The sequence below is a fragment of the Anguilla rostrata genome, chromosome 8, assembly GCF_018555375.3.
Source record: "Anguilla rostrata isolate EN2019 chromosome 8, ASM1855537v3, whole genome shotgun sequence".
NCBI classification, from domain to species: Eukaryota; Metazoa; Chordata; class Actinopteri; order Anguilliformes; family Anguillidae; genus Anguilla; species Anguilla rostrata.
Window position 1 is genome coordinate 34,098,698 of NC_057940.1, and position 72,089 is coordinate 34,170,786.

Below are 72,089 nucleotides of genomic sequence, written 5' to 3' on the forward strand. Positions count from 1 at the left end.
AACATTATCTTGAATGTCTACAAAATAGATTTATCCAACATTCGCTCCTTACTCTATTACACTTTAATCAAAGTACCTTGTTCTGCTTCATCCTGTCTACGGCTGTGAAATGAAGAGCAAAAGCTTGAATACTTGAAAATAAATAAAAAATAAACATTTAAAAGCAGTCTTATGAAGGTAAGTGTGAACCTTTATACACTTAAAAATGTCATTTTTAAGTGTATAAAACATCCAGTGTGAATGTATATAGTTCACTCTCATGCTTCAAAGGTTATGGAACACCAGTGTGTTCACAGCTGCAGGTCTGAGTACGATCCAATGGCATGTCACCACGTTGCCACTATCTCTGAAAGCCCTCTCTGATGGAGAACTTGTGGTGGGGATGCACAAGTATTTCTTGGCCAGACAGCTTACATGTGGCAGTGGTAGCAGTCCTGTTTACCTGACATTTTACACAAAGCAACAACATAAAGTTATATTGTTATAGCACACAGGCCTACGACATGGCCAAACGGTATAATTTAAATTTTATTTAGAGGGGAAATCCACGATAGAATAAACTTTTACTTGTAGAAGAGTAGTTGTCCTCCTGATTGACATGAGCTCTCAGCCAGCTCTCTATCCGTAGTGAGTGCAGAGATATACTGTAGCCCCAAACTACTGTGCATGCTCCCGGTAACTGCTTTACTAAAGGCTACAATGGGCGGGACCTTACAGTCCGTGGGGAAGTGTCAGACAGTGCCAGTCACCGGTTGCCACTCCTACTAAAAAAAAGGGGGGGGGGGGGGGGTCTGGGCCTGCAAATGGTAATATTAGCCTACTCACTAGGTTAGCCACTAAATAAAGAACATCTAAGTTTATGTTCAGAGTTCAGTTTACCTCACTGCTCAAGTTCTACTAGAAAGAAGATAAGGCTTCAGTGGGACAAATTGCATGGTTTTAATGAAACTATGATTTGAATAACTGTGATTTATGCTGTTGACTCATAGCACATATTTCAGATACAGTAGTATCAGTAGTGTCATTATGACATAAACCTCTGCCAAAATTTGCTGCCAATATTTCTGTACAGAGATTGCTTTGGCCAGCCACACAGAGACAATCAGTTACAGTTCGTCTTGATCTGTTAAATGAGCTAAATGTTGTGTTGCCGTGGAATTCCCCTTTAATCGATAAAAGGTAGCTGTGTTAGCTTGCAATTCTTGGTCTTGTGCTATATATTGCTATGGACACTCTGTCTGCATGCTGTCTGGATGATGTGCTTCAGATAGATTGTTATTTGATCAAATTAACACATATAGTATTTTGAAGTGCTGCATGTTATTAACATAATGCAGCATTTCAAAACAGTATATGCTTGCTTGGTGTATGTATAAGATCACTATCAGCTATCATTACCTGTTCTAGGTTAACATTATAGATTACTTTTTATCGTTAGTCCCAGTTAGCTAGTTAAAATGTTATCTAGCTATTGCTCGTTGAAATAGGAACACATCTTGCTTGCCTGTCACGATAATACAGTTCCTAACAACACACAAATTCCCAGAGTTTTAAGTATGTACTACCACAAAAGTACCACAACCTAATTTTTGAACAGATTACTTTGCCACAATGTCCATGGCAAAATCTCTACCGGGTCTCTGTGTCATACTGGTGTTTATGTTCATACCACCATACTACCCACCCCTAGTATGCAGTTGTCTTTGGAATTTGTATCTACAGTAGCTGTGGTGTTGCTGCTGCTAAGGCTTTTTTTAAGTGAGGTCTCTTCTTGCTCTCAGAAATCATTTTGCATTAACATCAAAGCAGCATAAGGTGTCCATGCCAGAAAGAAGTGCTGTGTGTTGGCCACAGAAGGGGTGTCCAGCCTTATCCAAGAACGGCCGGTGTGGGTGCAGATTTCTGTTTCATCCCAGCACTGCGAAACCTGATTCTACTTATCAAGGTCTTGATTGAAGACTGTGATTACTTAAACAGTTGAATCAGGTGTCCTTGTGCTAAGTTAAAACAAAAACCTGCACCCCCACCATTTTTCGAATTGGACACCCTGGGTATGCAAATTGTAAATGTTGTTAAAAATAAACGGTCCAAAAAAAGTGCTGAAAACTGTTCCATGCCTTGACTTTTAAATAAAACAATTTTGGTCTCGGGAGAAGGGATGAAAGGGGTAGAGGCGAGCAGACCGGGAGGGGCCACCTCATACCTCTATGGGTCAAGCTGCCCTCCCGGAGGCTGCCGTCATGGCTTATCTCTGCTGATTGAACAGCCTTTTGATTGCGCACCTCCTGCATCTGCAGCACACTCCTCCGCGGAGATGTGGCCAGTCATGTTTGTCTCCTGCATTTTTTCCAGGATCCCACAGCTCGCCCCAGTGAACTAAATCTCAAAAAGCCCCACACATACTTCACTGCTCATTGTTTAATATCAAAATGCAATGCCTTCTTCTTTCAGAGACCTGCACGATAATTTAGTCGAGATGGGCTTTGTGCGTGCTTTTTTCCCGATAAGCCATCGTGCATCGTTGTGCCATTCACGAAAGCTTTCAGACTCCCTTGATTACAGGGCAAGGAGACTGAGGCGCGGTAGCCCAAATCCCATTTAATTACAGCTCTTTATGAGCTGCAAAGCTTGCAATTAAGTACACTTCAAGAAAACATCCTAATAGACTAATCTATACAAACCACATTGAAAAATGAAAACACGACGCAGAAGAGAAGATATACACTTGTGGCAAAGCGTTTGAATGGAAGACTTTGTTTTCTTACCCCCCCAACCCCTTTTATCATTTGAAGGTCGCAGGACATTGCCATTGTTTCATAGGGGCTTTTCAAAAATAATGACAAACGCGAAAGGTTCTTCGCTTCCCGTTCCCAACTCGTGAAGCATTGCATTTGCTCAGAAATGACCCCCTCTCATCTTAACCTCACAAATACTACAATCATAGTAAAAAAAAAAGCATTATTCTGACTGAAATACAGTTCCAAGGACAGCTTGTCTGCAACTCGGCACATCCTATTCAGTGTTAGCACATTAAATGAGTTCAGCTCGAGTGAGATTTTTTTTCTCTCCCTTTTTCCTTTTTCCAGTTTGACTTTGAGGAGCCCCGGTTGTCACACGAGCGTTTCCCCTGTGGTAGCAGGCTTTGTGGAGGACAGCACACCTCCGTCCTCAGTCTCAGGGCTGGATGCGCAGTCTCTGTGACATTGCGGGAGGAGGTGTCAATGTGTGGGCCGAGTTACTCGTGCATGGGGGGAGACTGCTGAATGCACGGATGAAAGCAGAAGGCCTAAGTGTGCAAAGGTTTATATACATATTTGTTTTTTTATTTCAAGTCGCACTCCAGAAAATCTTTATTTAAAATGGATTGATGATGATGGCACAGAAAGAAAGCTGATTGTACTGTAGGTAAAATAAAATAAAATCAACATTTCTATTGCAAAATATAGTCTGGGGTAAATACAAAAAGTAGAACTTTAAGAAATAATAAGTAGAGAAAAGTAGAAGGTCGAAAAAATAGTGGTCTGTATTATCCTACACACCTTAGTACCTTTCTCATGTCAAGTAAATGAAGCTGCAGCCTGAGAGTGACAGATTCTGCATGAATCTCAGCACCCCCACCTCATGTGAACCGCTTCCTGAACACAGGTCACCTACCACCTAAAATCTTCTCCTGACCAGTCCCTACAGGCCTCTGTACTGACAGCAGAGAGAGACACTCTGACACACTGTCACATCCTGGGTGAAGTGCAGAGGAGATTACCTGCAGCTCACATGCACAAGCACACACACGCTCACATGTGGGTGCACATACTGCACACATGCAGGCGCACACATACATACACAAACATGCAGGCGCGCACGCATATTGGAGTGCATACACATCTGCACACACACACACACACACACAAGTTTCTGTGCCTCATACACCGGGCTAAGTACACACGCTCACACATTCTGTCCACCCCAACTATACACCACACAAGATTTCTGTTCTACATACACCAGGCTAAGTACACAAACACACACACACACATTTCTGTGACTCACACTCCAGGCTAAGTACACTTATGCACACACACACACACACACACACACACACACAGGCCTCCTAAACATGTGCAGAGAATAAAAAAGGCATCTAAGGTGGGCAGCAGGGATCCAGTACATGTTTGCAGCACTTGGAAGCCAAAGAATCTTGTGATGCAGATGAAGTCATCGGTGACTGCACTCCCTCTTAAATCCCTCCTTTGAAGTAGATTGGTGCAGAGGGATTAAAACCTGAGTCAGATTTAAACTGAAGATGGGGTGACTTGAGGGGAAGTTACTGAATCCATAATTGTCACGTTTTATGACTTAGAATTTTTACGCCACAAATCGATCATATAATCTTAATAACTCAGGGGAGTTGTCTTGGTGAAAGAGAACAGATAACATATGTGACACATTCATTTTGCATGTGACAGGATTGTCACATCTTTATAAACAATAATTCAGCATTCCTAATTGTATGCATTGAGGTACACTGTAAAACTATGCTTGAAGGATGACTTCATTGTAATTTTGCATTGACTGCAATACATCATGCTTTTCAAACCACAAAATTTCTGGTCTGAGAACAATTCCTTCAAGCTTCCATGCTATGAAAAGTCCCTCTTCTTTGCAACAACACTAAAGCATAGTCTAGAGGCAGTGTGAATACACATGAGCTTTGCCATTCTGAATCACAATTTGAATAAGTCTACCACAGCAAAGGAGAAGAAAAAATTCTAATTTCCTGTTTCAGTGCTAATATTTATGAATTTCTTTTATCTGATTTTGAAAGAAAAGCCTTGTTGAGATCCCAATCTAAAATTGTGGAGTACAGAGTCAAATAAAGAAAAACATGTCTTTGTCCCAAACATTATGGAGCTCACTGTATATACACACAGTTTACAGCTTGTTTCGCTTATGATACAATTACTTACATATGCCTTTACCCCCACACCCCCACACCCCCACCCCTTAAAAAATTACATGCAGGCTCTCCTGACACCTCAACCTACCTCATCAGCTTGTCACAGTGAGCTAAAAGGAATCAAACTGTGTATTACTGTGCAAGACACTCTGAATAGATTAGCACTGCGGAAAGTGAAATTAAATATAGGGGCTTGCAAGTTCCGGTAATCACATGCCCACCATAGCCTCGTCTTCCAGTTCTTAGCAGACAGGAGTGGTCCGCTGCTGTAGCCCATCCTCTTTAAGGTTTGACCTGTGGTGCTTTCCAAGGTGCCCTTCTGTACACCACTGTAAACACCTGTTATTTCATAATTTGTGGCCTTTGTGCTAACTTGAAGGAGCCTGAACATTGTTCTCTGAACTCACAGAACTGCCACTCACTGGATGTTTTTTTGTTTATTGCACCATTTTCTGTGTATTCTATGCAGTGTGTGAAAATCCCAGGATGGTAGCCATTTCTGAGATGCCGGAATCACAACGTCTGGCACCAACAATCATACCGTGGTCAAAGCCGCTTAGATCACCCATTCTAAAGTTTGGTCGGACAACAACTAAACCTTTTCACCAAATCTACATATTGAGTTGCATATTGAGTCACAAGATTTGCAGTTTGGAGGAGCAAGCAGACTATTTTCCGGTGTGTGTATTAGGGATGCATCCAAATCCGAATACTGTATTTGGGAAAGCACGAATAATGCAATGGAAACAGATATTCCTACTACCCGAAGTTGCTCGTTATTATTCGGATTCGGGGGAAAAAAAGTCCGCTCCATGTTGAGTTCTCACAGCCTCTATCTAACGTTACGCGGGCAGAGAGAGAAAGTATCTGGAACTCCGGCACATAGCAGCTGACTCGTGACGGTGAATCTATCATAAAGCTAGCTGGCATTCAAAACCCGTTTCAGAGGGTCTTAGAAAGACGTTATGTCTACACTGCGTGGCTACACCATTTAAAAAGCAAGACAGTGCTAGGGAGATGAATTTGATTGACTTATGATTTCATGCCGTTTTATTAAATAATGTAACAACAAAAAATGTATGGTATACACAGTATAAACTAATTGTATGGTATAGAATGAGAAGGAACTTTTTTCTTGATAGAATCATTGTTTTCATAGAATTAACGACCAGGGTTTTAACGACGGTGCAAATAGAACTACTAACCAGAGTTTTTGTATAGCGACGGTCCAAATAGAACTATCAACCAAAATTTCCCGTGCAGCTCCCAGAATGCACAGCACGCAGATTTTTGTAAATAGTTTGTGTGGGACTATAAATTGTAAATATGTGTAAAAAGTGAATGTATTGTGTGTAAATATGTGTTCTTGTGCTAGCTGAATTGTGTTTGTTGCTTTTAGTTTAGTTTTATATGTGTTACCCTAAGCGAACCAGTGCTGACAGCTATCTGGTTGCTTGCAAAGTCAATCTGAAGATGAATAATTTTGTCCCATAGTCATGAGTTGTATGTCTACAACAGCTTCCTGATGGCATGTGTCGCTAATAGTTCGGCTCACTGGTACTAGCTATATTAAAAGATTTTAGCTAAGTCTCAGGCATGCTTGCTGTCTCGGCTGGCTAGCTAGCTCGCTGACTGACTATTGAGTTGTCTTCAAAACATACGGATGAAAATGTGTCCCATAGCCATGAGTTAAATGCGCAACGCCTATTCTATTGTCCAAATAAGAGACGATTCTGATTTGCGGGATACGTAAATAAAGCTAGCAACAGTAACTAGAAATGTGACTTAACATTGCCATCAGTAGTGAAATTGGACATTGAAAAGGGGAGGGGATGTAACAACAATAATTTATAACATACTTGTTATAAATAGTTCATTAGATGATAATATAACACTATCGTCAAGTAGCCTACACAAAGCATAAAATGAGCTTATGATAGCATCTTTTATGATTAAATGCCTCTGCGGTTTTAAAACTGACCTGGTTGAATCATATATTGTTAAAAAGCTTGTTTCCTGGAGCGTACTGCTAGAATTCCATATGTGGCTATTTCCTTTGCTGTCACTGTGAGAATGGACGAAAGACAAGCAAACCTCTTCGAGTTCATTGGCTACTAGCGTTTAAAAGTCCCTTTAACAGCCATTTTCTCAAAACAGTATATTGCCCATAGGGTATTCAATTTATCTCAACTTCAGACAGTTCATAAAACTTAGTTTAGTTAAAAATAAAAATAAAGAGAGAGAGAGAGAGAGATGAAAAGTACAGTATGAGGATGTGGAAATATATTTAATAATTAATTATATGCCAATATTAAATCAATTTGATGATTTGAAGGCACAACAATTGCATTGCCAATGAATATTAGGTTACAAAATACAACATTTGCCCAATTTAACGTGACTTCCGGTAAAAACCACGCCCACTTCCGGGCTTCTATCCGAATACAGATACACAGACAGATTATTTTTTTGATTGAACAGATACAGATACAGATAATGATGTCTCTGCACACCCCTAGTGTATATATATGTGTGTGCGTGCGTGTGTGTGTGTGTGTGTGCATATGTGTGTGTATTAAGTCAACATTGCCGTTCAGACCTTCAATATTCTCTGGGGAGGGGGTCTCAGCTGCGCTTTTGCAGAAGTCAGCCAATGTAACATCAGCTCTCCCATCCACCTCCACAAAAAAGTAGCAACCAATTTACATTCTGCCGGGAGAAGAGATCATTATAAACACATTTTCACAACTGCTGGTTGGTGGTTTTAGGCTGAAACAGAACTGGTTTGGTAATTATACCCACGGTCTAAAGATGTGCAGTCACCGTTATTTTGCCTCTGTATTCTGTTTATTTTGTGGAAGCATCTGCAGAATCCCCAAATAAGAAAGCCAATGATACCTATATCTAGCCATTGTGTCCATGGAAACCTCCATGTAGAAAAAACTTAAACCCACAAGGTATATTTTACATGTACACACTGTACTGTACTGTTGCTGTTCTACCCACTCTTTGCTCTCTTAGACATGTGCTGGAATACACACCAGTGCCCACATATTTAGTAGACTTTCTGAGGACAGCACCTATGATCGCTATAAAGCACAAATGGACAAAAAAGGACAAAGATAGGTCAAACGGCATAATCTGGCATGGTCACCTAACCATTGACCTCACAAGGGTTATTATTTTATCTAAATTCTCTCTCATCTCTGTTACCATAACACGGTTACACCCATTCCAGTAGCAGTAACTAGCAGTGCAACAGTGAGAGGCAGTGATCCATGACCTGACCTCTCTTGGTCTCATATCTCATATTCATGACAAAGGGTCAACAGAGGCAATTCAGTGCAGATAGTAGGTCCTTCCCTGTCTCTTTAAAGAAGAAGGGCCTAGCTGTAGATGATGCATCCTAGAACTTAAAGCCAAACACTTCCAATATTCCAATATTTTAGTTGTATCTAATCCGGGGATCGTTTAGTGTTCTGCTCACATACCATGATAGAATTTAAGGATTCCATTCCTAATGACTGATACAGGAGAGTTATGTAATAGCAGTCTTGCACTGACATACCAGAGTAACTAGACTAAACTTAATGTGGGTACCGTCAGGAAGTCCAGTGGGTGAGGTCAGGCTCCTTTGCATTAAATATGAATGAGGTCATTCTTTTGATCTTCTGAGAAAAATTAATTCCAGTTCTCAACACTCGATACTTCATATTTAAACGTGTTTACAATGGGCGTAATTGATTTTATATCTATAAATCTAATGTTAAAGGGAAGGCCACATATAATTGATGGAAAATAACCACCGATAAATTCAGATAAAAGTAAGTTTATGGATTTTCTCAGATGGTGCAAAGTTTGACCATGTTTTACACATTTTTAAGTATTACTGTTGGTACATTCAATCATTTCAGTTTATCAGAGATAGGCGAGAGAAAGAGAAAGAAAGAGGGAAAGAGAAAGAGGGAGGTTAGGTTCCAGAGGTGGTGGAAAAGTAAGATGATAGATAGCATCACACTGTGTCACGTCCATGTGGTTGGAGCCTCTGTCAAGTGGGGGCTTTGAACAGGCAGGCTAAACCCTCATACTTCCACTGCCAATAACCCCAGTGCACCCTGGGACTTCAAAGGCAGCTTACCAGACTTACATTGTATGAGTTTCCCCACTGCCACACCCCCTGTCACGGCAACGCTGGCCTGGGTAGTCACCGATTCGCTATGCCTCCTGAAAGATAAAGGGAACATTTTTGGAGACGTGTCCATGGGAACTGTACATACTGTACATAATTTTTGGAGGGGGCTAAGCCTGCGAACACAAATTCAGTACAGACAGCAATGTGTTAAATCTAACATTATCAACTGTTTTTTTTTTTTTCTTCTGAAAAAGTAGAAACAGATTTCACAGTGTACTGAATTTGGCAGGCACTGCATCTGAGCCCTGCTAATCACAGTTGGCCCAGAAATATGTGCGGGAATAAATGGATGCAGCCACAGTGCACCTCCCTCCGTCAGGCAACCTGCGTCAGGCCAGATCATGTCTACTGTAGGCCACTGCATTCCAGGAATGGACTGGGACTCCATTCTGCTGGCCTGCATACTTGTCTGCTCCGTGCTGTGCTACTGTTGTGAGACCGTGCACATATGTGCAACTTAAGTACACCTGTTTGTCACTATAGATGAAAGTGAGCTTTTTACCTAGGTCTGGCACTCTTGGTGGATACATAGTTTTAGATTACGAACTATGAAAGAGAAGAACATTATAATTGTATATAGGTTATTCTTTTATGGTCTATACAATGTCCTGCTGTGGTGGACCTGGTCATAAGACCCTGGCCCATCCCCAAATATAAGAGGGAAGTCCTTGAGCAGCTAAAAGACATGTATACAAGTGTGGGGTGTTCTGATTCTGAGCCCAGCATGGCTATGCCACACCCTAAGGTCACTATTCCTTTTTTGGATTTTGAATGTAAACTTTCTATAGTTTACATCAGATAAAAGTGGAGGTTGATCATTTACAACATGCACAGTAGCAATATTCTTTCTGATACTGGAGCTATCAATACTGGGTGGGCTTAATCATAATTACTTGCAAACATCACTTCTTTTGTCAAGAGTAGTAGTAAATTTGCCATTTGTGTTAGTTGGTTAGATTGGAATGATTGTTTTCTAATAATAATTTATTATAAAAATTCCCAAATTGTAATACAACAACAGCATTTAGGGGTCTTCTATCTAGGGTATCCTGTGAAAGGGGAATAATTCATAGTTTACAGGGCTGACTTCAGAGCTGTGGCTCCCTAAATTACAACTAAATCTTCCTTTCCTGTTACTCAAATGCATGTATTTGTGGAAATGTTGATTATTTTGCATTGACCTTTCGAATAAAATTTTTAAGGAAAATACAGTAAAAAAAAAAAAAAAAAAAGTTGCATTGCATGTTATGTACTATAATACAACTGTTCTCTACATGACTAATCTATTACATGCTTACTGCTGCCGATATCACTGCATTTCTAACACAGCCTTGGATGTCTCTGGAGGTCCAAAGAAGAAGGCTTTGGTCCCATCAGAATACGGTCTTAGTTTGATGTGTTTGACGGAGAGAGGCCTACCTCTGCTGTACCCAGCTTGCTCTCCTACACATGTGCACACAATTACTTCGCACTACCCACCTTCCCATTGGGGATCTCCAGGGCGGCAAGTGCACCAGATGGAGGCAGATGGAGCAGGTGGCAACTGCCCGCTCCCCTCAAAAAGACAGGCACACCCCTGGTCTTTGAGCGCAGAGTGCCATTTCATCTGAAGATATGGAGTTTGCCCACAGAAAGAGATTATTTACACCTCAAATATGGTCATTTACATCCAAAACAGGAAACCCCCCCCCCCCCAAACAGTCTAATTTATGCTGCAAAGATAATGTATGCCTCAACTGTAGTTTTTGTGGCTATACTCCGCATACCTTCTTTGGTTTATTGCATAGAGGAAAGGTATGCAAATCAGGTATTCAAAATTCTCAAGGAAATGACCCTGCTGAAAATTCCAGCTAAGACCAGCTGGGATTCAACGCTGCCTTAAAATGGTATAAGCTGTGTTTTCGACACTTCTAATCAGTCATAGCTGATCTGTGGCCGCTCAAAGCTGGTCTCTAGCTAAACAAAGCTGGTCAAAATTGGTTAAGTTGGTGGAGTAATTTGGTGATAAATTGGTGAATTATCTGTTTATATTGGCTGCTCAGTTGGTAAACAGCTGGTTGACCAGATAAAAGTGACAAAAACACAGGGTAAACCAGCTGGACCAGCTTAAGCTGATTAAAGCTGGAATAAAACATCTTTTTGGTGGGTGAAACACAGGGGAAACACACCTAAAAGATGAAAGTGACAGCAATAAACTGATGCAATGCAGATCCAGGCTCCATTGTTCAACTCTGTCATCGGAAGAGTTGCTGTCACCGATAGACGCAAAAGACGTATGCATGTGCTTCCAACATTTCACTTCACACTGGAGAAAGATTTGCCTTCTTGTTCCATTTGCCTTCTTCAAAGAAAAGCCTGCACAGGCCTCTCAGTTTTTGCTGAATAGCAACATTTTTTTGGAACAAATTGCATTGTTAAACTCAAGCCTCCTTGCGTAAGAGGTCGTTTGGTCTCTGGTAATAGTTCATGGAATTGTTAATTAATAACTAAACGTCAAAAAGCAAAAATCAGAATGAAGTGTTTCCAAATTCTGTCTGCAGACTGGATACATGTGCAGTCGCCATCATGCTACCTGCAAAGAAAGCTTTAAATTTCAGTAGTGCATTTTGTCTGGGATCCTGCAGTTTGCCAAGGGAATATTCTGGACACAGCTGCTAACAGGATTAAGTGTGAGAGAAGGAAATCCACATGAACTACTGAGGCAGATATAAATCATTATAGAGAGCCTTGAGAGAACTGTTTAAATTAGATTTTTATACTCACTGAGAGCTCATGCATTGGAGTCCTAACCGATGAATGATAAATGAATTAAAAAATTAAACCATTTTATAACAACAGTACCTCAGCCAAGACTTTCCCTGGCAGAAATCTTCATTTTCGTCCATATAATTCCTCAAACCCCTTTTCTTCATTTTGTTCATTAGAATACATTATCGTTGAGTTGCCAAGATTATGGGAAGAAGTCTTCTTTAATGAACAGCTGTGGATGCGGCCGTGTCAGATCTCTCTCCCTTTGTCGAGTCATTGAATTCCAGAGGATTCATAATAAATGAGCAACTTCAAATGACTAGCAGGGCTTGTTACCCGTCTGTTCTGAACCCAAGCGTGGAGAGAGAGGCTGGCAGCAGCCATCCAGAAATGTTTTGTCACAAGGTCTCTGAAAGGTTGCCACGGAGGCTTCAGTTGAGTGTGATTCTGGGCACTCTCTGCCGTGCGTTTCCAACAGCTGAAGACAGTTGTTGCTAAGCAGAAAAAAAGAAGAAAAAAGAAACAGTCAGCAGCACAACAATGAAATCATGAAAAAGTCTAGTTCTTTCCAAGCTTGATTTTTAGAAGTAACTGAAGAATAAACAGAAAAAATACAAGTTCTCTGTAATAACAAGTGAAAAAACAGTGAAACACTATGCAGCACAGCCTTAGCTTTAAGGGATAGAAGATAGAAGCTTTCACTGCATACAAATAAGAAATAATTGCATATTATCTTTTCAATAGCAACATTACTTTATATTAATACTCATGCAAAAAAAAAAAAAAAACAAACTGTAAAATTAACTGATAAAATTTCCTAATGGTTTACTGTAAAGTTTTCTCTATTTCTTTCGTGTCGCAGTAACATTGCATAGTTCAGACTGTGCAGCAATAAAGTCAGAATGTACACGTAACAGTGTAAAAATCAGTGGATTTAGTTTTTTCACGTAACAACCCTTTGTGAATTCACAAATGACCATAAGAGGAGGAGTTACAATAAAGATAATGGGCTGTGGGCATAAACCCAATTCTATTCTTCCAAATCCTTGAGCGATCGCAACATGCATTCTTTATAGGCTGTGAACCCAAGAGGTTCACACAATGCCTGTTCATGCTTTCTTCATGCAGGAGGCTGTAACGATGTGAAATCTGGACCAGCTTATGCACTGCAGCCTCCAACCTGGGAAACAGCAAATAACACACTTGGCACAGCCTGAATTTCAATAAAAACACAACCGTGTATTTCATCCACCAGCAACATAAAGGCAAACATGCGAGTATCGTCCAAGCAACACATGCAGTGCCACCTGGAACATCCAGGGCAGCCATTGGCTTGCCTGTTGGGGGGCTCCTGGTGTACGGTGCACCTGGGCTCGCTGGCTGTACCCCCCCCCGGTTCCACACGGACCGTCGCGAGGACTGCTCATTGGTCTTTTCATTTTGATGGATGGGTCTTGTTCTACACCATCTGGTCAAGGATAAATCACATTAATCAGAGTCCTGGGGACTCTCTGCTTAATATGCATCTGTATACAACATTACATCACCCCATCGCCTTCCGCACAGGAAGTGACAGCGGAGAGGGGCACGGGCACGCTCAGACCCTGCTAATGCAAATGGTCCTCTGCATCAGAGGTAGTTATATTGTGCAGAGAGGCTCAATTTGAGGTAATTACTTTTTTTTTCTCCCCTTTGCTTTTACTGTGATGGTGCTATAAGATTTCAAACTGCCAGACTGGCATGGCAAACAATGAACAAGGGCTCCTCTTGCCTGCCAGTGTCCTTTTTGATTAGACAGTGCATGCACAAACTACTGATTGCTGAAATTAAGAGCCAAAAAAAAGAAACATTAACATTTCAAAATCCATAATGGAAAAAGGCCTCCTCTTTCCAGAATAATTGTAATTATTCCACTCTGTGTATTGTGGGGAAGTGCAATTACTTCATTCAGCACACAGGACATTAGCATTGCTGAGAGAGCAATTTATTTGTAACTGCAGTCGACGTGTCTTTATGTTATTGTGAAGATGAGTTATTTCTGCTGCATCTGGCATGAAGACCTTGTTAGAAAAGCTAAAACACCTCAGCCTTTTTCATAAATCTATTTTTTTCACCTCTGTCTGTTCTTTTAATTTGCAATTCAGACATTCTCTTTGCATGAGGCATTGTACAGAACCTGCATGGCTTTTGGCTCAAGCGTTGAAAAACGTTCAAAAATATGCTTTTAGAAAGATGTCTGGGTTATGCCTTCCAGGAATTCTGTTTTTTTTTCAGATTTAATTTTATTTGTAAAAAAAAAAAGGAAAAAAAATACTTGTTCTGTTGTATGTTCATCATTAGCATATTTGAAAGCTGGAGCTGTTTACAGTCCTCTTTTCTTTACATAAATGTCCTAACGCCACAGCTTGAACAAACATCAAGGTTTATCGTTCTGTGTCAGATAGCGGTGTCAAAGAAGCCAGGCTGCTGGGAAGGGATTTGAGATTTGAGACATAGCTACATGTTGAACCAAACACTAAATCAATAACAGCCTCTGAAGAATTTTAAAAAAGAATAGAAGAAGCGGAAGCTTTGAAAAGGGCATTCATTCATGTTGTCAAGAGGATTAAAAATGTTCGTACACCGGATCAAATAACTAATAGAGCCATGTAGTATTTTTGTATAGGGATATGTGAATTAATAATATCTCTATCTGCACAACATTCAGCATGTGTATCAGACAGACTGAGGGGAGAAACACTGAGAGAGAGAGAGAGAAAGAGAGAAAAAAAGAGAGTGAGATGGAGAGAGAGAGAGAGTTCAAATATAAAGTAGCAGCATGAGGGGATGACAACAGTGCCAGGAATGCTAATTTGAGCTCCAGAATACCTGCAACAAAGGAGAAGGAGAAAACAAAATGCTTGTGTAATTCATTCTACGAACAGGGTTTGTGTTACTGCAATAAACTTAACTGATCCCCAAAGTGTAAGCAATTGGGAAAAATAATAATAGTTTAAAAGGATATTGCTCTTCTAGCTACAGTAAGACCAGCGGCGGTGAACAGGTGCAGTGTGTGCGTGTGTATGTGTGTGTGAGGGCGTACGTGCGGGTGTGTGTGCGTGCATGCGTGCGTGAACATGCGTGTGGTTGACGATGAGGGGTAAGGTGTGCGGTCAGATTCAGAAATGGATTTGCTATTGTTTTCTTGTATTTCTTGTGTTCGGAGAGAAGTGTAAATATTTATGCGCGTCCGGTTGGTCACACAGTTTGCAGGGTCTTGTGCTTTCAGAGCAGGCAAGCTTTCATTGTGCGCCTCCATGCATCTGCAGATAATCTGCTGGGTAAAAACGATGTCGCTTACTATGAATTACAAATTTCCCGGTGAGACCTCCCCGTTGCCGTGGTTTCCGTGCATTTGTCCCAAAGAAATAACACGCAGTTTGAAGCTGGCAGCTCTTCAGACGGTGACCCCCTCGGTGTGTGCCAGCCCTTCTTTGTGTGTTTTGGTGTGGCTCCACGTCGGCCATCTGCGACGGACCGCTCAGCGCGGGCGCTTGAAACAGGGCTGCCGCGGTTGGGGCGGGTGGAGGGACAGCTGGTTGCCAGGGGTGCAGCAGCAAGCCCAAAAAATCCCCCCCTCTCTTTTTCCATGCACTGAGCAGCAGCTGAGAAGGCAGGGCAGAAAGCATTGGCAAGATGGTTGAGTGCCGTACAGAACAAGCAGCACCTCTTTCTTCTTCAATTTGTAAACCAGGGAATGGGAAAAAGTGTGTATTAATTTATTTACTTTCTATTTATTTATGAAGCAATATGGATATTTTGCTGAGTAACTGTGAACACATAATTATTAAACCATCATGAATCCATCAACTGGGCACCTGTTAAATGACCACCAGCTGAGGTTAAATCAAAACCACAGATCAAAAAGGGTGTAAGAGAGAAAAGAGCTTAAATTGTAGACTGTTTAAACTATTTAGTGCTTTAAATGGTTACTTATTGTTCCTTCATTCTCGCAGGGACAATGTCATGTGTCATGTATTCTTTGGAGACACGCATGCACATGCACACACACACACACACACACACACATGTTTGTATTGCTATACTTGTGAGGACTTCCCATTGACTTACATTCATTCCGTAACCTCTCACCCTAACCCTAACCTTAACCCCAACCACTAAATGCCTAACCTTTACCTAATTGTAGCCCTAACCCTAACCCTAAGTCCTAACCCTAAAACACCCTCTTGAACTTGTGGGGACCAGCAAAAGGTTCCCACTTTGCATAATTGTCCTCATCTTTCTATCCTTGTGGGGACATTTGGTTCTCACAAAGATAATGATACATGGCCACACACACACACACATACATATATACATAAACCCTGAAGTTTAAATCAGCAAGTCAAAGCACAACAAATGTACTTTCTGAGTTGTCTCCACACAGACAAAGATGGGATGGGTGTTCCACATGAAAACCGAGGCACCTGGATGGATAAAACGCGTGAGTCGTGGATGCAGAACGACTCTGTGCCTGCAAAACGTGTCGGCAACACGCAATCGCATTATCCCAAGAACTCCTTTGCTACCCGGTAACAGAACATAGTGACAAAAACAATGCGACCAATGAAGCGCAGGCTTCTAAATCACTGTCTTTTACTGGACACGCAAGTACATGAAACCTCACGCGGAAAACATTTCCCCCGTCTGAAAGCTGTGGCTAATTCAAATGGGCTGGAAAAAAAAGAGCCGAGGCGAGCAGAAGGAATATGAATTGCACAATCTGGTGAGGACATGCGCCACTGAGCCGGCTAACGTTCGAGCCTGTGTGAGAATCTATGCTGTCTACCGGGTAATCAATAGAGGGCCTCCAGACTTACTGTCTCTTCTGGGGTTTAGCACCACTCAGCTGCTTCCTGTTCGCAGCCTGATTAGCTACGCGGCCAGGCTATCAGATCACTGGCGCGGCTACATATCAAAAGACCACCGCCGATAAACTGGAGCTTCTGGGGACAAAATAACTGACTACAGTATCTTTTTTTTATTTTATCACAGACATAATACCGGAGCAGTGGTGTGAAGTATTGGTTTGTGAACCGCTGCTTCGAATTTCGATAGTACACCAACGTACCCTTGAGCAAAGTGCTTAACCTGAATTGCTTCAGTAAATATAAAGTCGCTCCGCATCTTGGTGCCTTCCGCGAAAATAATACTACATAATGACATTTACTTTTCGCATTGAAAACAACTGTATGAGCTTGGGCATTCCTTGTTCCTTTACTGTGAGAACTGAACTCACAAGACTCACAAAAGTCCCATCGCCACACAACTTCACAGGTTTGCAGTTATTATCGTAATCTTACACACTCTGTAACCCTGCTCAATTTTTGCACATTTGTAAAAGTGTAAAAAAAAAAATGCACTACGATTTTCAAATGTCACTTTTTTAAACATTTTGAGAGAAATTAATCTCAAACTGTGTAATCGCTTTTCCAAGAGTAATGTCATGCATTAAAGCAAGATTGAAAAATTATATATTATATGTAAATATTAAATGTAAATACTAAATATAAATCTGAATGTTTAATGTAAATGATAAATATAAATGTACATGCTAAATGTACTTCTGCCACAACAAAGATAAATCTGAAATGGAGCACACTATCAACTAGGTGCAGCTAGCTAGTATCAAAGTTTACTTAGAATCCATGCTAAATATATGCATACACATGTTTCTGCTTTTCTCTGTGTGGAAGTTTTTTTCTCAGACACCACAAAGATCTGTTCCTCGTGAGAAAATCCAAGTGTCCTGATGAAATCTGTGCAAATGTTTGCTCACATGATGTGCTTAATGTCCACTCCAACATTCACCATGAATGGTCAGAAAACACTTGAAAATCAACCTGTTTAGCATTTAGCCACATGTCTCCATTCATATCCAACAGGCCAAATGTCAGAAACAATTTCTCTAATTGTGAAACTGGAACTTTAAATGAAGAACCACATAAGAGAAACAAACAAAAAGAAATATGTGGAATGGCAAAAAGTCACTGTGGCAGTGAATACTGTTAGTCGTACCTTGATACATACACTTGCCAATTTAGTATTTGATCACACATGAAGGTAATCAGGGGAGCTGGCATAATTACCTGTCCATCACGTTAGCTGTCATAATTATCAGTATATTGCAGAGAAACTGATCTGCCGTGATTTCATAACTGCACCATTCAGTGAGGAAAAACTGAATTAAATGTTGACAAAACAGAAGAACTGTCATATCGCTGTGCTTTATTGAAGTCAAACATTAGGCCATCACACAGAGTAACAGAAAAATAATCGCACTTCTAATTCTTTTGTCCTATGACTTTTATTTTCGCTAGTACAAGTCGCCCTGAAATTGTGTACGCCAACTGCAAAGTATGCGATGAGTCTGCTACTCATCATCATTCAAAACTGGCCTCTCATGCACTGTTCCTGATTTCTTGGTAGGAACCACTTCATATTCTAAAGGGAAGGCCTCATACAGGCCTATTTACTTGGCAGTGCTGTTGTTCAATCAATGGAATGGCTGTTTTTATTAGAAAACTATGAATGGGTTGCAGCACTGCCTCCCGTCATGTGACTGTTCACAATTAAAATGACTACTGAAGTAAAAAAACAGGAGCCTCTTAGCTTTGATACATACGTAGCTACAATGGGTGACTAGCTCCTCGTAGGCACGTTTGAGATTGCCTCCACGGGGCAAGTTTACGCTATTTTCATTTTTTGGCCGATTGATGTCACTGTTTATTCCGCAATTTTTAAAATAAGATGCAAAATAACATTTTTTGCTATTTGTATTTTTTTTAAGTAGGCCTAATTTGATTGATTACACTTCTTGATGGAGTTTTTAATTTAATTTTATTTATTTTTTTTGTTTGAAGAGGCAGTGCCTCCTTTGCCTACCTGGAGAGCTTCCTCTGAAGAATAGAACTTCAAGACAGTGATTAAAGATCACAGTGATCACAGACAGCCTCATCTCATCAAACATAGGCCTTCTCTAATAGTATTAAATGACACTAGGTGCTTTGTTTTTAAATTCTCATACGATAATACTGTTATCTGTAATACTGTTATACTGTTATCTCTTATACTGTACTATAATATATGATTATAATGTTTTTGTGTGTTCATGTGCTCGGGTAAGAGCTGCGACCAGGTTGAAAACAAACCAAACTTTAAAATCATGTTTGTCCATGTCTCTCTTATTATGTTTCATGATAGTTTGGTAGAACAGTTTAGTGCACATAACTTCACACAGCTTAATGACTGTGCCTAGTCTAATGAAAGTAGAGTGATAGCCAACTGGGACTGGAGGTATAAATTTTATTCTTGGAGAATATAGTCAGCAAAAAATTCTTGTGGTTTGTAGTATTCAAGTCACCGCTCACTGATAACATACATCCTTTGCTTAAATCAGTCTCACACTGTACCCTCATACTGTACTAAATTTGCTTTCACAAACAGTAATTTAAAAAAAAAAACAGTGAAATGTGGCCTGACTTGAAGCTGGGCGGGGTGTTCCAGCAGGACTGCGATGCTAAGTATATCAACGCTCTGGGGAAAATCGCCCAGAAATTCCCTCTAATTCTTTTTACTTCTGATAATGATGGTAATTTATATGGTCTACAAAGCCACACATTCACAATTGTTCTTTAATCATTTCCACATTGATTCGAGATGTTTTAAGGATGCCTAATTGGCAATATTAGATTGACAATAAATGCTAAGAGAGTAATATAATGTTGGTAATTTTATGTTTTTCTTTCCTTTATTTTTTTTCTTTGAATGCGCCTAAGAGGTATAAGCAATCACACTGCCCCAGTGAGCAGCCGACTCAGTTCTTATTTATAGTCAGAGTTCCTGTAGGCTCGCATTAGGAGGTATGTGGGCTCTAATGGCCATGAACAGCCCATGCTAGTTTATGTAATTACCACGGTAACAGGGGGCCACTGGGAGAGTAAAGAGAAAGAGGACATTATCAAAATTATTCAGATCTGTGGGCAATCAAAAGGTTTATTAGATGTAAATTTCAATAAAAAATAGGTTGGTTTCGGTGTTCCACTGCAAGGACACCCACTGAGAATTGTGCCTCCTTGAGACCAGTAATAACATAACGTAGCATTTGATCAGTGGCATGCAACATGAAGTGTATCGGATGGCAAATAAATGTGTATTATTTGAGCAGCGTGAGAGCCATACAGCTGGTGAGGGCTGCGTGTCGGTTTATTTTGGGTTTCGCTCGCGACGGCATCAGCGGGGGCGCATTCGTCAAGTAAAAGCAGACGCGGTCCCTGGAACACGACGGAGAAACCCTGCGCGCTCGTTTGCATCGCGCGCTCCGTACCGCGCTATCGTCAGCAGGCAGCAGCCAAGCCCGTGCGTCGGCGACAATTAACGTGCGAGCGAAAGCTCGTTCGCGACTCTCTGTGACGCTTTCAGCGTATGAATCTGCCTCCGCCACACACTTCCCCGGGGGCACGGGGTCCCCGGCACTGCGCTTGGCAGCCCCGGGGGCACACGGGTTTACGGCCGCGGTGTCCGCACACAGGGCGCTGGAGTGGGGAGCGTCTCACTCCGCACACAGGGCGCTGGAGTGGGGAGCGTCTCACTCCGCACACAGGGCGCTGGAGTGGGGAGCGTCTCACTCCGCACACAGGGCGCTGGAGTGGGGAGCGTCTCACTCCGCACACAGGGCGCTGGAGTGGGGAGCGTCTCACTCCGCACACAGGGCGCTGGAGTGGGGAGCGTCTCACTCCGCACACAGGGCGCTGGAGTGGGGAGCGTCTCACTCCGCACACAGGGCGCTGGAGTGGGGAGCGTCTCACTCCGCACACAGGGCGCTGGAGTGGGGGAGCGTCTCCCTCCGCACACAGGGCGCTGGGGTGGGGAGCAGTCTCACTCCGCACACAGGGTGCTGGAGTGGGGGATCCGTCTCACTCTGCACACAGGGCGCTGGAGTGGGGAGCGTCTCACTCCGCACACAGGGCGCTGGAGTGGGGAGCGTCTCACTCCGCACACAGGGCGCTGGAGTGGGGAGCGTCTCACTCCGCACACAGGGCGCTGGAGTGGGGAGCGTCTCACTCCGCACACAGGGCGCTGGAGTGGGGAGCGTCTCACTCCGCACACAGGGCGCTGGAGTGGGGAGCGTCTCACTCCACACGGGGCACGGGGGGAGCTCCGCTGGAGCCCACGGGGCGAAGGGGGAGCGGTCTCCGCACACAGGGCGCTGGAGTGGGGAGCGTCTCACTCCGCACACAGGGCGCTGGAGTGGGGGAGCGTCTCCCTCCGCACACAGGGCGCTGGGGTGGGGAGCGTCTCACTCCGCACACAGGGCGCTGGAGTGGGGGAGCCATCTCACTCCGCACACAGGGCGCTGGAGTGGGGAGTGTCTCACTCCGCACACAGGACACTGGAGTGGGGAGCGTCTCACTCCGCACACAGGGCGCTGGAGTGGGGAGCGTCTCACTCCGCACACAGGGCGCTGGAGTGGGGAGCGTCTCACTCCGCACACAGGGCGCTGGAGTGGGGAGCGTCTCACTCCGCACACAGGGCGCTGGAGTGGGGAGCGTCTCACTCCGCACACAGGGCGCTGGAGTGGGGGAGCGTCTCACTCCGCACACAGGGCGCTGGAGTGGGGAGCGTCTCACTCCGCACACAGGGCGCTGGAAGTGGGGAGCGTCTCACTCCGCACACAGGGCGCTGGAGTGGGGGAGCCGTCTCACTCTGCACACAGGGCGCTGGAGTGGGGAGCGTCTCACTCCACACACAGGGCGCTGGAGTGGGGAGCGTCTCACTCCCACACAGGCCTGAGTGGAGCGCTCACTCGCCACAGGCTGGAGTGGGAGCGTCTACTCGCCCGTGTGTTCGCGGCCCCCGAGACGGAACAAGGCCCCTCTGATTAGAGGCGCAGAAACAATGGGGGCCCGCGTGCGGGGGCCCGGCCTGTATTTATTGGCTCAGCGGGGCACCGTCTCCAGGCAGAGCTCGCTGATTGAACCCGCCTCCCCGCCTCTCACCCCCGCAACGGCGGCGGGTCGGGACGTGTGATTGGAGAAGGGCAATCTCACCTTTTTCCGCACTTCATTTGCATAATAAATGGCACGGCCAGGGAGGGAGGGGGGTTGTGGGGGAAAGGGGGTGGGGGGGGGATCTCCGGGCTGGCAGGGGTGAGAGAAGCAGTCGTGCTGGGCGGGTGCCTGTGGTGGTTAACGCCATTAGCTGGCTGTTATAGTTGTACCGTGACTGTCTGCTCTGGATTCAGGAAGCTCCTCGTCGTTAAATCACTTGCACAAGGAAAGGATTCACTTCCATTATTCATTTGTCTGAAATGACCACAGAACTGCAGTAAGTAAGTACAAAAGAGTAACTGGCAAATCATTGTTTAGTTTAAAATGTATAATATATGATATATAATATAGTTAAATTTCCTTTTTGGAAAAAAAAATATCTCTGTCTAGCTGTATAGCACATTGTATCCCAGATGACAAGAGTTGCTTGACTCAACCGAGGGGTAATTTACCGTTGCTGTCTTCCTGTGAGAAGAGAAATTCTAGAGCGAGTCTTTTCAGGGGTCCCATTTGCATATTCCAGCTTTGCTGCCAAGTGCAACACATTGTGAGACTGACATAGTGTTACCTTGAAAACGGAGCTGAGTAAGACACCGAATGAGTGGAGCATACAGCGCTCAGGCACGTGTGTGTGTGAGTCTGCTGGTGTGCGTACGAGGGACAAAGTCATCAACACGAGGGGTTCATCCTGTGAAGAGAGACGCAATTCTCGATATCCCCACACCACATGTGTCTGTCACCGCGGCGATGATGAGCGATTGCACCTTGCAATTTGCCCATCTGCTGCTTCCTGCAATTGTAAAACACATACACACACAAACACGCACACACACACACACACACACACATTCCGCGGTCACATCGAAACAACGTCACAATTCACAATTTATGCTTCACAAGGTCTGTGCTACTTGATACAGCTGGTTGTTGTTTGGCTCTCCGGCAACATAAAAAATAGCATGAAAAGTTTTGGCTCCTCACAGATAGCTATGATCACATGACAGCCTGTATTTGATGTTAGTAAGTCCAGGTCTGCCTATAGTCAGATTGTCCAGCTCTGCAACCAGTAGGGTACCTCATAAGAGGCTAATGAGAGTAATGACCAATCACAGTGAGTCTCACACCATTACGTCTCCCGATCAGAGGCCTGGTGCACGTGAACAGCTGACAGGAAGGTTACGGCGTCTGATGTCATCCTCTCCCCCAGCATGTGACCTTTAATGACTGACAGATGGGGCCGTTGTAGATTCAGGTCCCATGGGCACTGACTGGCAGCGGGGCTAACCACGAGAGCCGTGCCACGGCACTGAGCGGGAGAAGCGGCAGGGTACACAATGTCCCCCACGAAGAGACACGGGGCCGAACAGCCGGGTCCCCAGAAACCAACGGGGACCCTGAGAAACAGGGCCGGGCGCTCTCCAGAGAGCCATCGAGCGGTAACCAGGCTGCTATATCGGCTGCTGCATTATTTAGCGGAGCGAGTGACGCAGAAGGTGAGGATGGTGGAAGGCCGTGTCCTAGGGACATAGCACCTGAACGATGATGATGATGATGATGATGAAACAATAGCCCGCGGGCTCAAATTAAAGGCTCTCCGCATATGGGACAGCGCTACGCCAGGGCCTAACGCGATTATTACGGAGCGAGCGTACGCAGTACACATATGGCCCCGCGCGGATTGTGCGCATGACATGTTCATTTAATTGTGTTTTTGGCACAGGCGCACGATGGCGCATAAAACGGCATCTGCAGACATAAAGGGGAGGAGGCATAAATGTTTATTACAACACTAAACCCCACAGAAATGTACATACTGTTGTTTAGCCATGCGTAAATGCGAAAACTGCGAGTTTTTTCTGTCGCTTTTGGCATCTTCCGTCAAACGCTTAGGCCCGTCCCGTGGCCCATCCCGCTGAAACGACGTTTCGGCACGCGACGCACTCCGGTGTGCGGCCGAGGCGAGCCCTCGCTCTCAGGGAGGCCCGTGATTGGCTGTGGGGTCACCCGGAGAAGGGAGGGTGGCTGCAGCCGGCAGGGCTTCCGCTGGACCTCTCACGGGTCAGGTGTCTGCAGTCTGCCTGCGCTAACTTCCCATGAAGAGTATCCCTCCCACGCAATGCCTGTGTGGCTTAGCTGGTGGACTGTGGTGTGGGCTGAGCTGGCAGCTGGCAGTATGAGCTTTGGAGGACGTCACATGACTTTATTTTCTCTCCGGTTTGCAGCTTTGAGGTGGGCCTACGAATACAAATGGACATTTCGATTTGAGATTTAAAAAGGACAAAAATATGTTCACATAAAAAATAATAATAAATTGAGCAAAATGCACCTACGTATTCGTAATAAATCCATAAAAGAGCATTGTGCACGGCCACCAATACGTCTACGCTACGGGTAATGGAGATTGCAGTTTTGTGAAAATGCACACCAATATGTGTATGAAGCTTTAATCTGAATTTAATGAACATCTGTCCTTTACATTAAATTACGAAGAAATTCAAGATTATTTCATGCTACGCAAACATGGTTAGGCATTTATTTGTTAGTCAAATGTATTGTGAATTTTTTTTATAGGTACTGTTCAAAAAATATTAAACAAGTTAGTTATGCATCATACAGCATGTAGCCTGTACACTTTATCGATCTTTTTACTCAAGTAGCAGGGCTGCAGTAGGAGGAGGAAACTCATCACAGCGCCATTCGGGCTCCATTGTGCTCAGGCTTATTACATATCATGGAAACCCAACCTGGCAGCTTATGAAACAAGCATCAAGAAATGAGCGCTAAGAGCATTAAGAAGTCTCACCTGTCTTTAACATGCTGAGCCCTCACCATAAATGCACACTCATAAGTGGACGCACACACACACACATACACACACACACAATGCATACACAGACACACAGACACACATACACACAAAATCCATAAACTGATTACCGATTACAAAGCAAAAAATTTACCATAACAGTGACATAATGAGCTGTGAAACAATAAATGTATTCCTTCAACTTAAATAAACCAGAAAGCTATGATGCACCACCATTTACAAGGATAACATGCAATTTAATATACATACATAACGGTCCATAAGTGACCTTGCACTTCTGTTTAACCCAGAGAAATGAAAGCATTGCCATTACAAAAGATAACATCTATTTATAAAGTGCAAGCATAATTACAACTGTGATTTAATGAAATATAAATGGACCAATAATGTCCATTGTTTCCATTGAATGCTCAGTGAAACCATACAACACAAAGACCAAAGGCTTATTTGCGAAACGTAACATCCAGAGTGTTGTACCAAAAATATAATTCAATAAAAAATTAACTCAAAACACAACGCAGTCACCGGGCCCAAGGTACTCACTGAAGAAAGAAAGTACAGAAAAGGCCTCTTGAATTGCTTCTTGAATAGTCAAAATCGAGAGGGGGAAAAAAGCTTGCTCATCATTTGTAGTTAGGGGGGAAAAATTAAAGGGCATTTACTTTCATGGAATAACCATCGTAGGGAGACAAGGGGATCAACGTGGCAGGCGGAATGAAAGCAGGCACTGAACAACAAAAGAGGCAACAGCACCCATACATGGCAGTGCTGGCAGCCCTTACCACCGCCAGTCCATTACACATGGAACCTGTGCACTTCTTGTTTGTACATCCGTTTAGAAATATTTTCTTACTACCATTCTGCCACTAAAATATGACACTTTCATTTCTGTCGTAATACTATGAAAGGGTTTCGTTGTTGTCGTCCGTTTGCCTTCGGACAAGTTCATTTCACATGAAAGTGACATTTCACTGAGTGGTTTTTCCTCCTTTTTTATCTTCTTTGAGTAATGAGAGCTTCATTAGTCAATGTCACTGTTCCAGTCGTGTCTCTGAAATGTAGTAATGGCATCACATCTGTGTGGCAGCTGTTTTACATAAAAATTTAAATTTCTTGACTATAACGTCTGGAGTAATTCAGCCACATGATCTGGACATCATGAGGTGATAAAACTTTTGTTCTTTAGTCATCTATTTACACCATGTCTCAGGTGCTAACTGTGATGCCTGCACTGGCAGTGTGTATGATGTTATTTATTTATTTGTTTTTTTATTTACTAAAAAGAATACAACAGGTGCCAAATAATATTGTAATGAGAAATTGATAATTATTCTGTCTGTCTTCTGTCTGTCTTCTGTCACATCTCTCTCACAGGACAGTTAATTTACAGCTATGGTCAATCTCTCTCTTCTCTCTCTTTCTCCCTCTCTCTCTCTCTTTCTCTGTGTGTATTTGGTTTCTTCACTTAATGTTTTTGTTTGTCCTTTTGAAATTACTATGCTCTTTTGACAACTGTTAAATAGAGAGCTTAGAAGTCTGTCTCTCACCACAAATGCAAACATACACACACACGCTTTTCAGTTGAAAGACAAGTCTTTGAATTTATTGTGGGCTTTTAATACTAACAAACAAATAATGATGTTTTTAAAAAGCATAAAAGGATTCCTTTCCTTCTGAGATTAAATGAATTCTTTCTAGCTCCAGGTAATCCACAATTCAATACAGAAATGTGTATTAATTGCCCATAAGTCAGTCCAATACTCAGCAGAAGTGAGACGTCTTTGAAGGCATTAATTCCTAAAAAGCACTGAAGTTGTATGAGGCCATATTCATGGGGCAATTTTTTTGACATAACTGGAGCACTGTACCAATGTATGTTTTTTGCTTTCTGTTGCTGGGCAAAGAAGGTTTTGTTTTGTGTATTGTTTTACCAGTCACAAATATCCAGCAGTGTGAAGTGTGAGAACTTACGCACATGCACAGCCAGCAAATGACACCTGATGTAAGTCAAAGAAATCCTGTGAAATGTATTCTTTTTTTTGATTTTCAGTTTCCTGTGGGAAAAACCTGCTGAGCACTGACAGACAATGAATTGATCTATCCTTTGTATGGCACAATACTGGCAAAATCTTCCAAGCAAATCCAGTTTTTTCTTCTCAGCTGTCAAGGATACAACTGACACAAGTACAGAGAATCATATACATTTATCACATTTATACATTGCATGATCACAGGTGAATTTGTTTCACTGTTAATTAGGCTGCAAAAGAGCACATGTAATTAACAAGTAAAACGATCTATTCTTAAACTTTCTATTATCGACAGCATTGGAGCATTATATTAATTTGATTGAAGCGTTAGATTCATCTGTGAAGCTGGAGTTAAATGCTAAAAAATAGCTGGGAGAGAAAGTAAAAACCCACGACACAACGACACACATTTGTTTGTGTGCCATCTGCTTATTTCACTGTTATTTTTTTTTTTACACCTCACCACTTTCCACCTCTGGTGCTCTGGATTATTTTTGGAGCGTTTCCCTTTTGGCCAGAGACGTTAAAAACTCCTCCCGAGTGAAACGACATCGGAATAATCGCCTGCCCGTCTGCGCGTCTCCTTTTCCACAGCGCTACACGCGCAGCCTTAAAAGCCTGTGCGGGAGGAGTTCAGAGATCTGTCGGGTCTCGGCTTGAAGGCTTAATACAGAGCCCCGAACATTCTGAAGCTCCCCAAATCTTTTATAACAAAGCTGCAGTTATTTATGTGGTTTCTGTGCCCACAAAGAGAGAGAGAGAGAGAGAGAGAGAGAGTCCTCCTGAACCCTACTGATGTGTTCTGGTTAGCAATCACTGCCGCCTGTGACTTGGACCCTGCCTGCATAAAGCCTCCCTAATGTGCGTCTCGCGGCGCAGCCTGAATGGAGGTAATTGCTGCGCACACACCGCTGAAATGTTTCCATTTAGCGAGACCCGATGCACATAAACAGTCAGAAGTTGGCCCGCGCGGTTGCCAAACTTTTCCTGCTCTGCCTTAAATCCCCTTTTCCCCGTCTATTGGGAAACCCAATTTGGGTAATTTATTAACATCTGCACTGCAGATGGCCAGGGGCAGCGGGCAGATGCAATGCACACGACCGAAAAACCCACAAATGTCTCGCTCGCCTTCGGATTCCGCTTCTTTTTTTTTCTTCTTCTTTTCTTTTCATCGGGGGGAGCGTGAAATGCGCTGAGTCGCCCTCGCACCGCAGAGAGGTGGCAAGGCGAGGCCCTGTTCTCTCTGGAAACCCAAAATCGTAAGCAGGTCGGCCATGGTGTTGCTAGCAGGCCAGCTTCAGTCATATTTATCCAGCGTGACAGTTTCTATTACAGAGTGCCAACAAATTGGACGAGTGCCTCATGGCATCTGTAAGTAAAGTATTATTGCTTGATTTATGTATTTCTTTGACCATCAAAAAGGATGAAAGAAACAAAAAAAGTGTAAAACATTGGAACAATATGTTGTTATTGAATGAACACTGTGATCATATGAAGCAAGGACTGTGGGTTCGTCATGTTATCCTGGTCCATGTCACATGATACTCGACAGAAGGGCAGATGTTGCATATCCACTGAGACAGGCTCTTAACATCACACAAAGAATGCACGCATGCACATGTATGTATTCGCCATGCATGCACACTTACAGACACATACGCAAATGCAAACACACGCACACACATGCACAACATATGCAAACAAATGCACATTTTCAAGGTGGTCATTACAACAAGGACAGCCCTAACCAACAGAGCCAGAAGCAAATATGTTTCCAGATGCACATGCTGCATTTTTTTTCCATTACCACTGTGTACAGTGCAAACAAAAAAAACAGACATATACTGCACTCGGTCTGTGCTATAATTTAAGTTTTTTTTTCTCTCTCTCTCTCACTCTTTACATTTCTTTATGTTATTTTGATACTACCATGCAGATATCATCCTGAGCTCGTCTGGTCAGCAGGACAATGCCATGCTGCAGAACCTGATTAGCCTCCTCAGTGGCAATTGATTATTAGCCTCACTGCTGATTGAATTAAAGCCCTGCAGAGACAAGGGTCTATTGATTTTCCATGCATTTACCAACCCAAAACCAGCAAGTAACTACCGCACATCATGCCTATGTTGTGCACATAGATGTTCCCTGGTAAAGAAGAGAGGGGAAAAGCTGAAGAATCCTTTATTCTCTAATTATTCTTCTCTTTAATTCAATTGCATTGAGCAAGACAATTTGTAAATGTCCACGCCATACAATTTACACACAATGCGTGCATCTGTAAACAAGGCACGCTGCATAATTACTGACATGTCTTTCATGTTTACACAAGATAGAGATTTCTCATAATGAATATTCAGAATTTTTGCAATTGAAGCACACAGAATGTTCCAAATTTATGATCATGTTTCAAATTCAGACTGAACGAATGTACAGTACCAATTTGCAGAACCAGTGACTTTTTGTTTATGAAACAAGTGACCACAACAATACAGATATGGACAATGCAGAGTAAACAAAGTTATTTAAGTAATCAGTATGTTGTTGGGTATGGCATTTTGTGGTTACAGTGGTAAACATTTTCAATTTCAGTTTTGCAAACCTCAAGTTGTCCAATTAAATTCTTAAATGCATATGTCCACATACAGTACATGCACTATATGGTTTAAAATGTTAACACTTAAAACATTATGGGTCAATTGAAGTGTGCTCAGCTGGACTTTAAACCTCAGGTTTAAACCCCTATACAATAGGACTGCATCACAACTGGAACAGCTAATCCTTATTTCACAGATTTGGATAGCTGTTCCACTTGTAATGCACTTCTATGGTCTCGGGGTTTAAATCTGACTTTTATATGCCAGCTGAACACACTGTGATTGACTCTTTGTGATTGCTCTCTGTTTTTCTGTTCCATTTCATGTTGGCCATTACTTTGCATTGCTTTTTCCATAATGAGGTACTGTAAGTGAAGAGCTCTGTGAATATTTATCCTTTGACACGGGTGCTAAATTAAGTAAAGATCTGATTTGAAATAATCAATGTGGTGTTTGCTTGTTAATAATTTGCTATCCTTTACATTCCATGGAGAGTTAACATAACACAGCATGCAGTAAACAAGCCGATGGCCTCTGTACTGTACAGGGTCAAATAAATTAGACACACAAATAAAATGTGTGAATTCTATACCATAATTATCCACTTAAGTGCACTGTACATGCACACTACACCCACAGTATACAAACAAATACCACACAAAAAAACAGGCAGACTTTGAAAGGAAACAATTTGTTCTAATACTTCAAAAGAAGGAAGGGAGATCTGCTTGTGTCACATAAACAGCCTGTATTTACTGACTTTTAAGTCAGACACAGAGGGTCACATTCCTTTGAATTCGCTCATGCCCCATTTCCTGTTATGCCGAATCATTTCTTCACAAGCTTGAATTTAATACTTTGATAGATAACCTTGCAACTAAGCCCACATTTTGGTTATCACATCTGAACAAGCAGATTTGGTGCGATGACAATAGAAATTCAAACCTTTGTCACCTCCACATTGAAGCTGTGTATGCATGTTTGGCACTGCTTCAGTTGCCTTTCTGAGTATATTTACCAATTGGAAATAAACAGGAAGTGCAGTCTTTTTTCCCACAATAGGCATATCCTTATGTTTCCTGACAATCTTTTTAAATCATGATAACTAACAATAAGGCGCAGCAACAGAAATAATAACAATCCGACTAGAAACAAAAAAAAAACAATCTTCATATTCAAATAAATTATAGCAGGAGCGAAGAAGGATTCACCTCACAAATCAGCAGCCTTCCCTCTCTGGTAGCCAGCCCACTTTCCAAGGTCGCGCGCATCTGGCTTCCTCGCGGACCAGTGCAATTAAGTAGTTTAGGGTTTGAGCGCGGCTCCTTGCTTCAGAGACGGGCTGTCAGCGAAGCTGCGCTCCACCCATGCGCCAGGGCCCGTCCTTTTTGTGTGTGTGTGTGTGTGTGGGGGGGGGGGGGAACACAAATGGTAAAGACAGATGAAAGTGGGGCCGCTTTAGTGTAAATATTGGATTTCGCCGCGCAATATCGCACGGGGCCCCCCGAGAGACTGGGGCCGTTTAAGTGAAGCTGGTGAGCAGATTCCATACAGTACAAGGGGGTTTGGAAGCAATTTCAAGGGATGTCGCACTCGAATCCCCCCCCCCCCCCCCCGCCCCGCTCACCAGCTCTTTCTAAAACCCTGGGCACTGCGCGATTCGGAAAAAAGTGCTTGCATCAACAACGTCAGGACTTTAAAGACCTGGATCAGAGAAATGCTTCGCAGGTGCTGGATTGGGAGAGAATATTCAAAGACAAGAAAACCATCTGTCACAACAAAACATGTGTATGTTGATGCAAAAAAAAAAAGAAAAAATGTGATCATGGATAAGTTTTAAGGGAATGGTTATCATCCTGTTGATTATTCAGAAATTTGGATGTGACCTCATGAATGCATAAAACCAAGCATCTGGAGAGCATATACAACTTAAAAACCATTGTAACCACGGTGATCCAGAATGGAAACCTGACCGAGCCAGTGCTGACTGCGGAGTGATGCTCAGTACGGTCACAATGGAGGGAGGGTATTAGTCACTGGGGTATTTACAGCCTCGTCATACAACTGAAAATCTTCCACTTGGCTCTCTCTGGCTGACTACCAGTGTGTGCGCTCCTAAACTAATGCTGCAATGAATGGTTGGGCCAACAAATGATTGGACAAGGTTTTTATATATAGGCAACAAAATGCAAAAATATTATGACAGTTCTATATTTCATAAGGTGTTAAAACCATTAGGTGAAACAAGCCTGCAAACAGTAGCCCTACTTGTTCACTTATTAAAGAGTTACAACAATACTACAGAGTTACTAAAGAGTTATGTGTTTTTTTTGATGAACTACAGATAATTTGTAGAGACCAGGCTTGGGCATGAAAGGGCTTGAGTGGTAGAAGTGCCTCTCAGCCTACAAAGACACCATGGACAAAATGAAGCACAATTAGCACACAACTGACACTGCACATGCCAATGAGACTGCTTCTCGGGAGACTGTATGACTTTTACACCGAATCAGGACTCTGCAGCTGCCTGCACAAACAAATAGAAAGACAGAATAAAAAAGAGGATAATTGGAAGAAAAGAGGTGCGGTCCGGGTGTGGAATGATTTTCAGGAGGCTACAGGGACCCCGTCGCGAGTGGGTCAGATCTCCGGCCGTGTGGAAATGCGCTATATCTGCCGCAATCAGCCTCTCCTCAGCCTATTTACCGTACGCGCGAGGAATCAGCCCAGGCGCGGGGGTGGAGGTGAGGTGGCGGAGGGGCCCCGCGCCAGCCTCCGGGATCGGCGAGGCCCGGTCGGCTCGTTCTCCAGCAGGAGGTGACCTCTGCGCCGTTCCGGGTTGCGCGTCCCAGGAATGCGAGTTGTCCCAAAGCCCCGGAGCTCACCAAGCCCTCTCCCGCCCTCCCCGCTCGAAAAACCCCTCCTCGTCCGGACAGCGTAGATCGGCGGGAAGATTACCCAGGTGCCTTCAAGGTGGTTCAAGGGGACAATACCAAAGATAAACACAGGAGGGGTTAATCCCACAGATGCGCTGCATAGGAATGTCCTGAGGAACGGGTCAGCGTGTTGTAGAATCAGGTCAACCGATAGAATGTGTGCCGTAGGCCCGGTGGCCATCACTGAAACAGTCAGCACTGCTCTGAGGCACAGTGTATCTCCTGTTGCCTGGGTGACCTGAGTGTGCCAGCTCCATTTAAACCCCTGATGAACTCCAGCTGGGAGAAATATGTGCGAGCCAAAATTAGTCGCTTAATCAAAAGCATTGCTGACATTGCAGGCTTTGTGAGGTACCGGCAGTTTGACAAGTGATAAGGTTTCGTTTAAAAATCAGGCATGCTCCCACTTCAAATTCACAATCAGAGTAATGAGTAAAGATCAGAAAGGCTTTTTTTCCTCAAAGAACTATAAATGAGAAAACTAAAATAATTGAGTACAGCACAGTTGTGTTTGAGTACAATCTAAAACGGATACTGTACAGCATTAATAATAAATACATAGGTAGCAATAAATACATAAATAAACAATAATATATAAAACAATAATAAATAAACAATCATTTGACAACTAAATATCAAAAATTAATTAATACATTCAGATGCATTGCACTTTAAATTTTACAATAACCCTCAACTCAAGCCCCCAAAAACACACTCTCACGAACATACGCATGTTGCCAGACAGCTGAGATTCTGCTAGAATAACTGTCAGTAATTCACGGAGCTCGTGCAAAGGCATCGCTCTAATGAGTCCAGTAGAACATAAATCAGCCTCGGTTACTAACTTACCAAGTGAGTAAACCTGACAGGTCTGAGTGAGTGGCAGGACTTCTGATTCCAGAACCTCTGGCACATTAAAAAAAATCATCTTAATTTCATTAAAACCCAGAAGCAGACACACTCACACACACACACACACACCCACACACAAAGACACAGACACACACACGCACAAAATTTAACACGAGGTGTGGCTCACAACTGACAGAACGTGCTAGTTTTTGTTGTTGTTGTTGTTGTTTTTAGTTTTTTGCTGTCATGGCTTTTTTGTAATCCAAGCAAATTACCTTTTGCATGCAGTGCAACTAGAATTTAAAATGAATATTTCCCTATGCTTGAGGAATGCAGGAATCCTCAGGCATTGGACGTGTCTCATAGGAAACACACTACCGGACACAGCAGTAAGGTTCAGATGTGCGTGAAAGAAGCAGGCGGCTTCAGCATTGTCTAGGCAGGACGACTTCATTGCTTTGTTTGCCACAGTGCCTGGGGAAACATGCAATATTCACCTTGCTCAGAACAGCTGCCGGAGGTGCGTATTTGCACAACAGATGTAGAGAATAAAATCCAGGCACAGAATAATGAGAGATATGATGAAGAAGTAAAAACCGGAGGATGCATCCTGGGAAGAGGAGGTGCGATAAGAGGAAAAAGATATGGGAGGGAAGGTGGCAATCTGTCACAACTGCATCTCAGCTATAAACTCATGGCATCTCCCGTGGAAATCTGCTGCATGGTCTGTAGAGTGGGTCTGTAGAGTGGGACTGTAGAGTGGGACTGTAGGGTCTGTAGAGTGGGACTGTAGAGTGGGTCTGTAGGGTCTGTAGAGTGGGACTGTAGAGTGGGTCTGTAGAGTGGGTCTGTAGGGTCTGTAGAGTGGGTCTGTAGAGTGGGACTGTAGGGTCTGTAGAGTGGGACTGTAGAGTGGGTCTGTAGGGTCTGTAGAGTGGGTCTGTAGAGAGATGTGAGGGACTGTAGGTCTGTAGTGGGACTGTAAGTGGGTCTGTAGGGACTGTAGAGTGGGTCGGAGTGGTAGAGTGGCGTATGGCGTAGTGGACTGTAGAGTGGTCGTGGTCTGTAGAATGGGACTGTAGTGGCTGTAGAGTGGGACTGTAGGTCTGAGAGGACTAGGGTCTGTAGAGTGGGACTGTAGATGGTCGTGGTGGACTGTAGAGTGGGTCTGTAGGTCTAGGTGGGTCTGTAGAGTGGTCTGTAGGTTGAAGGTCGTGGTGGACTGTAGGGTCTGTAGAGTGGGCTGTAGGGTCTGTAGAGTGGGACTGTAGGGTCTGTAGAGTGGGACTGTAGAGTGGGTCTGGAGGGTGTAGAGTGGGTCTGTAGAGTGGGTCTGTAGAGTGAGTCTGTGGGACTGTAGAGTGGGTCTGTAGAGTGGGTCTGTAGGGACTGTAGAGTGGGTCTGTAGGGTCTGTAGAGTGGGACTTCTGACCACTGCTGGAAATGAAGGGAGACACAGTGCTCCCACATGTTCACATTCCACAGTCAATCCGGACCTCCTCAGCCCCTGAGGGAAAAACAACAAACCGGTACGAGACGTTAAAGTTTCAGACAAAAGATGTAACTCTTGATCATGGAGGAGGTTACAAAACTTGCAATTAATATATGACCAAGGTAGAACCTCTAAATAAACTATGGTCGTTCTTCCCAAAAACCTTTATTTTTCAACATAATGTCATAATGTCGAAATCTCGTTTTAAGATGAGCATTGTAAAGTAAGGACAGTTTGAATGAAATTAATAGAAACAGATTGATTGAACGAATTAATGAAGTTAATGAACGAAAACGGATGAATTCGCTATTAGTCTGTGTGCAAGCAGACTGCAGTATTTAGCATAAAGTTAGAAAAACATAACAGCTCACATACATTACCCAAAATACTGAGTCATGAGGCTACATTATTTTTATTTTATTGTGTTCAGATATGCAATACTGCACAAACACAAGAAACACACACTAAGAGTAGGTGAATCTTCAATAGAGACATATGCACAAAATGTAATTGAATGTACTGTTGTAGATGGACTCAAAGGTAACTAAGCACATGTGGACAGTACACCTTTGAGACATTCCTGATTATATTTAAAACAATAATGTCTCGTGACATTACATCATCTTGTATTGTTATGAAGTTCTGTTCCGAACACTACTATTGTATAAATATACATAGCTCATATTTTTCATTTTATTCTACTACTGTAAAAACTAGAGGGTACATTTAGTATTTTATTGGTAATATCATATTTTATCAGTCTCTAAAAATGTGGGAAAAAATGTGAGCAGTTAGATATTGGATTATAGTTACATGTATGAAAATGAAAAGGAATGAAAAAAACAAGCAAAATACCCTCAGGGCTTGAAGGGTTAACAGCAAAAGTAAGAGCCCCTCCCCCCAAAAACCACACATAAAATGTCTCCTCCAGTCATAAAATGGCAACAACTTATTTTTACACACTTCTCTCAGGGATCCTGTCACTATAGTAACAGATACAGGAAGGCGCGATGCTTTCAGACGGTAATAAGGTGCCAATGAGCACGTCGCCTGCTCTGACTTCCTGCTCTGATGGGAGCACTCGAGGGCCTTCCGAGCTAATCCCCGGGAGGAGAGAGAGCGAGTGCCAGGTCTGGGCCACCAATCCCCCCGCTCAAGGCCTGTAATTACACGCTCCCTCCCCCCCCCCCCCCGAACATCACATCGCCAGGGCAGAGCGCCTCCCGCAGACTCCTGTCGCTGGCGAAACGTTCACGGCAGAGCACTTCAAACGCCGAGGTCTCGTATCTGGAGAGGTCTTCGTCACTAATGTTTCATAAACGCAATGCATACGAAAATAAATGTATTTATTTTTTTGCTATTATTATTATAAAGCATTTCTGTGGAGAAGTGGGCAAAATAAATGCATGTTTTGGACAAAATAAGTGGGGGTCCAACAATGCATGATTTAAGGTAATGCATTCACCAATACACCAATAGACGGTCACAACAGAGAGATTTATCAGAAATAAAAGAGAAACTGTTCAACAGGTGCCAAATTCAAATTCAAGCCACAGAGACCACATTTGATTAAATCTGAAATGCAATGTGCACTGCAGTGCAACACCAAATACTAAACTATAAACATACTAGAAGTTATTTGTTTTAAAATCTCTAAATTGCCTCCAGTCCTGCAATTAGAAATAACATTTTAGAGGAAAAAACTGCTGAATATTCAAGCCAAAAAGCTCAAAAGCTCAGAACTCCATTTGCCTTAATAAATACCATCTGCTGCACATTTTAGGGACATAATACCCGTGAAACACATTACAGGAACCAAATACAGCTTGATCTGAAATGCATATTTGAACAGATGTGTTTAAATTACTTCTCTTTCTGTTCACATGCATGGGCTGTGTGCAGCGCGTGTGGGAGTGCACAGGGGGAGGTGTGGGTCTGGGGGGAGCTGGGCGGGGAGGTGGGGGGGGGGTGTTTGCAGGCGGTTGGAGCAGAATAAAGGGAAGAGATGCTTCACAGGACTAAAGCTCAATATCTGAAAGGTCACTACAGGTAAAGTGTGCATTGATCAGGGGAGGGGCGTGACCAAGGGATATGTGCCTGAGGAGCTGTCCACTGGCAGTATTGAAAGAGACATGCCCCGCCTCCCTACCCCCCACCCACTACTGGCCAAACACACAAACACCTATACATATATGCCCACATGCCGACAAATGTCTCATTTATAGGTATACTCACATACGCTTGCACAGGTCTCATACATTCTCCTAGCCCTCTGTTCAGACCCTCTGTGAGGGCCAATATGACTGCTCCTGTAAATCTGGGACAGTACAGCTGGTAGTTTTCTGACTTCGTTTAGGTCAGAAAATATGGCTCCTACTCCTCTGTACCTCAGAGACAATAGTACTGTTCTTTCTCTGTATGTCAGTAACAGTAGGATCCTTCCTTCTCTGTTAGCCAGAGATAGTAGGGTCCTTCCTTCTCTCAATGACAGGGACCATCTGTATACGTAGGACTGTTCCTTCCCTCTGTAAGTCAGGAGCTATATCCCACTATAAAGCAGGGACAGTAGGCTAGTATGTAAATAGGCATCCTCCTTACATGACTCTGCCACAAGAAATCTGTTCTCATCTGCCTCACAGGCAGGCAGCACTGGCTTTCCAATTAGAAAGAACATATTGGACTGTCTCTCTTTATTACTCAGGTGTCACTCTCACAATAGCATCACCTGGACTCTCAGGCAGCAGGAGAAGAGTTCTGTATAATTTACACAGCTCACTGTACAAAAGAAAATCTTTTTTCACTTTTAATATTTTTTTATTATTTATTCGTTCATGACAGGAGGACATTTGCTAAGGTTCCTTTCTGGTGTGATGTTTTCAAGTAATCCTCATTTCTTCCTATCCTTGTTCCTCACCTTAATCAAAATAGTTTTCTCTGTTCTTTCCAAGGCTGTGAAATAAATAAATAAATAAATAAATAAAGGCTTAAGTCTATGCAAGACTGGGCCTTGCCTCCATTTCCAAGCTGGTTAATTAACATTAGACAGAGAGAGATCTGAAGAGGTCAAACGCGAGCTTCAGGGTTCAGTTTTCAGATCAAAGTCAATTCCAGGTGTCAGTCTGCACTTTGACCGGGCCCAGGAGAAATCTCTTGTCTTTCTCAGGTCTTAGCCAACCAGGATCTAGCCTTCATTCAATGACCTCTGCCCCCCCTCTGATAAAAGAGACTCCAAATTGGCTGTGTGAGCCTCCTCTCAGAGGGTTAGACGCTGTCCACAGAAATTCAGCAGAGGACCCTTCATGGTTGAAGGGGTAAACCACACTACGCTTTGCAATTCCTTGAGGACGTGAGTTAATCCTGACAATCACACTGACTATTGACTTCATTTGTGTACTTTGATAAAGCAAGCTCAACAAGAGGCCAGTGCACTCTTTTTTGATTGTGGTGGAATATAATATAGATTTACAGTTGCAACTTTTGAGTCTATACATTTTCTTCACAGGAAGTGTCTGATTCGATGAGTCATTCTGAAAGGGAAATCCTTGAACAGGACCAAGCCTGTAGCTATGGGGTGCTGTTCAATCCATTAGTGTATGTATGTATTGGTTTGCTTGACATTATATATTGCTTGACATATATTGGTTTAATATCTGTATGTATTTGTTTGTCATTGACATATCTATTAGTTTGCCACTGACCCATATATTAGTTTGTCACTGACGCATCCACCAGTTTCTCATTTACGTATACATTGGTTTGTCATTGGTGTATATATTGGTTTGATTGTCATGTATATCGGTTTGCTTCCCATATATACTGATATAGGCATGTATTGGTTAGTCATAGATGGTTAAATAACACACCAATATATAAACATCAATGACAAATCAATATATGTGTGAATGATTCACCAATACATGGCTGTATCAAGCCAGTATATATTTGAAGCAAACCAATATTCATGACAGTCACCAATAGATGCACCAATGACAAACCAACAGATGTGTCGGTGACAAATTAATAGATGTGTCAATGACAAACCAATATTTATGCATATCAAGCCAATGTATATGGCAAGACATCCAATACATTTATACGACATTCAATTTTTCCTAAACGGCTCCCCATATGCAGCTGTTCAGAAGATGGAATCCCCAGATTTGGACTAAATATTTGGTCCTCGCTGGGCTAAATAAGCACTCCAGCCACTTCAGCAGCCCACGAGGTGATACGCCACATCCAGCAGTTCCACAGCGATTGTCTGACAGATGAACTCTCTGAGCACCTTCAAGTTTCTCAGGAGCGCAGTGTTCTGTGCCGTCCTCATTAACCTTTAGCAAATCTGCGCAGAACATTTCAAAGAGTTGTCTGAAAGCACGGAGGCCACGCGAATTAATGAATAAGTGCCAGCGTTTCTCTCTCCGCGGGTCTGCCGGGGGGAGGGGGGGGTGGTAATTAAGCAAAAACAGCAAGATCATAAGGTTTCACTTTTTTTTTTTTGGTTGAAGGCAGGTAACAGTCCTATTGATGAATGCGCTGTCCCTCCGTTGGCCGTCCCTCAGGTGCGTGGGTGCTGTGACCCCCCCCCCCCTTACACACACGCACTGACTTATTCTGCTGTTCCTCCGTCTAATGATCCGCTGTTCCCACTCTCTGTTGGGTGAAAAGTCAAGTGTCAGTGGGGCACGGAGACCAGCGCCTCCCCACTGATAGTGACATGCACCCTCAGAGCAGCCCTTTCAGTTGGAAGCAGAACAATTCAGCTTCAATGTTCAGAGGAGGACCTGCACTGCCTGCCATCCAGGGAGACACGTGCCTTATGTGGCATAATAACCTTTTTATTATTCTAGATTTCGTTTAAATGTATTTAATTTTATGTTTGAGCTTATATTTTGCAATGGGGGGATTAATATAGGGTTGGCAATAGTAGTGAAGGGGGGGGGGAGGTCAACTGGGACTCAATCTCCCTGCAAGTGTTTGATGCCACTTTTTCTCCCTCAGTGTCACACACACAACACACCAACTGGCACCAATTCAGACACTCAGGGACTTTTAAAAAAAGTTTGCAGGGACAAAGTCTTTTTCCGTGATGTGCAGTTAATCCTGGATGAGCTGTACCTTTGCAAGCAGTTCGGACAAACTGTGCTTGACCACTGTGAGCACAGCAGCCCATCAGCACAAAGTGTTCCTGCGGTGCTATCGATTCACAGCTGAGAAAAAACATTTTCACTAAATCATCCTGCTGATACATAAAATACAAAACATAACCAGCTTTAATGGAAAAACCAGTGAGCATATTTTTTTGCTATTTTTATTATCATTATTATTATTTAGGGGCTCCCACATAGTGTACAACATTTCCAAGTAAGGGAGTGTACAACCAATAACATTGGTAAAAAATGGACCATACAGTCCACTACAAAATACCAAGCACACACAGTACAGAACATTGCAAACTTTCCAAAGCCCCCAACCCCCACCCGGACCCCCCCCCAGAGGGTAGGTCCACAGCATGTGCAAGTATTCCCAGTGAAATCATTAAGTGGTGAAAGCAGAGGGAGTTTTATGTAAAAACTCTGGAGTTTCTCAAACTGAAGCCTCGTGGGCCAGCGCTAGCGAGGGCGAGATGACGGAGCTTCTTTGCGAGGCGACGGCGAGGGACGCGGCGACGGCGAAGCGCGCGGCCAATCACCGCCTCTCGCGGCCACCGCTCCCCCGAGGCAGGTGACGGCGAGCGACGGCGATCATCGGCGGGCTGCTCTATCTCGGTCCGGCACGCTCGCGACCACAGAAAGTAGGCGGGACGTGCCGTCGTCTGGTCAAGCCGCGTTCTGTTTCCATGAAATCCGCGCAGGCCAAATGAGTTCTCATTTTTGATCTCTGAGCGCGCCAGGCACTTTCGCAATGTCTTAACTGGCGAAAAAGGGGAGCCAAGCCGTTCGCAGGGCTAATGTGAACCAGAGACAGACAAAATGTCAGGATGTTGCATGTTAGGTAAGATGTTCCTCTTAATATGCTATAATAAAAAAAAAGCAGGGCAATCTGGTCTCAGTGAACTTGAAAGGTTTTTGCTTCCTTCTCAATCTTTTTGTTATTCATTAATCAGACTAGAGTGTGAAGTCACATCTTTTATCCGTCTGGAATTAACATAGTTAAATCATTTCTATAACAGCAAAAACTTTCATTCTTGCACAGCCTACAGTTTTACATGTAATTCATAGGCCTACTATCTAGCTGAGTATATGAAAAGAAACATTACAGTATGTCTCATTCAAGGGCAGGACGACTGCACCCTGTTCAGGATTGTAACCTTCTGGTTCTGAATCCAGCTCCCATAATGCTACACTGCTGCCACAAATGAGACCACAATCTTTCCAGTCAAGTGTCCAAAGGATAATAGCGGCTAACCACGGCTCTTTGAAATCTGCATTTACTGCTCTGTACTTAACACGTCTGCCCACTGGTGCCTTAAGATATGTAGGTCACTATGGAGTGACTATACCTGGAGTTGCTTGCGTGCTATTCTGTAACTTGTACATTTTAATGCTCTGTTATTCATCCTTAAATCGAATATCAGACAAATGAAAAAAAACCAGTAAGTAGACTACATCCAGGTCAGGGGGCTGGCAGGACGGTACTCATGCTTGACAGTCAAAGGACATTCAAATGGGGTGTAGAAGCCTGTGGCAAGTGTAAGGCAGAATTTAGCATACAGCTGCAGTCACCTCCTAAGCCTATGATTCTGTTCCCTTTCACAGGAGCCATTACAGCATTACTGCACTGCACGTCTGGCTAAAGTAGGCACAAATCTCAATCACAGTCAGTCACAGTGCCTTAAATGGCATGTCAGATTGCCATTGCCATTAGCAAAGCATATCTCCTGTCTCATTCCGTATTTTGCAGAATTTACAAAAAAAAAAAGTATGGGTTTTGTCACAGAATAGCAATCAGATCTATTTTTAAAAGGCTCGGCAGCCATTCACAACAGTTTGAGATGAGATGTTCCAAATGTACATCCTCAGTAAGAGCCAAAAGCAACGAGGCTCCCTTCTGTAATCTTAATCACGCCGGGTCCCTTTCTTACAGGGGCTCCAAACGGCTGAAGGCTCCCGTCACACTGAGTTAAAAGCAATGAGTGAAACACTCTTAAGATTTCATAGAATGATTTTATTTCTCATTAATGCTAACAAAAGCCGTCCATTTTGACACATGCTGCGATCGGGGGCCCACGAGAACACAAACTCCTGATTAGAAAACCTCATTTCCCAGCCTACCCATGGGGCTCAAATGCAGACCAGGGGCCACTGTCTGATTTAATTTGCACGACAGTTCCTTCACCGTGACCCAAAATATGTGTCAAAAAAAAAAGTTATCTTCAGAGAAAAACCAATGCCTGAACATCAAATGCTTAATAACAGCAAAAGTATGTTGCTGGAGGTAAGGAACTATGCTGCTCACATTCTCAGTACCCACTTACACACTGACTTTGAAGATGGAAAACTTTGGCATAAACGCTTTCTTCAGATATGGCAGCAAGACCGGTGGTTAATGGCTTCTTTTTTTTTTTTTTTTACATACGAACCACCTGGACACTTCAGGCCACGAGCAGACCCGCCACCGAATTAATGGCGTGCATTTCCATTCTGATTCAGAAAACTCCGCGATGAAAGGGGTCCCGTGGACTGTGTCCAAAATCGCTCAAAGGGAATCGGAGAGCAGGCAAATCCACAGCAGATTTGGAGAGGTCCCGAGCTGACACATCACACGGCGGGGCCATTTTGTGGGGAAGCGATAATTTCGCTACTCCCTCCAGAAGCATCAGGAAGAACATTAAGCCTCAGCTTGGTAGGAAGGTGGATTTATGGAGCATACCAGAGCCGCAAAGATATTTGTCAACAAAGCCATTCACAAGAATTACATGGAAGGATTTGGAAAAAACAGAAAGAGAGCGAGGTACTTAACCTGCATTTCTTCAGTATATACAATGCCCAGCAGTATAAATGGATTCAATGTAAATGCAAAAATGTTTTTAAAAAATGTGTGCAACTCCCTCTGAGTGCGTCTGCTAAATCCTTGTAATGTAATGCAAAAAGAAACAGAAACCATTTAGTATATATACAGTGAGCACCATAATGTTAGGGACAATTAAAATTATGGAGTAAAGACAATACCAAGAAGAAAAAAATATATTTCAAACATTATGTTCACTATATAAATGAGTATAAAAAGTGCTGCAATTTCTACATGACGAAACCAAAATTAATTAAAATATATATGAATGAGTATATATATATATATATATATATATATATATATATATATATACATGCATTTTTTTATTATATATATATATATATATATAATATATATATATATGAAAGAGTGACAGACAAAAAGTACTAAAGTACAGAGTCTGACATTTTTCTCAAATCAACGATCAAGGACAGAGGAGCTTCTTGTGCAATTGAGCACAATGTCTTGGCATGCAAGAAAAGCAGCAGATGCCTGGGGGAAATGGCGAATGCTGACAGCCTATGACCATTAGAGGACCCCTCCTGACATCTTAACCAGCGTGGCTTTTACATCACTCGCTGGGGCAGGTTCCAGGGCTTCTGCTGCCTGTAAAAAAAAGAAAGAAAGCCTTTAAAGAGCGAGCGCACTGACTGAACGTGTGGACTTGACATGCAGCGAGGCCCCTCCCAGGCTCTTTCTCTCTCTTTCTCTCTCTCATGACGAGCACCTAGGTGACAGGCCCCCGTTAGAAACCTGCCAGTACTTCTAAAGCCTCTAATGTAATATTCATGCGACTGCTGGGAAAAAAATAAAAGAAAAAGAAAAGGAGGTGGGGAGGAATATGCAAAAGCTTCACGACACTTGTCTTGGCTACAGTTCATTCGGATGGACCTTGTCCTGTTTCGAGTGCTGTTTCCCCAGACTTTCAGCTTGGGTTGGGGTGGGGGGTGGGTGGCAGGTGAATGAGGTAGTACGGGGGCTGTCAGAATGACTTGTCTTTGAACACCGCGTTTTGGTGGGGATGGCTCCAACCTGCTTCCCTCTGTTCACAGTGAGATGGCCAAGGAACCGCTAACCGCATTGCACAGTTCTGTTTTCCCTCTTCTTGTCACATCAAACGCTGCGAGGGGACCTGCTCGGCTGGGGCTCTGCTACGATGGGGAGTCCAACTGGTGGAAGCGGGGCTTAAAGGGTTAAAGGGTCCTTCCATCACTTTACCCTCCCACAGGCTCCCTAGCCTCAGTGCTTCAACCGCAACAATGTCTTATCTTCCTGGCTGTTTCTCCTCCACCACATGTACGTGGGGGATTACGGCAGGGAAGGTTTCAGTTGTTAGGGTTGAGCCGTCGAATGTCCAACAGCCCCAGCATTGCCGAAGAAGCGTTGCATTCAGTGCTTGTAACCATAAAGCTGACTATAAATGATGTAGCTGTCATTTTAACAACCTTTAATCATAAACTTTAAGAACACAAAGGATACAAAGTCCAAACTGAGGAGTATTTAGTTTATAATAATTAAAATTTGTTGACTTGGACATACAGTGCCAAGTCAGTAGTGTTGACGAAGCTGGATTGTAAGCTTTTGCTTTGTCCAACCAAACAGTTCCATGGGGTTATTTGGTTTATTTGTTTTTCTTATCATAGGAACACATTTGATGCCTCTTACCCAAGTACTCCATGCTATCCAGTAATGTACTGTGCATATATCAGATGAATGAGGTCATCTTCGGTGGAAAATTTTGTCAGACAATACTCCCAGTGCGTCTGGAACCCGGCCAGCCCCACAGCATTGAGATGATACAGACAAACACCCGAAACACTGGCAGCCGCAGCGGAGAAGCAGATGCTCCCGGACGTCACAGCTGCCCTCGGTCGGCAAGCGGAGCCGAATCGGACCTGAGCGGTGGGAAAGCAGGGGATCTATTTTTGTATGTTTTTGTTGAGTTGTCCTTTTATTTAGGGTGAGGCCATATATAAGCCCCTTGGGTTTCTTGCCTCTCCCTGCACTATTTCACTGTTTTTAAGTCTCTTCTATTTCTGTTTTATATTTTAATTGTGCTAAATAAAATCAAAATCAAATCAAATCAAAGGGTTTCACCCGAATGCTAGTTTACACTCTGTGTGTCCACAAATCCCTCACGGTCTGCCTCCGTATCGTACGCTTATCTTTCACCAGATGAGGAAATGTTACAGTCAGAGATAATCAAGGATGAGTCTTATTAATATTTTACAAAACTGTCCAATTATTCTACATGTGACACGACTCGGGGCATATCAGCAAATTGATTGTATTTGTTTATATTTGGCTAAAAGGTGGGTTAGCAGATTTGTTACATTGTATTGTATTGTAAATATCTAAATGTATTACACATGTATTATATGTGTCACTACAACAATCTTAAATGTATTATATATGTATTATATGTGTCACTACAACAAACATCAAAAACAGAGATATCAAAGGTACCTTAAACACTTTCAATGAATGATTTACATTGCTTGTCAGGGTAAATGTGATCTTGTCTTCTTGTCTCATGTTCAAATAAATAATTTGACATAAGAAGCAAACATAATGCTTGTTCTCAAATGTTTTTTTTAATCTATGGCCTACATTTAAAAGCTAGGCCATTGCTGAGATGCTAAAATTAGCACCTCACCCACAAGTTGTAATTGAACTACATCATATACCAGAAATAAAGTAGTAGCACCTACAAAACAATTAAAAAATAGCATTAAGCAAAACAATTTACCAGGTGATCACACCAGTTGGAGATTTTATATTTCCTCAGTCCTGGTGTTTATATATACAAGAGTGAACATACATACACATACATCTCAGAATGCTTGCACACTTACTCACTTTGCACATGTGATCATACATAGACATTCCTCCAACACACTTACACACACACACACACACACATACACATACACACACACCGATTCATGTTTGACTGCAATTATTTGAAAGAATTCTTTTGACCAATGCCTAGGAACTTGACAGGGTATGTCACAAAGAATCCAGGTACTAGTTCAACCCATCCTGGTAATTGAACTTCAAATATTCAGTTAAGGTCTGCGTCTTGCCAAACAGCATTTGGTGATCTTAAAGACCGAACCGCACAGAATATTGCAAAATCTGACCGACAAAATGACGCTCACATTTTTCACAGCGTTGAGGACATTTACTGCTTTCAATGGATCAGTCCCAGAAGCGGCAGGACACACAGGCTAAAGGTGTCAGGCTGTACCAGCTGTTAAATTCAGACAGCAGCCGGGCCTGTATCTGAAATCTTTTTTAAAAGCATTTTTCAAATACAAGGTGCTTGTGCATAGTGTGTGCGTGTGTGTGTGTGTACATGTGTCAACAATGACAGCTAACCTGCAGAGAGGAACCAATCAAACCTTTGCAGTTCTTGCTTTCCCCATCCTGTTTGCATTTCCTGAAATGAAATGGCTTTGGTCCCAGTGACAACAGATATGAAAAAAGCACGTCAGCAAGCCATGTCTCAGATGGCTGATGATGGTCGAGCAATTTAATTCAGCTGACTAATAAGTAAGAAATAGCAAAAATAAAAAGCGCTTGCTTAAAATGTGTAATGCGACATTCAAAACGAAATGTGTGTAAATTAAAGATCGGGAGAAGAATGAATCAATTGCAAATGTAATGGTGCTGGGCCACAGAGAAACCTGTGCCTAGATGATGTGTCCTGTTCGTGCGCCCTGGTGAGTGTTTCCACGGTAATGTACGGCACTGAGACAGAATGAGGCAGCGCTGTTTTCATCATCGTCGCACGGCTGTCGTTTTTATCGCCCCTCTTTGCATGGAGACGCGCCCGAGTACCTGTGTAAGGCACAACGTGGGGGTAATACCGCGTCAATTTACCAACCCCGCATCAATCCTCCGTCAGCAGGCCCTGCGCATTACGAGGCGTCCCGTTGCCGGGTTGTCATATTTTTCCGCCCCTTAAGACAAAAAGATGAGAGACCCGGCCGCGCGCTGAGTCTCCCCGCGCTGGTCGAGCCGCGAGCGCGCTCCCTGGGGAAAACCTGGCAGCGGAGCAAACATCGAAAGAGCCCTTGTTCCGCTGCCAGGCGCGGCTCGGCCGATAGGAGCGGACCGGCGCTGGCGGCAGGGTGGCACCGTCGGGCCTGCAGATGGGCGGGTCGGTGCAGGGCACGCGGGGCGGCGGGGTACCCCTAGCGCAGCTTAGGTAACGGAGGTGCGGCCTTCTGCGTCTGGCAGCGCCGCGTTGGCAAGCGGTGCCCGCTCTGAATGGACAGCTGGGGTGGGGGGGGGGGGGCTGGCATCTCTGCCGAGCCACATGGAAGAGACGGGACCCTCGGCGGATGGAGAAGGACGCGCGTGTCCCTGCCCCAGCCGGCGGGCTGCCCTCCGCCACGCCGCTGAGAGAGCCAGTCAGAGGACACCGTCGTTGCGCTGCACGACAGCAGGACGGATTTCAACCTCCTCATTACCAGGAAGCACGGCTTGGCTCGGGCAGCCCTCCCAACACGGACGACTGATACAGAAAACAGATGACATCCAGCACAGTCCATTTCTATATCCGCTACTTTCCCAGTTTTTTTGGTCCACTTCTACCAATTTGAAATTAACACTTGTGCCAAATGAGTTCTGTTCTGTCACCCATACCCATGCAATGAGCAGGGAGCACACAGAGCATACACATGTGATGCATTTGTTCTGGAGTCAGGGACTATTTTTCACAGTGCAGGGAACACAAAACTACGGAGCTAGCACCATTTAGAGGTGAGGCCTTTTTCTCACTGCTGGTGGGCTTCTATCACGTCTGACGTTTGCTTCTTGTAAGTTGACTTTGCAGTGCGTGCGCAAATGCACAAGAAAGGGTTACAGAGCTTGAAAACCTGCTGGAGGGAAGGTGAGTAGTATTAGCCTGGACAAACAGCACCAGCCCTATCAAGATTTGAGACTGAGGCACAGAGAATGTCTTTCCAGTATGCGTGGTGGAGAGACAGGATTGGAAGAGCATCTGAAGGAGATAACTAGAGTGAAATTTACTATCATACTATCACTCCAGGAGCCATCAGCTCTCATAAGAAAAATGGATTCCAAGAATATTAATAATATTGTATTTATATTAGGGTACATCAGCTCAGCAATGCCACACAGAAAACACATCCATGACTAAGGGCTATTGGGACATAACATAAACAAGAGGAAAGGAATTATGAGGACAAAAGGATTTAATACTTGGTTTCCCACTGCTACACTTCTTGGTTTTATTTTCATGCAAAGTCAAGGGTGAAATGCAGGATTTAAATTACACTGAGATGCAGGGAAAGTTTACTGGCTTAATTATATTCTGAGAACACTTAACTGATATCAAAGTCAGTGAGAGCACACAATTCTTGGAAGAAAACTAAAAAAGGGGGATATTTTATAAGCAGATATTTTTCTGGCATGATAGTGCATTAAGCAAATAAACTTTTTGTTTTGAATTCCTCTGTTTTAATTCTATTAAATCATGCATAGCCAAGACCGATGAAGTGCATGGGCAGTGCAGTCATGATTCCATGATATATTATGAATATTTACAATTCCAACAGAAGTTTATATTTTCTTGTCCAATAGATCTAATTACTTGGGTATAGAATTCTCCCAGAGGGCATTGTTGTGAAATCACTTTTGATATGATGCGGAGAGAGGGCAAGTGAAAATAATTGTGTAAATAGAGGCCTTGTTCGGAATCTGGGATGGGACTCGTCAAATTAAGTGACACAATTTCTTTGTTGACACTACTGGGTGTCCTTTAGAACTTTTGGACGGTGGATTCAGCTGATGGCCACATTCCCATTTGCCTCGGTTATTGTACGCAAGGCAGCGCATAGGTAGGGCATGTGGACGCAGCTCACTTATTGCAGGAGGCAATGAGTTCTGCACTCACCCTGCAGTAACAATGTCTGCACTGCCAGCATATGTCCTTACCGGACACGGGCGACCTCTGTGAGTGCAGCACAGGAGTGCGCTAGCTCGCCTCTCTTGAACCTTGAAGCAATTAGAGCGCGGATCAGCGGGTCCAGAGTCACTTCAGGCTTCCCAGCGTATGCAGCCCGAGTTAAGGCTTCATCGGGAGAAAAGCCGGTGTGTCAACAGTGCATTAGCAAATGGATGTACATGCACATATGCTTCTATCGAATAACATATTAAGTCATCTGTGTCCTCTTTCAGAATGCCTAGCAGCGCTTAAAGTGAATTCAGACCAGACGTGCAGTATATGTGGATGAGTGACCCCTGCTGAGGGGAAAAAGGATTTGTTTTTTATATGATTATATAAGGAGGACGAATATCAGATCAAAAATACAATCGTGATGGGGCTAGTGATTAAGGATTATTCTCCATCAAACCAGAGCTCGTAATATGGCATAATATTCTGTGGACTGTATTCTACTACAACAGACTAGGACACAGAAGATCTGCAGCAAGATTTTCAGAAATTTCAATGAGGTACACTGTGACCTAATTAAAACGGCAATGCTTACCAGTATATATCAACACATAGCTGCTTGTAGTGGTACCTAGCAGTGTGTTTTACCATACCATTTACCATTTATCCATACATCCAATCCATTATCTATACCCACTTATTCTGGGCTGGGTCACAGGGGTGCTGGAGCCTATCCCAGTATGCATTGGGTGAGGCAGGAATACACCCTGGACAGGCCACCAATCTATCACAGGGCACACACACCGTTCACTCACACACTCATGCCTATGGGCAATTTGGAGTCTCCAATTAGCCCACCTGCATGTTTTTGGACTGTACCCAGAGTACCCGGAGGAAACCCACACGGACACGGGGAGAACATGCAAACTCTACACAGAAAGGCCCAAACCGAGATTCAAACCCACAACCTTCTTGCGGTGAGGTGACAGTGCCACCCACTGCACCACATGCCAACCTTATTTATATATAGTGTGTTTAGCTGATACCTCACAAGAAGGCTATGATTAAGTGTAATTCTGCCAGGGCACAAGAACAGGATTCATCCATCCCTTGTGTATAGAAAACACATCTGCATCTTCCCAGATAAAGTTTCAAATTATTATCACTTTTCCCCTAATTAGAAAGATGATTAAGGGCTGGATTCACAAAGGGTCAATATGTGAAACCAAAGGATACATTCAAGCAGACACACTGTACTAAGTGCTGGAACTAGATGTTGGAAGTCCAGCACTGGCTCATACCAATTCCCAGCTAATTTGTCCTTTGATGCGTGCTGTTAAAACTCCTTTCAACACTTAGCAAGGTGTGAAATCGGGTGAATTCTCTGCTCACAGCTTGGAGTTAATACGCCTGCTGCGAAGCCATCTCCTGTGTTATGGCTCTGGGGTTTCAAGGAAACAGCTCTCTTGTTTACACACCTGCACTGAGGGCTTTTATGGTCTTGGGAATAGAGTTTCACAGCCCCCGTCCTTACATGTGCCCGAATTTTCGAACACAGAGATTTTGAGCGCAAGGTCAACCACATCAGCGCCAGGCAGCTGAGCTTCTTCAAATAGATGACAGCATTTTGTGAAGCCTGGAGCAAGAGAGCTTCAGTTCGACTTTCACATGATACTGTTGAAGCCGTGAAGTCCTTTTAAGACCGCCTTTGCCGATGCACAGTTTGGGCTGAACTCAGCACTTGACAAGTTCTTTAAACCGTCTTTTCAAGGTTGTGTTACTCCTATCAAAGAGCTTAAATTTATCTTACTAGTAGTGGCAAAAGAATTAATCACAAACTGCTACATAGGGAATATCATAATCATAATGTGGTTTTAAAAGGTAGTGCAGTGAGGTTTTTCCCTCTAGCCCTAAGAGCAAACCAGCAAACCAGCACTGGCATTGCTTCCCCATGGCCAGTCACTGCTTGGTTTTTCACACTGCTCACAGACTTGCACTGCATAGAATCGCAGCACTCAAACAGGATCACATACCAAAAATGAACTGTGAATGCATAAGTGCCCAATAATAATAATTATTATTATTATTATTATAAAACCATATACTGAATAGAAGTACATTTATGAAAAGTAACATGAGGGAATTTAAACAAATGTGTGCTAGCTTACCCATAAGATTTTTGTTTTTTGCACTGAACTTCAAATAATTAAGTCAAGTGTCCATTATACTATATTTCATATAAATGCACTCACAGGGCTTGTTTGATAAACCGACAGATTGCAAACATATTAAAAAAGATGGCTCCAGTACGCAATTCTAAATTAAATGAAATACATATTTATGCATACAATAATGGTCCACCAGAAAAATAGAACATGCAGTATTACAGAAAAAAAACAACAAAATCCTCTCATTTTAATTCCTTGACTTGATGGAACAGAAGCAATTTGCAATTTGCTAGGACTGGCAAATTACTTTAATTGAACCATCTGCATATTTTTTCATGGAAAACGTCGCATTGTCTCTGAGCAACAAGCAAGGCACTTTTGCTCACTCTTCCTGAATATGGATATTACATCATGGCAATGACTTAGTCATGAACTTTCTTTTGATTATTCCAGGGTCAATGATAACCGAGTGTGGAGTCTACGGGAAATGGGGAACAGATTCTAAAGGCAGCAGCTAACCTTCACTACCATTCAAGTGTCTGACCTTAACAGAAAACCATATTCCTTGTCTGCCTGAGACACAGTAACTCTCTTAAATGGTTCGTTCCATTTAATTTTTTTCCTACCACTTTCACAATTTCATTTTGTGAACTGAAAATGCCACAATGCCCTGTGAAGATGGTTTTTCAATGGATGAATTACCAAAATTGACTGAACTGGAAATGAACTGACCTCAACTATGGTATATTTGTGTTATGAATTTGAGGATCTGTGATGTTCTATGTAAACACTTTACTAACAGTAACAAAAAGCATTAGATAATTTACACAATGAAGTCCCTGAAAAAAGTATATATATATATATATATATATATATATATATATAATTTTATTTTATTTTTATTTTATTTTTTTGCTTTACTGTATCTTCCAAAACAATTTATTGTATGAGAAATTTATCTGAGCATGTTTCTCTAGGTTTCCTATCATGTTCTCCATGACTGTAACCGTAAATAGTACATGCACAGAAAAAAATTGCCATTGGCCATTGGTCATTAGCAGTTGAGACGGGGGATAATTGTACGTTTAGTGCTATGTATGGTGTGATTAGAATCCAGAGCAAGATAAGCAGGTGTAGAAACATGCCTTGACCTGCTAATGAAATTAGCCAGAGCTGCTTAATGGCAGGATCATTCTGCCAGTGAGTGATTAAACTAGTGTTCCACGAGCAGCAATAGAGCATGAGGCTAGAGCTGCCAACATAAAACAGTTGTATTCTGTCCCATTACCAACAGCAGACCGGTCCAGCTTTGGCAATGACACTTCCAAGTGATTATCTTTGACTCAAGAACTAGAATACAACACAGTGCTTTCAAACATGCTCTGTTCAAAAGGCCCGGATTAGAGAGCAAAACCCATCAGAGCGAAGCGTGTTGGGGAAGATAACCACCTGTCTTGATCCGCTTCCTGTTTTTGTCAGGCTAATTCCTCATACAGGGCTTGTTGGGACACACATAAACAGAGCAACTGAGGTGAAGAATTATAAGCACTCATTTCTCTGTCTGTGATGCCATTCTTCAGGAGGTATAGTGCTGTGAAATAGTATTTTGCCTGTTCCAGATTTCATCTATTATTGTATACTTGCCACACAAATGTAATATTAAACAAAGGGAAACTGAGAAACACATTTTTAAATAAATTAATTAATTAATAAATAATTTCATTTATGTAATGAAAAAGTTATCAAACACCCATATTGCCCATGTGAAAAAGTAATTATCCCCTTAATTACTCAATCAACCAATTAACCAAATTTAATTAATAATTAGATTCAGCTGATTTAACCAGCAGTCAGCCCTGTTGAATTTAAACCTCACTCATTGGAACCTTACCCTCAGAGTGAAATAGTCACCACAAAGTTTCTACAAGCAGATTATGCCACGACCAAAGGAAATTCCAGAAGAGATGAGAAAAGAAATGTTGAAAAATATCAGTCTGAAAATGGTTACAAAGCCATTTCCAAGGCCCTGGGACTCCACTGAACCACAGTGAGAGCCATTATCTCCAAATGGAGAATACTTGGAATAGCGGTGATTCTTCCTAAGAGTGGCCAGACTGCCAACATTTTTCCAAGGGCACAGCTAAAACTCATCCAGGAAGTCACAAAAGATCCCAGAAGAACATCAAAAGGACTGCAGGCCTCTCAAACCTCATCTAAGGTCAGTGTTCACGACTCCGTAATAAGAAAGACACTAGGCAAAAATGGGATTCATGGGAGAGCAGCAAGTCAGAAACCACATAAACAGAACTTCCCTTTACCAGAAGGGGTTAAAACCTACCCCCTTACTGCCTGAATCGCTCCCTCCCATTGAACAAACTAACATCCTGCTGTGACACCCCATAATGACGGAATAGTGTGCAGTCAGGAGGGAAATGAAGGGTGACTACACAGGACACCAAGTGGAAAGAGAAACAGGACAGCATTGGGCAAGCCGAGTGCAGGGATGGAAGGGTGTGAAAGAACCGCCTTCATGGGGCAGGGTGTGAAGGACAGACCAGGGGCCCACCCAGGTGAGGGGCAGTGTGAGGAAAGGCAAGGCGTTTAAATAAAGGGCATTGATAAAGTTATGTTGATACTAAGAGCATCTGCTAAATGCTACTAAAGTACCATATAACAATACTCTTTGGTTGGGTAGCAAGAGAAGACCCTCTGACCAGTATCTACTAGTAATTCTCTGGCATGGAAAATGCTTTTCTTCAAAGGGCTGTTCCCAGACTGTGGTTCACTGTCTTTGAGAATCTCTTAAGAAGAGACCACCTGGGATTAAAGACTCAAAATGGTGATCTTAATTACAATAAATTTAATGTCCCTATTTGTTCAGATACATACTATATATGTGATCTATGTATCTCATTCCAATGAGACCAAAATCTGTTTTTTCAAGGAAAATGTGGTTGCAAAAAACAGGCATACTGTCTACAATGTATAACACACAATATTCACAAACAGCTCATGATTTAAGTACAGTGACTTCATTTTCAAAAGTACAAATGGTTAAATGTGTTATAAGTTGTATTTCCATCTGTATAACCTCCAACTTTTGCCCCAGTGTCCTCTGTCTGCACAAAGTGAAGATAAATCTTGTAAATTTTGTACTGAAGAGTTGGTAACATTTGGAAGTGTGTGCTACATGAATTTGCAGCTCTGTTACAGTAAGTCAACTTCCATTTGAAATAGAACTTTCTGAATTTCACTTAACTCTCTTTACTAAGTTGCATGGGAAAATTCTGTTGACTAAGCTGTGACAATTCACTTAGAAGGCCTGGATTCATTCCTGAACTTGGTGTGTTCCGTAACAAGACCCAGGGCTATATTTTAATGATCTAAGCGCACGGTCTAAAGCGCATGGCGCAAGTACATTTAGGGCGTGTCCAAATCCACTTTTGCTAGTTTAACGGCAGATAACCTGAGTGCAAAGTAAGGCGCATGGTTCAAAAGGGTTGTACTTACTCTCTTAATTAATCATAGGTGTGTTTTGGGCGTAACATGAAATAAACCAATCAGAGTGTCATCTCCCACTCCCTTTAAAAGCCAGGTGTGCTTGCACCTTGGCTGATTGCTATTATAGACGGATTTGCCAAGTAGTAGGAAAGAACGCTTCTCTGCAGAGGAAACGGACCATTATGACATGTATTTTTTTTAAATATCACGCGTTGTGCACCCGCCTACATAGGCACATATTACTATCTTAATAATGCACCCTTAAAATGACAGTAAAATACTGTGCCATTGACTTAAGACCAGGTTTTTGTTGGTCAATCGCACAAACGCTTTCCGCTGCCTCAAGATAGCAATGCGCCAACAATGCGCCTGACCACATCTCATTTTAAGACCAACACGCCCATGGGCGCAAGTACATTTGCTATTTAAACAATGTGGGCACTGGACGGGAAAATGACAACTGGGTCGGTCTGAAACTAGCAAAGACACTTGCATTGCGCTTGGCACCGTCTTGCGCCGGGGGTAAGATAGAGCCCATAGTGTTTTAAGCTGAATACATTACCCAGGAAGCTCGATTTCATTAGAGGACTAAGCACAAAGGGTGTGTAGGACCCCTATTGTTTTTCACCTCTTTTCCATTTTCAAAAACTCACAAAATTTGGCAGGTATGTCTGGTATGGAGGCCGAAATCATATGAAATTTGACATGAAACCTTGGACATTTTCCTTAAAACAGCCCTGAGAAGCACATCTTCTTGAGTCCAAGATTCTTAGAAAAAATGAAATATTCATAAATTGTGAAAAAGATATCCAACCACACCTCCCTTAAATCTAGCCTCTATTAACATTTTTCAAATGCAAAGATTTAAGAGGGGCCCATGTAGGTCATGGGTATCAAATGTCATGCCACTACCACCTTAGGTTCCATTACAGCACCACTTCAAAATTTGCAGTAGTGGCACTGCAACATTGAGAAAAATGACCCATCCCAAATCACGTGTACCTCCTGATCCTCAACAACTTTGCGCATAGGAGCTATGAAGTCTGCTATATTGTATTTCCACCATTTAGAATTTTTTGCTAATCTACAATCTTTATCTGACTTTCACCAAATTTGGCACGCAGGATCTACAGCAAATTGCAGTCTTGAATTGCAAAAGAAATTTGGATATGTCCAAAGACAGCTGCAAGACAATAATTAAAATTTGACCAAAATGCCTGACCACCCCAAATTATGAGTATGGCCCCAAATTTAGTTTGAAAGCAATGATACCTCAGGAGATGATAGAAACCCTTTTGTGGAAGGGATTGCTCAGACAGCTTCTCTGTAACAGTCCAGAGAAGCACGTCCCTCTCAGTGCAAAGAAAATCAAATATGAATATTCATAAATTCTGGAAAAGATATTTGACCACACCTTCTTTAAATCCAGCCTCTATTCAGATTTTTCATATGTACAAAGAGGGACCCGTGTAGGTTATGTATAGCCAACTGCATGCCATTACCACCCTAGGTGGCGCTACAGAATAATTTCAAAATTTTCTAAATAATAATTACAGATGTACCCTTTCATCCAATACACACCAAATGGGGTCACTGACAATGCTACCTCATGCACATGCAGCAACACCTCAGCTGGGCTGAGCAGCCGTGCCTGGTTCACACAGTCAGTTGCCTCCAGAGATCATAAAAATATCCATCAGGTAACATGGTTTAAACACCCCCTAGTGTGTATATCTCAGTAGACTGTAGACAAATATCACATTAAACAGGTGATATATGCCAAGCTTTCAGCCTTTGCATATCCTGTTTACATAAGACATGTATGAGTTTGTTGAACCCAATGTTATTTATAGCTTCCAGATGTAACTTCCTGTGTCCCTGAAAACCCCTCGCCGTCAATAGATTACGATACGGATTGGCAAGGAACATAAGGCGTTATCTATTTTCAGTCTGCCTGACGCAGTGGAGATCATACTGTCCTATCATAATTGTTAGATAAGCGTAAGTGTTTAATATGCAGCCCGGATCACCTCAATACATCCTCAAGCAGGGGAGCTTGTGAGCACATCATTAGCACTCTCGTCTTTGAGCTGACTGCTTAATGAGAAAAGGTCATTAGAACTCTATCCTGGTGTTAACTGCTTCCTGTTAGGATACATTTGCCTTCAGGTGAACCAATCAGGTGTTTTCCCTCACGGGCACTCACTAATTTCCTCTACAGAATATTCACAGTGGAGGAATGATTTCATAGCCACCGAGGGATTTTCATTTTAGCCGAGATTCTGTTACATACAGTACCATGAGCCTTTGCAGTTTATCCAGGGTATTTCTCAGGGAAACAAATATCTCCAGTGAAACTGCTATCATTTTACAGCCATATATTACAAGGAACTTTAAATTAGTTTTAAGAGTCCCTAGGATAATATGGAAAAGATTAGCAAATGAAACCCAAAAAAACGTATTTGTTTACACTAAGCATGCATTCGCAAGGCAGAAGACCTGGCAAGCCTGATTTAAACATGATTTGTATGTCACAATCCCTGCACATATCATGATTTCAGAGCCAGTAAAGGGAGATGATTCCTCATTACTCTTCATCTGCAAATCATATTGCAAGAAATCTCTCACACTAGGTCAAAATAATGTGTTCTTAAAAAGCACCCAAGGCCGCTCTCGAAAATTCATTTCATGTTTCCCAGAAAACCAATCGGTATTTGAAACTTAAAACCTGGAAAGTAGTTGGACTTTTCCAGCACACACTGTGCTAATGGCCCCTACAAGGCAAATCCATAGAGTTTCATTTCGGAAGGCATCCAAACAAACGCTATCCCAGGGTTTAATTTTCTCACAGAGCCACCCTGGGGTGAATCGTGAGGCAAAAGTCCCCATACAGCATGTCTGGATTAAAATGAAACAAGGCAGGCTCTGCTCAGGCTGGCACTGCTCAGGCTGGGAATGTTACAGCCAAAGAGGCCTGTTTAAACACTCTCATATTTAATAACAGACCAGCTCAGGAATAGCTCTTCAGAGACAGGGAGAGCACCCAGCTATGCCTTATTGCACTTGACTCAGTGGCAAGATTCCAGCTCCAATTATCAATCACCTCAAAAAAAAATGTTGTTATTAAATGTCTAAATCTGACTCAGTCTTATCCTTTACAGTTAAAATAATTGTTGCCATAAGAACTAAACATATAGTATACTTTGCACAGCACACATTCAGCATTCATTTGTTCCATCATATATATATATATATATATATATATATATATATATAGTACAGACAGGTGACAAATTAAAAGAAAACCCTATATAAAGCATATTAGTAAGGTATCGAGCCACTACAAGCCGCCAGAACAGCTTCAATGCGCTTTGGCATAGTCTTGGGAACTCTACAGGAGGGATGGAATACCATTCTTCCTAAATATATTCCCTCATTTGGTGACTTGATTATGGTGCTGAAGGGCACTGTCTAACACGTCGGTCCAAAATCTCCCATAGGTGTACAATTGGGTTGAGATCTGGTGACTGTGAAGGCCATAGCATATGATTCACATCATCATACTCATCAAACCATTCAGTGACCCCTCGTGCCCTGTGGATGGGGCATTGTCATCCTGGAAGAGACCACTCCTAGCAGGATGTGTTTATTTTTTTAGGTTATTTGACTGGGGGTGTGGGGCAATCGTATAATAAAGGTATGATGAACTTTTCTTGATTTGAACAATAATACAAATCAAAGAACAACATGAGATAAATGTCATTATATCACTTGTAATTAGACATGATATGAAGCTCCAATTTTATATGATAGTTTGTACATACAAAATCAACCGACAGTATATTGAGAAGAAAATGACATTTCAACCTGTAAATATATTTCAGCCTGAAATTTGGCTCTTGGGTATTGGATTACATTACATGATATTTGTTTCCTGCAATGTCCAGAACTTAGATTTTCAGGGGAGTTTTAGAGACAGCAAGGTAGAATATCAATTATATATTTTGCTAATTTTACAACTTGCTGAAACAAATTTGATATTCCAACAGTAGTTTGGTAGAGGCAACATTTTTATATATTAATAATGTCTTTGCTGGGGCCTTGATGTTGCACTCAGGAAACCTAATTATTACTTAGGGGGATTCTGGAATAAGAAATAAAGCTGTGCAAACTCTGCACACTAGAAGGAATGAGCCCTGGATGGGATACACTGAGTATTTTTCTTCAGGTGAATTCCTCCAGTAAATTCTCAGCTGTAAAACCCAGCAACAATGTCAGTTCAGCATTTATTTCACTGATCATTTACCTTAAATAGTAGATAACGTAATATATGCTGGTCTGCTCTGCAGTGTAATGCACTGCTAATGGCAAAGTGGTCAATACAGTGTGTAGTAGACACCGGACCATGTGACCAGGAAAATCTCCCATCACATCTTACACCTGATCTGTAATCTCACCCTAAGGGGTCAATTTGATTAATTATAGATAATTGACAATAAGTCAGCTGGGAGGTACAGGTGACCTGGATATCCTGCAGTGCAGCGGGAGGCAGGTGATTCATCTGTGGGCCTAAAGATCCTGGTAGACACATATACTGTAAATGCGCTCTCGCGCTCTCACGCTCTCTCTCTCTCTCTAGGATTAAATCTGTAGTGCACAACTAGAGGGTGGATCAGGTTTTCTGACCGGTAATACCTCTCCAAATCCCATTGCCCTGATTGCCCAAGCAGAACATCCTGGCATAGATAAAAGTGCAAGTCTGCACATAGAATACTTCGACGGGGGTTGCCAGAGTCAGAGGTGGAGTCATCATGCCACTAATCTTGTAATTTCGCTACTTTTAAGGCAACCCTCCCCACCATGTTTTCAGCAGGTGCAGTTAGAACAACGAAATTCACACCCATCACTTTATTGTTCTGAGGCAAACCCACACATTCACCTTTGCTGTGTTTGCTTTGACAAGCCTAGAAAATGTCAGCGCAACTTAAAAGGTTTTTGGTAAATATGACCTGATGTATCCTGACACATTCTTATCATCTCCATGCAACCTATGTAGTGCTTGGCTCAAATCTGTTTTGCCTTGCAGAAAAAAATACTGAAACGTTGAAAAAAGGTAATTTAGAATCCTGCCATTCCATCATTCCCTGTCCACCCATATCCCCTCCCCTGTGAATATTAATCACCTTAATCTTGGTATGATTTGATTTGCTCATGTCTGATTACACAAAGTGTGCAGTAAAAATGTGATTTTAATTGATTGCATAAGTCTATTTTCGCAAATTTTGGCAAACGAACCATTTCAATGTGGCAATACTTCCGTGGGGTGAAACATAATGTGTAGAGTTAATAAATATTGAGCTGAAGCAGTACTGTAAGTGATTACCCCACTCAGTCACATCTTTCATGAGTTCTTCAATATGTAAGTATCCAAGGAACGTATAGATTGCAAAGTGAATCACAGTCTTAGGTGCCGAAAGCCCATTTAATCTACATTAGTGGGACATTCATCACAGACGCATGTCACTTCCTCTAATGGGAGTATTTGATTGTAAATCATTTTAGTACAGTGCAGGAGAGCATAACTGTAGCTATTTAGTTTTAATTGCGTCCGGACCGACAAGCCTCATTGCAATGCCGGATTGTAATGCTGCAAATTGACTCATGATGATGCTAAACAATGAACGGCTCCCTTCCCGAGCAGTGCGGACCTTTTAAAAAACTGAAAATAAACACGTAAAAAGCAGAATAACAGTGGAGAACTCTTACTGAGGTAGGCGCGTGGAAGAGGCTCTTGATGTTCTGCACATATAGTCAGGGGGGTTAATGGGTTTCTCTGAACAAATCGACTTACAGTATTTGCCTCCTCTTTGCCCGAGATTTATCTCAGTTTAAGGGACCATTTGTATTCAGTGTGGCAAATGAGTCCATGAATAATTCAGGGTCACCATTTCAGACTTATGCAGTATGATGGCTTCGCTTAACATTGCAGAGACACTGCGGTAACATGAAAGCATTGCTACCAAATTGCACAATACGTGTGTGAGTGTTACAAGATGGTGAAAGAAAGGAAAAAGTGATTTGGCTCACAGCTTTGAAGCACACCTGCCAATGTCAGAGATTACTTTGCTTACCAGTCCAATGACTGAAGTGTTTCTCAGAGCGCTATTTAATATAGCTTCACCTCCACATGCTAACAGATGGATTAACACTTCACAATTTACATTTACATTACACAAGTTACATTGTGAAAAACTAGTGGTGTTGGCTAGTCACCATGTAAAGCTTGCATCAAGGAAAGCTTCGGCAAAACTGCACAGGCCTGCTTCAGAGGTTTGGTCAGGTACTGGGCACTCTGTCAGCCTTATTTATATTGTGGTAGTTTCGTTATTATTTTTATTTTTTATTTTTTGATGCATTCTTCCAATTTCCAAATCCAAATCCAAATTCAACTGCTGTTGTGCAAAAACGAACTCAAGAAATTATCGCTCACATAATACCAAAAAAAAGCAATTCCATGACAGAGCAGGGTAAAATACTGCACCCAGCTGACCTGCACCCTGCTCTGCGGAGTTCACGTTCCCTGTACAGCCCTTAGTGCGAATCAACTCAACCATGTCTGCAGTCAGCATAGCAGGCCATGATTTACTAGCTTCAGGAATTCTACAGCAAAGGCTTTAGTCTGAGTTCATGCTTCAAGCCAACCCTGGCAGAAGACGTTCAGTATTGGTGAGACATAAGTGACTTTTGCTTTAAACCACTCAGACGCCAGCGGGTCAATGTCTGCAGCCCAAGACACGGCAGAGGGATCGGGGACACGGAAGGAAAGTCAGCGTCAGGAAAAATAAATATTCACAGCCACCAATTTCCAGTTACTTCCCTCTTATCTCTGAGTGTGAATGTTTTCTGACCTCAGCTGAAAACATAAGTACACAAACAGACAGGCAATAAAACAATCAAGGAGAACATGTTCTAGAGAAGGAAGCATTTATGACTCTGAAGAACAGGTGAGCAAGCTACTGTAACCTCCCTTAATCTCTCCTGAGCTATCAGACAAAAGCCTGGTATCTCTAATCATATTTACCGCCTCGAAAGAACAACATCGTTAGGCAACTCGTTTCACCCCGGTTGGTTTGACTTTGACCCACTGCCGCAGGAGAGATCTACAGGTGTGTTGACTATTCTTTGTGTTTCACAGACTTTAGTTGTGGAAACACTTCACTCTCACACCAAAAACAGTGAACAGGTTAAACTGACTTATTAAAGATACAGTATGTTACAAGACATGTTTACTAAAGCCACTCAGAATATGGAAATGAATGTGAATGCTCTCAGAATATGAATGCTATTCCATTGTCCATTGTCTGAGAATAATGAGTTTGGCACAGATAGAACAGGAGCACAACCTGTTGTTTGGACCACCAGTGAGAACTTGCACAGCTGTGACTCAAAATCTACAATCCAAGGGTAAGCACACAGAAAAGAACTTATCTATCTCCCTCTGTCTCCCTCACACATCTCTCTCCTTTCTTTCTTTCTTTCTTTCTCTCTCTCTCTCTCTCTCTGACCCTATCTCACCCCATTCTTGTCCTTCTTGGTAAATTCAATTTCAGCTGTTGTTTTGGAAGTGACTGCCAATTCTGTCATCTGAGGGAGTGGAGGAGGTGGAGAAAGAGGGAGGGAGAGAAAGGAGGGGGGGTTTGGGAGGAAGACAATAATATAGAAAGTTCATGCAAGTTCAGAAAAACATTGCTCTGCTAGAAAAACAGAGCAGGAGCCCAGTCGTGCTCCGGGACACAGCTCACGCAGGGACCCGGGACCAGCGGGCGCATAAAAACAGCAACTGTCAGTAGGACCAATGTGAACTTGTGTCCAGAAGGTTATAGCTTTCCATTATGAGCAGTCTCCTGCCAGCATGTTCTATTTATTAAACCCACATCACTGGACTGAACCCTCAAGGAGGAAGGGGGCTGCTGCTGAGTTCATGCCTATGAGGTCATCGCTGCCAATAGCACGGTCTCTCCCATTCTGGCCATTTGGAGCACATTCAATTAATGAAAAGGAAGCACTATTTTAACTGTTAACTAATAATGCTTGATGCTGAGGCCTTAAGAATTCCACATGAAAGTTTAACACTAGTAAGTGTAAGTAAGACTATTTTGAGAACAATCATGGGATGGGAACTCCTCACAGTGTCTGGTTTTTCAATTAATCTAGGCCCCATGAACCAAACACCTCATTCATTTTGCAACATCTTACACAAGCAGCTCCTCTGATTCGTCACTGCCCCTTCGAGCAGAGAGTCAGCAGTTTTTTCTCTTAGACACGCCCCCTCCTCAGCCCAACCCTCTATCCAGTCACAGCCCTCGCTCTCCCTCTCTCTCTCTCTCTCTCTCTCTCTCTCTCCCTCTCTGCAAAAAACACTGGGACATCTGCAGCCTCTCATCGCTCCCCTCTCCAGGAATCCCAGAATCTCATTCCCTCGCGCCGCCACGCTCCGTTATGGGATGTCAGCCCCCGTTGGCCTCGAGCCGCGCGGATTACTACAGACGGGCCTATCTTGATTCTGCAGCTTGCCATGCAGATGAGACAGGCGTGGCGCTTACTTGGCCCAGGGTTCTGGTACGATGAGCCGGGGCACCGGGGGTTTGAGGGGGCGGGGGCTGGCGGCGCGGGCTGTTTTGGGGCCGATGCCAAGCTGTTGTGTCACGCCTCGCTTCGCAGGTGTCAGGCGGGCAGATGTGCCACGGTTATCGCCAGGGTCCGTTGCCGCGTGGATGTCACCGCCGAAGCAGGCAGCTGGGACCGCCGGTCGGGAGCAAGGAGTCATACCCATGTGCCTGAGAGCCAAGAAAGTCTGCCATTACCTGATTGTATTTGGTCACTGACACCATAGCAAAAATGCCCAATGGGAAATTGGACTGTGTTTTGGTAGGTCACAGATTGAAAAGAAGGACACCATATCAGAGCAACATTCCCTATTATTAAGATAAAAATAGGGTTTCAGGACTTTCTACAGTGTGTTGTTTCTTTGCATGCAGCCATAAAAGCTGTTGGTAAACAGCTTCCAATCAGCCTAAAAGCTACATTAGGGAAATTCACAGACGAGACCAATAGAAGTTTTTTAGTTACTGTTTACAGAATAAAAGACTAGTCCTGTCATGTGCTTGAAGACATATTGTTTTTGTTTCATAATGCATTATCATGTCCGTGTAAAACCATAATTGCCGTAATTGGCTTCCTTGAAGAAACATCTTCACCGCACCAGATCAGTCAGTGAGCCCAAATCCAACCACCCTGCTGAACAGACAAAACAAATCTGGCAACTTTAAGGTCTATGATGCATATATGCATGTAGATGCATATCGCTATCCAAAGTACAGTGCATTAATAAACAACAATGACAATATAATCACTTAATTTCCATTAATAGTAGCCTTTGCAGGAAATACCAAGCCAACTATTCATTTTTCAGATTCAACATTTGTTTTTTAGTTCCAGTATCACTGCTTATCTTGTGTGATGACAAGACCTTGGAAACAAATACATGCAAATCTTGCCCAGAAAAGCTACGTCAATCCCGGCCAGCAGAGGCTTTGGAGTGCTTTTGATTGTTTATAAGGATCAAATGCAAATGATACTGATCGAAAATACTGTGCAAAGTTAACCACTGAAAGTGAGGACTGACCCAATCCCAGTGCAATTCATGTTGTTGCTGTGGAGGAGGTGGGTAGCTCAGCTGAGTTCATTTCAGAGGAAAGGGCAGCAAAGGTAAGTCCCACAACACTTTAAAATACAAATCAATCTGATTCAACTGTCTGCTCCCCTTCATCACCTTACCAGGGGATATAAGGTAATCTTTTCTACTAAAATTCCCTTTCATCCCCTGGAACCAGAGGTAACTGGAGTATCACTGTGAACAAATGTGAGACCCTTCCAATCACTTGACTCTACGTTACAAATCTCAGAGCCGGAATGGAGGGTGAGTGAGAAATGTGGGGTTGAGGTAATAAATCAGGGGAAATGGTGTGGGTTGGCAGCAGTTTGACACAGAACAAAGCTTCCCTGACAGGTGGAACAAGAGAGGTAAGGTCACATGAGCAAGACAATAGCTCTGAACGGCTTCTTTGCATTAAGGCCCCGTTAACCGCCTGTGCAAAAACTACTCTAGTAGCTTTCCGATACCTCCAATCTTAAGCGCAAAGCCAAGCCCAAGTATCAGCATGTGTGAGACGCTGCAGCTCTGCTCGTGATCTTAAATTCCTCACCCCTTCTGCGGGATCTGGTTGCTCCGGTTTCTCCCGCAGTCTCCCTTGTCTTGTAAGGAGCTGATGATGCGTTTGAAGTCCAGCAGGCAGCCCCTCTCCCTCGTGACGGGGGGTGGGCCGGACAGATGCTCGCCGGAAGGCATGCGAAACACAGATTGCCGGGGATCTGGGCCGTCTCCTGTAAATGGGGCTGGGTTGGGGAACGGTAAAAACCTGAAACGGGGAGAAATCGCTCAGGCATCCCGAGTGTCCCCCAGTGAGAGATCGTACCCTGCTGCCCGAGCAGGAGAGTGCCGATAACCTTGAGGTATGTCCTCGAGCCGGTGGCAGGCTGAGCTCCACTTACTTTGGTGTAACTTGTAACTAGAGGAGGACACACCAGAAATGCAAGACTGTCCACTTGTATGCATGGTACGATTATTTATAACCACTGGATTTTTTTTTACAATTTGTTAAAATCATTATTCAGTTTTGCTGCAAGCCACTTCTATGCCTTTGCCTGCATTTCCCTGCCATTTCTGGGGTTTCTGGGTCAACTGGGATTTCATGCATGATGAAGACTTGCATCCAGACCTGGGTCAAATATGCATTTGTTTTGGATTCAAATACTTTTCTGTACTCTGTTGATCTTGCCTAGTGCAAATGAGCCTGCCAATAGGACAAAAAGGTGGGATTTGCACTTTTTGAGAGAATGTCATAGGTTCCAATACACCAGACAAACTTAAAGTAAAGTGTACAAAAGTATTTGAATCTGAAACAAATACGTATTTGACCCAGGTCTGCTAGCATCCAAATCCAGAAAAACATACTGAACGTAGATTGCAACTCACATGCAGCTGGATACTATCTTGATACTAAAGCAAAACAGGTTGAGTGCCTAGTTCAAGGGTGGATACCAGATATCCTCAATATCTCCTAATGTTTCTTCAGAGCAAGGCAAATAAAAGCTAAACCCCCTGATGCTAAATTTACAATATCCACCTTGATTATTAAAAAGAAACTGCTATCAAAATGATTTTTTTTATAGTTATACATGAAAGCTAGAGCAAAGAAACACTGGTACTAAGCCTATTTCATTTAGTTACTATATGAGCTAAAAATAGGTTTTTATCCTGAAAGCAACATAGATAATACAGTGATGGCTTATACTGCCCACTACAGGAGGATTTAGTACAGGTGATTTTGAGGCTAAGTAACATGGTAATGTGGCATTTGAGTAACATGTCAATTGTATTTTAACCAACCCATTAGTGGGCTGCCAATCATAAGAGAACTTGATACGAAAATCATTCCAGAATGGACACAAGCTTCCATTTTTATGAATGACCATCGGCTACTATACATCACAAGGACACACATTATTTCCTACTTGTAATTTTAAAAAAGTAAGCATACATTTACAAAGTGGCCAAATAACGACTCAGATTATGAGAAATAAAGTGATTGCCCAGGGTCTTTAGGATAGAACACAGCGGGAAAATAAACAGGATTGCATTGGATGGAATCTTTGCCTGGGGGAAAGCAGTTGAAAGTGTACATATTCAAAATGTGGTCTTCTTGTTCCCTTAGATATATGAGTCTACGCAAATTTCATTCAATTTTGTCATCAGAATCAAACAGGAAGCAAAATCAAATAGATAAGCAGCTCTGTGCAGTGTCATCACTTCCATTCCATTCCAGTCATGCTTTTTCCAACTCGGATGCATAATAGATTCATAGTGCTCTGTCCTCCCCTCTGAATATTGCCCTTTTCAATAATTACTGTGGGCTCACAATCTTATATTCTCTTAAAATGCAATATGCACACCCACTGTGTTTTGATAATTCAATCCAGACACTACTCCAAAGACTATGTGGAGTGATGAGGGGTTGTGTCAATCAGTTCAGAACCCTGGAAGATAATTCTGAATAATTTATACCTGTGTCCCTGGGTACCTACAGATCTCTCACTGTGCTAGTATACTGGGGAAAATGTAAACATCAAAATAAGCTCTCCGTTGTGGCATAGTACTGATTGTAAGGCTTGTAGTGTAACCAGAAGGGTGTTGGCTCGGATCCCAGGGAAGGGCCTGCGGCTGTGACCCATGAACCAAAGGATCCAAAATACCTGCTATGTAAATTTTGTATATACAGTTAACTGAAACAGTACTGGGACAGTGATACATTTTTTGTGGTTTGGACCTGGACCTGAGTCACTTGTCTTCACTGATGATGTGACTGCTGATGTCAGCAGCAGGATGAAATCTGAAGTGCACAGAAACATCTTATACACGCAGATCCATCCAAATGCCTCAAAACTAATTTGACGGCATTTCACCTTGCAGCAGTCCAATGACCCCAACATACTGCTGAAGCAACCAAGGAGTATTTCAGGGCCAAAACGTGGAATGTTCGTGAATGTTCTTGACCTGCCAAGAATGTTCAATCACCTGGCCTGAGTCCAACTGGGTATGTGCTTCACTTGAAAACAAGACTGAAGTCAAAACACCCTGGAAACCGGAACTACAGATGGCTGCAGTACAGGCCTGGCAGAGCATCACCAGCCATACCAAGCATATGGTGATGTCTGTGGGTTGTAGACGGCAGACAGTCATTGAATGCACAGGATTTGCAATCAAGCACAACGTTTGACGACTTAATTTAAGATTATGTCCATTTGTCCAATTACTTTTGCTCCCCTAAAATGGGGGGACCATGTATAAAAGGGCTTTAATTCCTATGTGGATTAACCGATATGGACGTAGACAGCCTCAAATTAAAGCTGCACTTCAGCCTCATATTCATTTCAAATCCAATGTGCTGCAGTACAGAACCAAAACAACAAAAATTGTGTCACTGAAATGCACAGAACTATATGGGCCAAGAGGCATCAGACTCATCTCCTCCATTCCTTTATTCCACATAATTCCGGGTAGGAGACGAGTGGTAGTCGGGAGAGGAGGAAAGGAGGTTAGGAGTAAAAAAATAATGAGACACTCTGAGAATGGCCTTCCCTTTATGCCAGAAACTATTGAAACGCATTTTATTTAACACTGACATCAATCAATAGGATAGCATAAAAACTTCTGTTGTTGCATTTTGTTTTTGCTATGCGTGTGTTGGTCTGGAATAGCAAATTCCCTGACGTCGTTGTTTTACCTCATAAAAACCTCATTTTATGAGACTGATGAAACGGACTAAGCACTTAACGGTACACTGTCACAAACCCATAACACAAATTAACCTTTGTTAAATGGTAGTGCTGTTAACTTCTATATTTATCCAATGCAGAATTATCATTTCCTCTGAATAAGAATTGTATAATATTATTCTTCATATTATGTAAATGATTGTTTTCAATTAGCCTATTCATATATGAATTTCCACTGGCAATTATATACATAATTTTTCCAAACCATTGTCAAGTCTACATTATTCCATTAAGTTGAGCTCAACAGACGTACAGAATTCTAATTAGATTAACTTAATTTGTTCTGAATAAACCTGACCAAATTTCACTAAGTATAGTGTAAATATAATATTACAGATCAGTTACCTCTGAATAAGACAACCTGCTAATAAAACCACCTGCTGAGAAAATAAAGAGCATAATGGGGTGGAATAAAGTATGAAATGTAAAGAAATCTTCCAATAAATGTGAGATGTAGGCCACAGTTTGAGCCACTTATTAGCTGGCGCTAACAGAACTTGGAAGCGGAATGTCTTCCTTTTCGCTCTGCGATGATCTAACTTTGTTGTTCAGGAAAACGGGCACTGGGGAAGGGGACAAGGCCTGTGACAACACCGGGAAAGTCCCCCCCGACGAGAAGGCCTGGCCATCTGCTAAGACAATCACACTCAGACCTCTGGGGGGTCATCAGGCCGGAATCAGCGCTTCTCCTGAAGGTCAGCAAATGACCTAAAGCACATTACTCTCTCCTCCTGCAACCCACACAAACATGCCCCACATAGCATCAGCTGCACTGTAGCAATAGCCAGTTTCTCTCTCTCTCTAAACTAAGGGTTATGTAAGTTTATGGGTGAGATGGGTATCAGCTAAAATACTAGGGTCTATTTTCGAAATGGCCAATGGGAGAAAAGTTTGAGTAACGATGCTTCTGGGGAATAGTTCAAAACAGCATTAAAAATAAAAATAATGCAATAAGAGCCATGATGGAAATACAGCCAACAGATGGCTAAGAGCAAACATCTGGGGGCAAGAAGAAACATCTGGTTCCAGTTGTTATCACTTTCTCATTCTCATTGCTTCGCTTCGTAATAACGGACACACTTGGCTGGGAAGTTGGGATGTATTAATTTAACTCCCATCTGGAGTCAATGAAAAGCAAAGAAATGTTGAGGAGCTCGGAGGACGGGCCGCTGCAGAGGCAGTCACGAACGCCACGCAGGTGAGGAGTCCCGCAGCTCAGGACAGGATGGGGGTCACGAGCAAGAAGCCGGCTTTTCTCAGCATGGCGCCTAACCCTAACCCTAACAGCGGCATTCACACCATTTATGGTGGCGTGCTGCTAAGCTGTTTACAGGTATGGGGAGAGAGAGACGCTTGCGATCCCCTCTGTCCAGGGCGTCTGCGCCCATGGGAGGGGGGCAAGGGGCAGGGGGTATGTTCACCCAGATGTCAGGGACGCAACAGTCCAACCATTGAGTGGGGGGAGGGGATGTTGACAGTGGAATGTGTGAAGGAGGCTGTGATAGAGCTGTGAGGTAGGCACTTCAGCAATGTGTGCATAAGTTTAGCTCAATTTTATGTCGTATTGCTCATTTGGGAGCCAGTATGCCTGGTGAGTATTGCTAAGCCGTGTCATTCTCTCCACTCTTCGTCCTGACGTGACTTTCAGCGGCTCTTAAGCAGGAGAATCATGTGTTAAATCTAATTTGACAGCCCAATTAAAGGGAATAATTCATATGTGTTTGGATAATGCCATCTGGATTGAAATGTAATTCCATCAGTGCACCTAGCACTAGGACATGTAAAGTATGTGAATTCATTCGCAGTCTATCACTAGGTAGAAGTGGTTTATTTGCTAGCCGGAGTGTGAACCCATGTCAGTTACCAGTGTGCGCTTGAGAGGTTACCTATTTTCACCTTCACGGGGGCTTTCATGTCAAAAAATTACCAGGCTGCTATCCTGTTACACCACTTTCGTCAGTTCTGATGAAACTGCATCTTGATGATGTTCTTAAGATATTATGTTCTGAAATGTATCTATAATCAGTTTTCTTCCCTTTCGATTCCATATAGAAAAATGGCTGTAGAAATGAGTAGTTTTTTTTCCATTGAAAACAATATAGAAGCAATGAGCAAGTAAAGCAAGTGGAAATGAAGAGTACTGGCAGACATTTAATTTCATTTTCCATCTCTGTGAAGGCCTCTTTTTCATTTAGCCGTAATGGGCTACCCTATCAAGTTTAGCATCAACTTTAAGTATTACCTTTATGTTTATATAATATATTGCAAAGGACTAAATTCATTTTGCTCATTTAAAAATATATACAGAAGAGATTTTGGTATACATATAATGGACCATATTATTAATACTCATGAACCGTTATTTTCTAATTAAGACTTTTTTTTCCTGGGAATGATATGCTGTGCCTTATCTGAAGAAACCTTGATTAGGTAATTATTCGTGGTGATGGATTAAAATAGCCTCCATATCGTCAAAACCCCAGCAAGGCTACACCTCAGTAACAAATCGAATGGATTTTTCTTTTCCTTTTCATCCATTTTGCCCATCTCCTTCACAGTGGCATGTTAAGCAACTGGTCTACTGAGTTCCAGGGCATTCATTAAAATGAAAATGGTTTGTGTTTTGTGTAAAAATTAGCGGCTGGCGCTCCAGATACAAATTGCGCTGGCCGCCCTCCCTGGGGCCTGGGGTATAATTGACTGGACTGGGAGTGTTCTCACACCCCTTACTCTACCTGATTAAAGGCCAGAGAAAGGACACAACGGGGACTGCAGCAAAATTGGAAAGGGGGAAAAAAACAGGCAGCTCGGTAGGGCACCCCCCAATCTAATCTTTCCCTGAGAGCATCGAATGAAGAGAGTTGTAATTCCACCCCGCGCCCCCCACCCCCTAGCCCAAATCCTCCCTTAAAAAAAGAATTAAGAGTGGCACATCTGCTTTTTTTAAAGATAAGGGGAGAGAGTGAAATTTGGGCTGATAGCAGAAAAGGCAGAGCCTATTGTCCATGTGGAGGAGCTGTGAGAGAAGGCCCAGGCCTGCACTTACTGCATGCCCCCTCGTTTCAAACTTAACCTTCCACTGCCGCTCCAACTGAACTTTCACAATGGTGCCCCTCTTCCCTTTTCCTGACTTTCACAAAGAAGCTCAGAATAACTCATGCCATTTGAGGTAGAGCTATGCTAAACTCAAGAAGCTCCAGTTAGAGCTTACTTCATTTGACCTGCATAGCATTTACATATAATATGTCCTCATAGACGGCCACTGCACACACACTATCAAATATTATATTGCATAATGCCTCATATAAACTGGCCTTGCAAATGTTTGTTACATTTTATTTATTTAGTATACACCTTCAGGGAAAGGGAAATTTACTCAGATTCCTTTAGTTACTGGAGTACCTTGCTCAAACGTCCAATAGCCCCGCCTCATACAGAAAGCTACAGCTTTAACATTGCTTTTTAAAAGAACACAGTTATTGCTGCTGTTGCAGATGATATCAAAACGCAACTTAGCTACTTGTAACGTGTAACAATGTTACTCCTGTAAAATTCAGGAGAGGTGACATTAGTTTGTTAAAATAAATGAGCAAACATTTCAGCTAGCTAACATTAGGCTACCTATGCTATCTTTTCTCTGCTTTTGTTCACCACATTAACTTAAGATAACATTAGGCTACATGTCCAGAGAAGGAACTCAAGTTAAAATGTCTCCAATAAGCTTATGTTAACAAACGTTAATGATGTAGAAAAGAGTCCTCACATCTAACGTAGTCTTACAAAGTAACCAACTGGATACCTACTCTAATCACTGCTCCACTGAAGCACACGGTTTTAGACAGTGAATGCTAACTTGAATGCTTGCTAAATTCAGTTATTATTTCCAGTGCATTGTTGTTGTTGCATGTTTTGAACATTGCCGTCATTTTTTTTTTTTAACTTAATATAAAAGTGATAAGGCACTTGAGGCCGTGCTATATTGTGAATATAGTCACAGCTAAATCGATTGCAACACCCTTTAGGCATTACTGCATTCACAATGTAGCATGGCCACTTGTGCCTTATACCTTAAATATATACTCTCTGAAACAAGGGTTCTTTGGCCTGTCTTAATAGGTGAACCATTTCTGGGACCCAGAAAGTAGAACCCCCTATTGTAGGTGTGTAAAAGCATGAAAAGCTCCCAGAACCATTATTTTGCCTGACTAAGAAACCTTGCACTTGATAGGCTCCCCTATGGAAACACAGAGGAGTCTTTTGGAACCCCTTCTTCTGAGAGTATAGAATTAACATAGAAAATGCCATTGAGCATT

At 42.7% G+C, this 72,089-nt stretch overlaps 1 long non-coding RNA gene across 1 annotated transcript; it reads left to right on the forward strand.

The window, feature by feature from the left end:
- Window positions 1–40,264: 40,264 nt before the first annotated feature.
- On the forward strand, window positions 40,265–44,814 carry LOC135261483 (uncharacterized). Its single transcript, XR_010331967.1, has 3 exons — window positions 40,265–40,707; window positions 42,366–42,666; window positions 43,779–44,814. It is a non-coding gene; the product is annotated as an uncharacterized LOC135261483 (long non-coding RNA).
- Window positions 44,815–72,089: the final 27,275 nt, after the last annotated feature.